Source organism: Triticum aestivum, chromosome 7A, assembly GCF_018294505.1.
Source record: "Triticum aestivum cultivar Chinese Spring chromosome 7A, IWGSC CS RefSeq v2.1, whole genome shotgun sequence".
Lineage (NCBI taxonomy): Eukaryota > Viridiplantae > Streptophyta > Magnoliopsida > Poales > Poaceae > Triticum > Triticum aestivum.
This window is the reverse complement of record NC_057812.1, coordinates 706421953-706494041: the sequence shown is the minus strand read 5'-3', so window position 1 is coordinate 706494041 and position 72089 is coordinate 706421953. Positions and strand designations below refer to the sequence as shown.

Sequence of the window (72089 nt, the reverse complement as noted above, 5' to 3'; positions counted from 1 at the left end):
GTGGAACCCTAGCAAGGGCAGGGCATCTTATGCGGTGCGGCCTTGGCGATGGTGCCGGTGCCCACAGCGGTGGCCTGAGCGGCAGTGGTAGTGGTAGTGGCGGCATCCCCTTTTTCTTGTCCCTCTTCCTCCGGACGGCACGCTTCAACATCTAGACCGCTCTCTCTTCCTGGGTGATCCTCTTTTTTGGCTTCTCCTGGGCCACGGTGCAGGCGACCATGATGAGGACGGGGACGGCAGGGTTGGGCGTGTTGGCCATGGTAGGATGGTGGAATGGTTTTGGGAGAGAATGGTGGGAATGTGTTTAGTGTGCCACAAATGGGCAGGCCAGGGAAGAACAAGGGGAGGGTGCACGGACGCAAACTCAGCCCAAATTTGCGTCGGCATGTTGAACCGTGTTTTTTGTCCACACAGACCCAAATAGACGCGAGCGGACAAAATGCGTCCATGTGTTAGAGTGGCCCTACGGGCAAGGGAAAGAAAATATGTTTCCTCGATGATGTCTAGTATGGTAATTGCCGTTTTGCAATTATTCTCGTGGGTCTGCGTATTTACTAGATACTTCATCATTTTGAATATATACATTCATGTACTGTTTCTGCGACTTTTCAGTAAACCACATGAACAAATTGCAAGCGAGTTCATAGCTTTAGTATATTTTGAAAATACTATCGTATTTGTACATATAAAAAGTATGTTAATTTTTTTTACTCTACCAGAAAATTAGTATATATATATCTATACTTACTTATAATAATTATGGACTCCCTAGAAATTCCCACGTTAATCAGTAATTAAGAACCGTTAATCTGGTGGGACCAAGTTATAACGGTGCAGATTAACCCATGGAAGTAATCATTGAACGAAAAAACACATCATTAAAAAACTCAGAATAAACCGTTCAAACCTAATCTAAAATCCAAGCATCCAAGCATTGTTTCACCCCCACGTTCTCTAACCTAGCCGTCACCCTTCCTCTTCTCAGTTGTGGATGCTAATCACGTCCTCTAATCTAGTCATCATGTCCTCTAACCAAGCCAGGGCCTGACATGGTTGACATGAACACGCACGCGTGCTGTCTCCTTGATCGAAGCCAGGGCCTGACATGGTTGACATGAACACGCACGCGCACTGTCTCCTTGATCGAACTTGCAGCTCATCTTTGCGACTTGAGCTTAGAGCAAAAAATCTGAGAGGATGGCAACGGCATGGCATGGGGAGAAAAGAGAAAAGAATATGTAAACAATCGGAATTGTGCAGATGGGAAATTGGATGGTATCTACTTGGGGTTCTATTTTCACAACGGATGCAGGACTCTTTTCTAACAGTTTGTCTAATTCACATCTAGATGTTTTTAAGGATGTCACATCTAACCTCCCACAAATATATAATGAAGCAACAAGAAACAAAAAAAAACTAGGACAAAAAAATAGACCGCAAACAGAGTGAAAATCAGCTTAGATGTGACATAACTATGTCACATCTAGATGTGTCCTAGACAGAGCCCTTTTCTAAAGTTGAAGTAATTTCTAAGTATTATACTCCATGGCCTCTTCCGCTTCCGAAGCAATCTTACAGCTTGGAAATCGTCAGCTCGCCAGTCCAAATATGTCCCGTGCGTACTGAGATGATCCAGCTCTTCTCCTTTCCGTAGATGAAGAAAGATCCTTTCTGTTCCAAGCACGCGCTGCCATTGTTATTCAAGCCAATCGTTGGAATTTGCAAATAGCTGTGCCGCACACGCACTGCAACGCCGACTCGCTCTCAGGCAACCAGATCGCCTGCCCAAACATGGTGCTACAAATACAAGGTACTTCCTCCGTTCGGAATTACTTGTCTCGAAAATGGATGTATCTAGAACTAAAATACGTCTAGATACATCCATTTCTGCGACAAGTAATTCCGAACGGAGGGAGTATGTGACTGATTGAACATTAGCTCTAACGTCATGCATTGACATGCCCTAGCAAACAATTTCTTGGTAATATGATCTATGTGCATGGTGCATACATGCCCGTGGTCGCCATGGTGATGGACAAGGAACTGAAGGAGACGAGATTTTGACGAGAACAAGCAGAACTAGCTCATGTCTACAAGAATTAGGGCTACAAAAAAAATCTAAAGCATTCTTGCCTCAAAAAGATTTTCCTCTGTCGATCAGGTTTATTTTCTCACACTGTTAGAAGGCCAGATCATATCAGGAGGCAGAAGCTATCCAGCGAAGAGGAGAAGCAGCGAATCCCACGCCCAAGAAGAAGCAGCATGGGCCCGTCGAGGTGAAGCATGAAGAAGCCCCCAATCCAACGCCAGGAGTGAAGCAGCAGGCGTCCAGGGCGGAGGAGGCCACGGCAGACAAGGGGGAGCGATGTGACGCGGAAGAATCTCAGCCGGATGTGAAGAGCACGAAGAAAATCCTTGGCAAAGCGAAGACCGGCGAGGTCCATCGCCAGGAAGAATCAGCATGTATCAGGAGGCGAAAATTGGGAACAAACATTCACCGGACGCACTACCTCACGCAGAAGTGCCTTCTATGGTTCTACCTGCTCCACCAGAAACAGAGAAACAGTGAGGTGTAGGCGTAGCCCTATGGTGGATGCTCTGCATGCTCCCTCCAGGTACTGTTAGACTATGTATAGCTTCTGTATTTATGTACGTATTGTAACACATCCATTATATATAATGAAATAAGCCACCCCTAGAGGGTTGTGCTGGTTCCCCCAAATCTTATTGTCTTACATGGTATCACGCTAGGTTACGATCGCTTCCGCTTCCAAACCCTAATACCCGCACCGCCGCCGCAGCCGCCGCCGCCTTCACCGCCACCATGTCGAGCGCCGCCACCACCGGTTCCACTGCTGCGGGGTTCCTCCCGGCCTCTCTTGCGGCTCTACTCAACCTCCCGCTCGATGCCGTCGCCGTTTCGGCTCCGATCGGGACCAGGAGCATCGGCTCCGTCTATTCCACGCTGCCGGCGCCCTCGCTTGGGCGCGACCTCGTGGTCCACACCGCGGCGCCGCCGTCCGCTGCGGACTCCGCGGGCGTCGTCCCGCCGCTCCTGCCACAAGCGGATCACACCGCCCCGCTGGCGGGGTTGGCGGCGTCCGCCCCGGCCGCGGGCCTTGCGGCGTCCGACCCGGCCGCGAGCTTTGCGGCGTCCGCCCTGGCTGCGGTCCCGCCTCCTCCCGCATCGGCTTCGGTGCCTCCGGCTGCCTCCATGGTGTTTGCACCCCAGGCAGCCCCCTCGATGGGATCGTCTTCGCCGCCGCCGGTTCACTTCGGTCATCTCATCACCATCAAGCTCTCCGCCGACAACTACATCTTCTGGCGTGCGCAGGTTCTCCCGCTCTTGGGGAGTCACTACCTGCTAGGCTACGTCGACGGATCGCTTCCCTGCCCACCCGCACTGGTAGACAGCGTGCACGGTCCGGTCTACAATCCGGCCCATCGCGTCTGGACGGGGCAGGACCAGGCGAACCTCTCCTCCATCCAGGGGTCGCTCTCGCCGGCAGTTGCCGGACTTGTTGTCTTCGCGAAGACGTCTCATGAGGCCTGGACCATCCTTGAGCGAACCTTTGCAGCGCAGTCCCAGGCTCGTGTCTCTGCACTCCGTCGTCAGCTTGGAGAGTGTCAGAAGCTTGACTCCACTGCCACTGAGTTCTACAACAAGGTCAAGGGCCTCGCCGACACATTGGCCTCCATTGGACAGCCCCTCACCGACTCCGAATTCAACTCGTTTATTGTCAATGGTCTTGATGAGGAGTATGATGCCTTAGTCAAGATCATCAACGAGCGGGGCAACTCGACACCCATGCTGGCACACGAGGTTTTCTCTCGGCTCCTTCTCACTGAGCAACGGGTCGAGATACGCCGCTCCAGGGGCACTGGCTCCCTCTCGGCCAACGCCGCCACCAAGGGTGGCCGCTCTTCTTCATCACCCCGGTCTCCCTTGGGGCTGCCACCGTCGCCCGCCTCGGCCCCCCCCCCCACCTACTGCGACCTTACCGGGGGCTGGCGGTCCACGTGTGTGCCAGCTTTGTGGCCGCGATGGGCACTGGGCCTCCAAGTGTCATAAGCGCTTCCAGCGAAGCTTCCTTGGTCTTGGCAATGACGGCAAAGATACACGCAACAATGCCCGTCAGGTCGCCATGGCTGATCGTCCCGCGCCGCAGAAGCAACAGGGACACACTCAGTCCTACTCCATCGATCCACACTGGTACATGGACTCTGGGGCGACAGAGCATCTGACCAGCGAGATGGGGAAGCTTCACACTCGTGAACCCTATCATGGCTCCGACAAGATCCACACCGCCAATGGAGCAGGTATGCACATCTCTCATATTGGTCAAGCATCTCTTCTCACTAGACATGCCAATAGGAGTCTTCAGCTTCGCAATGTTCTTCGAGTTCCATCTGTGACCCGTAATCTTCTTTCAGTTCCTAAACTCACACGTGATAATAATGTGCTTTGTGAATTTCACCCTTTTGATCTTTTTATTAAGGATCGGGGCACGAGGGACATTCTTCTTAGTGGGCGGTTGTGCCAGGGCCTCTACCGTCTGGAGCATCCTGGCGTCGCCCGTGTTTTCAGTGGAGTTCGGGTCTCTCAGTCACAGTGGCATGCTCGTCTTGGTCACCCGGCCACACCTATTGTCCGTCATATTTTGCGTCGTCATGAGCTTCCTAGTTTGTCTAGTAATAAAGATGTAGCAGTGTGTGATGCTTGTCAGCAGGGGAAGAGTCATCAACTTCCTTTTTCGGTGTCCAGTCGTGAGGTGAAACATCCTTTAGAACTTGTGTTTTCAGATGTATGGGGTCCTGCTCAGACTTCTGTCAGTGGTCATAATTACTATATCAGTTTCGTTGATGCTTATAGTCGCTTTACCTGGCTTTACCTTATTAAACGCAAATTTGATGTGTTTGATATTTTTGTTCAGTTTCAAAAACATGTTGAACGTCTTCTCAAGCACAAAATTGTTCATGTCCAGTCGGACTGGGGGGGCGAGTATCGCAACCTCAACTCCTTCTTTCAGTCGCTTGGGATAGCTCATCGTTTAGCATGTCCACATACACATCAGCAGAATGGTTCAGTCGAACGTAAGCATCGTCATATTGTTGAAGCTGGTCTTACTCTTTTGGCCCATGCATCTGTTCCGTTTCGGTTTTGGAATGATGCTTTCACCACTGCATGCTTTCTCATCAACCGTACTCCCACTCGTGTTTTAAACATGAAGACTCCCATTGAGGTTCTCCTTAATGAACAACCTGATTATACCTTTTTCAAGGTATTTGGGTGTGCTTGCTGGCCGCATCTTCGTCCATATAATAAGCGCAAGCTTGAGTTTCGTTCTAAGAAGTGTGTTTTTTCTTGGCTATAGCTCTCTTCATAAAGGTTACAAATGTCTTCATGTTCCCACTAATCGTGTCTATATATCTCGGGACGTCGTGTTTGATGAGCATGTTTTTCCCTTTGCCAAACTTCCTGTGTCCACTGTCGAACCACCATCTCTGCATTCATCCTCTGTTGCTTCTGACCAATTTGATGATGTTGCATACTCTCCTTTGCTGTTACCTAACCATGGTGCAGGAACCGGACGTGGGGCTCGTTTGGAGCTGTTGGAGGATTCACCATCATCATCGCCGCCTTCTGATGGGCACGTCGATCGCCCTATGTTGCATGGCATCGATTCGCGTGCCCATGCATGGTCATCCGAAGAGCCCGTCGCGCCGAGCATCTCCACTGCTCGGTCCGCTACGCCAGCGACCGCCGAGTCTCCAGCGGCTCGGCCCTCTTCGCCAGCGGCCGCCGAGTCTTCAACGGCTCGGCCTGTCACGCCGTCTTCGCCCGCGGCTCGGCCCGTCACGCCGTCTTCGCCTGCAGCTCGGGTCCGCGACGCCGTCCTCACGTCGCCTTCATCCACGGATCGGCCCGCGACACCGGCCGCGCCACGGCCCACTATGCCGGGCTCGCCATCGGCCCGGTCTGTGACGCCGGCGTCGCCAGCTGCTTCATCTGCTCTGCCGGTTTCGCCGGTGGGCCGGCCTTCTTCGCTGACCGACCCCGAGGCTACTGTGTCTGGCTCCTCGTCACCGGCTGACTCGTCAACGTCGCCGTCCTCCAGCCCGTTGCAGGCTGCTCCGTCGACCTCGGTGGTTCCTGTGTCCCGACCACATACACGCAGTCGCAGTGGCATTTTCAAACCTAAGGAACGTAAGGATGGTACGGTTGCTTGGTTGGCTGCTTGTTTGGCTGCTGCTGTTGCGGATCCATCTTCTGAGCCTCGCTCATATCAGGCTGCCCTGCGCATTCCACATTGGCGAGAGGCTATGGAGCAGGAGTTTCATGCTCTCCTTCGTAACAAGACATGGACTCTCGTTCCTCCACCACCACGGGTAAATGTTATTGACTCAAAATGGGTATTCAAAGTGAAGAAGCATTCGGATGGATCTATTGAGCGTTACAAAGCGCGACTTGTTGCTCGCGGTTTTCGGCAGCGCCATGGTCTTGACTATGAGGACACCTTCAGTCCTATCGTCAAGCCTACCACTATTCGGCTTCTTCTCTCCATTGCTGTTTCTCGTGGTTGGTCACTTCGTCAACTTGATGTGCAGAATGCTTTTCTACATGGATTTTTGGAGGAAGAGGTTTATATGAAACAGCCGCCTGGTTTCTCTGATCCTGATCGTCCTGACTATATCTGTCGTCTCTCCAAAGCACTATATGGTTTGAAGCAAGCTCCTCGTGCCTGGCATGCCCGCCTTGCCTCTGCCCTTCGTGCTCATGGGTTTGTGCCGTCCACTGCTGACACTTCATTATTTCTTCTACAGAAGCCAGAAGTCACTATGTATCTTTTGGTATATGTCGATGATATTATCCTTGTCAGCTCTTCTCAGTATGCTGCTGATGCTCTTGTCTGCTCTCTTGATGCTGATTTTGCGGTCAAAGATCTTGGGAAGCTTCACTACTTTCTTGGAGTTGAGGTCACTTCTCGTGCTACTGGTCTTGTCCTTACGCAGAAGAAGTACTCCTTGGAGTTGTTACAAAGAGCGGGCATGCTGAAGTGCAAACCGACCACCACACCCATGTCGTCTACCGACAAGATAACAGCTGTTGATGGTGAGCTTTTGTCTCCTGCGGATGCCGCAGAGTACAGGAGCATTGTTGGTGGACTTCAGTACTTGACGATCACGAGACCAGATATCTCTTATGCTGTTAATAGGGTTTGTCAGTATTTTCAGGCTCCCAGAGATACTCATTGGGCTGCTGTTAAACGCATTCTTCGTTATGTTCAGTTCACCCTGACATTTGGTATGCATATTCGGCCGACTTCCTCTCGGGTCCTTTCGGCCTTCTCTGATGCAGATTGGGCTGGTAGCCCAGATGACAGGCGATCCACGGGGGGTTATGCAGTATTCTTTGGCCCTAATTTGATCGCCTGGAGTGCTCGGAAACAGGCTACTGTGTCACGTAGCAGTACTGAAGCTGAGTACAAGGCTGTGGCTAATGCTACTGCAGAGATTATTTGGGTGCAGTCTTTGCTTCAGGAGTTGGGTTTGTCTCAACCACAGCCTCCTATTCTTTGGTGTGATAACATCGGTGCTACATACCTTTCTGCAAATCCAGTATTTCATGCCCGAACGAAACACATTGAAGTTGACTATCACTTTGTACGGGAACGTGTATCACAGAAGCAACTCCAGATCAAGTTTATCTCATCTAAGGATCAACTTGCAGACATCTTCACTAAGCCTTTACCTCTGCCACAGTTTGAGGCTTGTAGGCACAATCTTACCCTTCTCAGTTCTTTAGAAAGTGGCTAAGATTGAGGGAGGGTGTTAGACTATGTATAGCTTCTGTACTTATGTACGTATTGTAACACATCCATTATATATAATGAAATAAGCCACCCCTAGAGGGTTGTGCTGGTTCCCCCAAATCTTATTGTCTTACAGGTACCGTCCTCTTTCTACCATCCTGAGACAAGATGCAAGCACCATCGTTCTGTATGCATGGAAGTCTTTGAATCTACTTTGTCTGAACTTCCTAATAGCCGCATGTTGACTCTGACCAGACTCTGAGCACACGTATTTTTGCTGGAACTATGTACCGTAGGTGCAGCTTTATCATGTTTTGATGGAATTGGCAACCAAGATGACATCAAGCAGCAGCGTAGCCTTTGGTCTTTAACGAGGTCAGTACAGCCCATCTTGCAGACTACGACGGCCAACAATACATTTTTTCTACTCAGGTCCAATACTTTCCTCTGCCAAACTGAATCCAACTTATTTCTTGCTGTTTGACAATCAATCTTAAGTGTCTGATGAATTATTAACTTGCAAAGGCTTGATTTCTAATAGAATTCTCGGGAATTTGTTGAAGCACATAATGTTAATTAAAGCAGACAGTAAGCACCCTCATATTCTTCCATGGAACCTTGCATGTAATGTGTGTAATTATATGCACAGTCTGTACATTTGTTGCTAATGCAGAACCAAGTCTTTCATGTATGCCTTTTTAGCCACTATTGCATTGATCTTTGCTTTAATTCGGATCATAAGTATTGTAGAAAGTACAGGTCACAGCAAAAAGGCAATACTGATTACAACTGGACACTCAGAAATAGCACATCAAATTTGAAGTTATGCAATGTTTCTTCTTTTCTTCTACCTTGACATCACAATTTCTAACGGTAATTGTTTTACGAGTGTTTCTGGTGTAGGCATTCCACCAACAATATTTAATCACATCTTAATCAGTTAAGACAATATGCTTCTCAAGATTTTTCGTAATCATCCAACTTTCAAATGAAATTATCATTTTTATGTCTATGTACAGAAACAATGTTTTTTTAGTTCAGCTATGTATTATTTCAGTAGTTTCTTTGGCAGGATCTGCAACTGCTGTGTATATGTTATGGATGAGAAAAAGTGGTTCCCTTTTTCCTTTTAGTTAATTGAATCCCTTCAGCTGATGCTCTCAAATTCATACATTGAGTTAGTTCCAGATCACATTGCTCTCAAATTCATACGTTGCTCCCAAATTCATACATAGAGTCTGTTTTGGAAAAAAAATAGTTCCATATTTCACAAAAGTCCATTTCACAAATATCTTCATAACTTAACTGACCATAATCATTAGGTGTATAGAGCATTTTACGGTTTCTATTTTATAAATAATGAGTGTAACAACACTAGCGATCTTTCAATTTTCTCGAGTAAATCACATATTGGAGTTAGGTGTTGTCACTACCAAGTAACAAATGCAGTTAGGTTCAGATAAGCTTTTCCCAAAATTTAAAATACTACGAAGGGGACATTGCTACTTCATTGGCATTTATTTTATATTTTCTTATATATAACACATATTGTTTCCCATCCATTACTTAATTTGTAGATACCCTACCTTATTGTTTGCATGCCTGGCTTCCACTCAAATACAAGTTTCAAAGACCATTTAAATTTTATACCTTAGTAAACTCAGATTAGCGCATCCAGCGGAGAAAGTTGTTTACTTATTCCTAACGGTACCAAATAATTTAAATTCTAAATGGTTTTTGTGTCAGCAAATATTGTGATTTGTCTTTCCAATTCCACATATTGATTAGTTAATGTCATACCTTGCACCATTTCTTTTGGTGCCGCTATTTTTGGTGAGGTGGTGAAGAAATGAAAGCTATCATCTGTCATATTACCAAAGTATGCTTTTACCCGAACAGGACTTCCTTCGCCATATATCGTCTTACTAGCCACAACAATAGCAGCTGCAATACCATTACTCTTATGCTCTATACAATAATATATCCTAAAAGCATGGACCATACTCTTCACAAAAAGTTTGGCATTTACAATTACTAACACCATATTTTACAGTGATATAAGGATGGATTTAATTGGATCAGTCGCACTTCTTTTGTTGTCGGGTTAAGGATAGCAAGGATATTCTATCAGAGAACAATGTTGTTATTGGTAGAAAATATGAGGTAGCTAGCCACTCAAAAAATTTAGATCATCGTAAGGAAAACACATCATTTCCCCTTTGATTGATAGTTTCTCGAATTGGGGTGAGTATCTGATAATCCTGTTTCTGTATCTACAGTTCTACATGATAATAGTTGTAGACAGGCATATTCATTTCGCTAGAGATAACACACAGTGATAAACAAACTGGGAAAGCACATGGCAGTCACTCTATTTTTTCCTTATAAATGTACACTACTTTGCATGATGTTGCATGTTGACTATGATATATTTCTATTGTGCTATTTGTTAGTCATTATAAAGAGACATCGATCAAAGCTCCTGGGATATACTATTGTCGATGAGATCAAACATGTCCTGTGGTACATGCCATATAATACAACTTCATACCACACGTCCTGCATCTTTGACAAGCATGTGCTCTCGCCATTAATTTGTGGAGTGGAATTCGACTCTGTTGGATTCCCTGGATATCGCTTATTTGATCAAAAGAAATTTCGTCCAGTTTGAAGCCTTTAATTTTTTGCACAGAACCATAATCTGCCCCGGAATCAATTAACAATATATTTATTTCCTGATTCCTGAAGTTGTCTTACTTATTGGACACAATACCTTTTTGTGCAAACAGGACCATCATATGACTGGTAAGAATTTTCTTAGCATGAAAACATAAATGATTCTGTGAAATGTAGATTCCACCATCTCGGGCCAAGGCCAATGTTGGGGCGACTTCAGGGAAATGGTAGATCGCCAAGAACTTTAATTGTTCCCCTGCTGCTCGGTCGTCTATATCCAAACCATCAGTCGTTGGAGATAGGGATGGTGAGGACGCACTAGGCGAACAATGTGCCCTGGGCGAATCATTGCAGAATCTTGAAGAATAGCCCGTGCGAATGCACGGGTTGGCGACTAGTACTATCTAATTATTCCCTCTTTAAACACAAAAATATAAATCAGGCAATGGACTTGGTGAGGTTAGTTTAGGAGAAGAGATACCAACCAGTGTGATCTTAGTTGATTGTCTGGACATGTTGAACTTCTTGAGAAAAAACTAATACCAGCATAAGAAGACTATGACAAACATATATCTAACCCATCGGCCGCAGATTTCTGCACTCCCTACAAAACCAAGATGCTTAAATCCCTCATCATACGCTATGCTGTGAAAAATCTATGACAAGACAAGATTATAGACTATGTATGTTTGCACAAGATGCAACTGGAGTACCTGTACAAGCGTCAAGGGTGAACAGAGTTGATGATGAGCTTCAGAGCAGCTGCTGAGAAAATAAGAATTGTCTCCAAGAATTCCAGTCCCAGGCGCAAGGGCAAGGCCAAGATATAGATCACTCTTGGATCATTTTGGTTTGAACAGAAGAAAACCTCACTCTTTTTCTATTTTGTGGTAGAGCTCTGGAACAGAATGCACACTGCAAAGAGATGGAGCAGAGGTGTATGCTTCAGAAGGATATGGGTGTTGCAATGGCAATGGCACACTAGACTAGCTGCTTTTGGCATCTATATTGCTGGTTGCTGCTTTCCTTTTGCCAAAGCATTGATGCATGCATGCGTGGTTCCTTGCTTGCACTTGCAGGTAATGTATGTTGGTGCTGGTCCACTCCGTGGTCCTTTTTCTTTTCTTCTTTTTGTTTTTCAGAGCAGGACCTGTCCATTCGCCTTTGTTCAGGCATCAGGGACGTGCATAACTTCAGACACTAATTGGGCACTACATATATAGGCTAAATGAAAAGGAAATGGAAATTAAAAGAACATATACTACTACCTTCACCTCTTTTACAGTTCCTTGTTTTAGCGCACTCTGTGCTAATTAGCCTGATTTAAGATTAATTAGGTTCCACATCATAATAAAACAGCTTTTGTGGTGTCAAGTCTTTGCCACATTCGCTAAATGTGCAAACATTCAACCAGTCAAATTTAGTACTGTTTGATGTTTTTGTATGTTGCTTGGTCATTTCTCCAGCTAATTTATGGGGAGAAGTTTCCTTGTTGACCATTAAGTAGTGCAGTGCTTACGTGCTAATTTTCTCGAGAGCCTGCTGATATGACAAGTGCATTTATAAGTGAGAGTCCCGCTTCGGTACAACCCTCCTCCAAAACGTATAAAGGGCAATATAGTCTTTTCATTCATCGTATCCATTTTCGTATGCATGTTCCGTTGCACGCCGTACGAGGAGCCCAATTCTGTGCTAACACCCACAAGGTCGGCCCATTAATATATTTTTTAATATTCAAAAATAGATGCAGGTAGTGAGATTGGCACTCATTACCACATTGTATTCATACAGTGCCACTAACCAACCAGGAGACCTGATACTACTAGCATACAGACAGCAACTTTTGTTATTCTTATGCTAAATAACTCGTGAACAACCTATGTACCCATGCGTTCTACAAATGTTTCTCGGCCGCAGCCGTGCCCTCAGACGTGGCGTAAACAAAAAAGGCAACACCTTGTTTTCTTTTTCTGGTTTTGTCTAGCCAACTTTCTACTGTTTTTTTTCTCGATCTCCTTCTCTTTTTTTTTCATTTCCATTTTCTTTTCCTTTCTAAAATTAACGATTTTTTTTCTAAAATCCTGAATTTTTCATAAATTCGTGAACTGTGTTTCACGTCCGTGTCTAATTTCTTAAACTTGTGAACTTTTTCTCAAATCACTATTTTTTTTTCAAATACATGAACGATTTTCAGATCCACGAACCTGTCTCAAATTTTACAAACTTTTTCTAAAACCTGTGATTCTTTCCAAAAACTCGTGCGAACAATCTATGTCCGAGCGAGAGGAAAGACGAAAGAGAAGAAAATAGCCATTTCCTCCCAGCTACCTGCAAAATTTGGGTATATTTTGTTAAAGTCCACGAGTACATCATATACAACAAAGGGTTTTGGTTATGTTGGAAGAGTCCGTCCCGTAGCATTTTTTTTACATATTCAACAAATGGACCCAAATTTTTCCCACTGAATACTATCGTCATGGCAAGCGTCCATGCCATATTTCATCCATTTTCTAGATTTCATGCAATTTCTATAGTTTTCTATGTGAAAAATCCCTAAAATACTGACCGGACGTGACACAACATGTGTGTTGTGTATAAATTCGTCCAAATTTTGTGTGGAGTACTAGGATGACCATGCCCATCAACCTAAAAAATTTGGGTATATATTATGAAAGTCCACAAGTACATCATGTACAACGTAGGGGTTTCGGTTAAGTCGGAAGAGTACGTCCCATAGCACTTTTATTTTACATATTCATCAAATGGACCCAAATTTTTTCCACATCATTCTATCTTCATGGAAAGCATCCAAACCAAGTTTCATCTATTTTTGACATTTCACATATTTTCTAGGGTTTTCCCGGTGAATAATCCCTAAAATACTGATCGGACGTGACCCAACGTGTGTTTGGTGTCTGAATTCATTGAAATTTTGCATGGAGTGCTAGGATGACAATGCCCATTTGCCTGCAAAATTTGAGTATATTTAATGAAAGTCCACAAGTACGTCATGTACAACATAGAGGTTTCGATTAAGTCGGATGAGTCTGTCCCATAGCACTTTTTTACACATTCAACAACGTAGAGAGTAATAAAGAAATTGAATAGAGCCGGTGTGTCATACAAACCCAGTAACATGAAATAAAATTATGAAGAGAATGTGTTGATAGATGAGTAGGGCATTTCGGTGCCCAGACTCATCTGCACCCGGTTAGAAAAAAAATCATAAAAAGATAGAAAGAAATTCAAAAACTTCCAAATTCTTTTGTGTGGTAGAAAATTTGATGTGTGAGGCCCGCTACAAATTTCAAGTCATTTGGATATCTGAGCAGCTCTCAGCAAAAAAGACAAATCGGGCCAAAACAGTACATGAACACTAAACATTTTTACAGACCCTCAATTTGTCTTTTTTGCTGAGAGATCCTCAGATGTCCAAATGATTTAAAAATTGGAGGGGACCTCACGCATCAAAATTTCTACCGCACATTTTTTTTTTGGAATTTTATGAATTTTTCTAGTATTTGTTTTGATTTTTTTCGTCAGCAGGGGTGCAGATGAGCTCAGGTACAGAGATGGATTTTCGTTGATAGATTTCCTAAAAAAGATTTCCCTTATGATGACGTGCGATGATAGATTTCCTAAAAAATATTCCCTTACGATGACGTGCACACACCTGATGGCACAAAGGGTGGCGAGAACTATGATTTGAAAAGAATTCCCTAACTATTGGTACCAGGCCGGTTTCCCAGTTGGAACCTTTTAGAAGGTTACTCGTTTTTTTTTTTGAAAATCGCAATGTTACAAAATGTGCAGCATATTATTTATTTATTCATATTTTTCAAAAAAGTTTGAAAATATCAAAAAATGGTCGCATTTTCAGAAAAAAATAATCAGATTTTTTAATTTTTTTGTGTTTTCAAATATTATTCAGATTTTTTTTAAAAAAAATCTCGGTTTTAAAAATTTATTCAGAGTTTGAAATCTGTTCTAGTTTTCGAAAAATTTGTATGCATGTTAAAAAATCAATTTTGAAATTCTTTTGCGTTCAAAAAAGTCAAGTTCAAAATGCTAAAAAATTGTTCAGCTATGTCGCTGTTAATAGTCTTAACACACCGCGCTGCTCCTTTGTCATTATAGTTGGGTCAGTGTAGTGGTTGGTTATTTCCTTGAGAGTGCAAGGTCCTTTGTTCAATACCTGTTGCATTCACATTGTTTTAGGATATCAATACCTGTCGCATGCACACTGTTAGCCGCTGTTTATTTTCGCGGGTTGTCTCAAAAAAATGTCGCTGGTGTATTTTGAAAAAAAGACCATCATACCCTTTATTATGAAGGGGTATGGAGAGATCTCCATTTCAGATAGACGACTTGCTGTTGGGCCGGCCTAGGATACTGTTAGCCGCTGTTTATTTTCGCGGGCTGTCTCGAAAGGAATAATTGTCGCTGGCGTATTTTGAAAAAAAGACTATCATACCCTTTATTATGAAGGGGTATGGACAGATCTCCTCCGTTGATGTGTTTTGGGGAGGGGGTTGTACGTTACTCATTACCAATTAGCTGACTGAAAAAACACGAGTAGTGTGCGCCTGGGAAATAGGGATTAGAATAAACCTAAAGCTAGTCAACAGAAGAAGAAGAAGAAGAAGAAGAAGAAGAAGAAGAAGAAGAAGAAGAAGAAGAAGAAGAAGAAGAAGAAGAGCCAACTGTAAAGTTGTTTCCAGCGGGAAATGAGATGAATGTTTCTCTAAGAGCTGAGTACCATGTTTCCGAGAAACAAAAGGGTTCCACAATCTCTGAGAAATATCTGTTAGAAAAACTTGATACTCCCTTTGTAAAGAAATATAAAATCAGTGATCTAAACGATCTTATATTTAGATCACTACTGCAGTACTGCTTTGGCACTGCTTTCCCCAATTTATTTTTAAATGTGTCTTTGTTTATGATGTTCTTGAACCTAGTTCGATTCTTATCTACAATTTTCTTCAAACTAGTTACCATTCTTATTACAATGTTTTCTAAACTGGTTGCTATTATCTCTCTGTTATCATTTTGGTCAAGTGAAACTAGTTGTAATGAGCAGCCAAGCAACCACTGCCTTACTAGCAATTTGTGCATAACGGTTCCCGGTAGCAATTTGTGCATAAATTATACTACCTCTGTCCGAAAAAACTTGTCCCTTAAATGGATGTATCTAACATCAAATTAATGCTAGATACATATATTTGAGGAACAAATGTGAGGCAAGTTTTTCCGGACGGAGGGAGTACTACACATGAAGCATCTGTTTCCATTTTTCTGTAAAAAGGTCTAGCATTTGGCTGAGTTGACTCAACGAGAAATATGGGAAAGAAAAAAAGTAACAACTCAAACAGCAAATGCAATATATACGTTGGAAACTGCAGTAATAACTGATCAGTGTGTTTCATTTATCAGCGGTATTTAGAAGCTAATTCTCTTTATTTTCTTGGGAAAAGGCTGCTCTTTGCTTTACTACTATGAAAATGCTTGTGCGTTGTTTTCTGTGATTTTGTATCGGCTGTTTAAATGCTTGTGCCATCATGGCCCCTAACTTTCTGCAAACTAATAAGGTTATCTCAGAATATACATCAACCGAATCATTCCAGTGGCGGAGGCAGGAATGCATATAATTGGACGTTAGGGAGGGCCGGCTGCATATAACAGTAAAAAGATGTCACTGTTCATATGCACATTACCAAGGAAATTAGGATGTTGGGGAGGGCCCGGACCCTGGCTGGCCCCCCGTGCCTCCGCCACTGAGTCCGAATCAACCGTGTGTCCTCCACATAATGGATGACAACTATGATGACGTTTTACTCAAGAGGTAATCTTGGTGAAGCATGTATTTTATTTCGTTTTATTTGCCAATAAAAACATTATGCACTGGATTTCTGTAAACTATGACATGTTTATGCAGACAACCTCTTGGGCAATAACATTTGTTAGGGTGTATTGTGTTTTCACAACCCAAGGAGGCGACTACCATAGCTGAAGACAAATCCAAACTTAAGAATATGCTACTTTTGGTGAAGGATTCTAGCTATCTTCTTATTTACAGGTATGTAAACATCGATTTCGGTTTCATATCTTCAACATATATACTCCCTCCGGTCCTTTTTAGTTCGCATATAAGATTTGACTGAAGTCAAGCCTCATAAAGTTTGACCAACTTTATAGAAAAAAGTGCCAACATTTACAATCTGAAATCAATACCACTAGATGTGTCATGACTTAAAGTTTCATATTATATAACTTTAGCATGGCAGATATTGATATTTTTCCATATAAATACGGTTGACTTCAGAGAATTCTAATATGCAGACTAAAAAGGACCGGATGGAGTACTAGCTCAAAGGACAGGATTGTTAGCTCAACATATATTATACTCCCTCCGTTTCTAAATATAAGCCCTTTTAGAGATTTCAATATGAACTACATATGGATGTATATAGACATATTTTAAAGTGTAGATTCACTCATTTTGCTCTGTATGTAGTCCATATTGGAATCTCTAAAAAGACTTATACTCTCTCCGTCCCAAAATTCTTGTCTTAGAATTGTCTAGATACGGATGTATCTAATACTAAAACATGACTTGGTACATCTGTATCTAGACAAGTGTAAGACAAGAATTTTGGGACGGAGGGAGTATTTAGGAACGGAGGAAGTAGTAGTATTTAGGAACGGAGGAAGTAGTAGGCAAGAACCAATCAAAACTCATGCAAATCACATAACAACTCATCACAATAATATAAGATATGTTGTTTCATCAGCCAAACATACATCAAGCCAAGCTGAATTTAAGGATCGTCAGTCACACACCACGCTCGGTTGATGCGCACCAATGCGCACACACCCTCTTATTACAAACAGTCATCAAACCAACATCAAATCAGCCAGGTTGTGAACACCACACTAAGCTGTGGAAAGCCAGCACTCCAAATAGCAGCACAGCACACCAATCCAATCCACTCCAAATGCCAAGATGAAGGCAACTCGGTGAAAAAGAAACACACCCTTTATTCACCGTGCAAGCAGCAACAGCGGCACAAAACATACTCAATTAGCAAACACACATGCAGTTGGAGACAGAGCCGTGAGAAAACCTCCTCGCACAGTGGAGCAACACACGCCATGTCAGCACAGAAGCAGATTACCTGAGAAATGAAGAACGAAAACAGAGACATTACAACTTAGCTAATGAAATTCGTCCTTCAAATGAACTTGAGTACTTATGCATATGGATATTTGGAATCAATGTGCGACGGACCTTAGATAGGAGCCCCACGGGAGGGTCTTCTTGTAGTAGGCCGAGTGGTGCGTCTCGAAGAGCGACGGGTGATGTCTGGCATCCAGGCCATCCCACCCGAGGCTGTCCCACAAGTCCTTCTCGCAGTCTACCACTGGCTTAGGGCCTTCACGTGCTACAGCCGGAAGGCGCCTGAGACCCCAGCAATCCCTGAGGCTTGGGGCACCTCTCAACATGACATCATTTTAGTCTCTGCCAGTGTGACCAATACATTGGGGGGATAGTAGTGATGGAGCAATTGTCATGCACATGCAATAATTCAATATATTTTGCGAAATGTCCAAAATACCCTTCATCTTGCATACTCTCTAAATTATAGCTTCCTTTACCAATCTCGATGTGCACGTTCAAAGTTTGGAGCTGTCGACAGTTCCACACCAACAGCGAGCATGTAACATCTTTAGCCAAGGCAATATCATTATACGGTAATAACCGGCTTGTTGGAACCAAACCCCGTCGGTTAGATCCACATCTCCTTGATACTTTTGGTGATGTTGGCTTGGCTACGGCTTGTACAAGAGATAAGGAGGTACATCTTGGAGACAGAATTTTCTGATCGGCTATGGAGCCCATCTGAGAATGACCAAATGAACCTTCCATCCGTAAAAACAACATGTGCCTGAAAGCCAAAGGATCCCTGTTCTCCACAGCAGACCACTGATCTTTTCGTCCCTTGAGTGTCCACATGTAGAACTTCCAGTCTAGGTGATCCTTGCCAGATTAGGCTACAGAGCCGCTCACAACCCAATAGGAACAACTTCTTGAGTTTCGGGACATCCATTGCATCGAGGTCAATTATTTTAATGGCTGTACCAGAGAGGTCTAGTTCCTCCAGATTGGGCAGTGCACGCAGGAATATGTTTTGCAATCGACCACAACCATGTAGGGAGATCTTTGTCACCTTGACTATTTCAACTGGAGCTAAAGGAGACTTGAGGCGCAATTCCTTTTGTGGCAGGTGTATGGAATGTGTCCAATCCTTTGCTGGGCCATAACCATCGAAGCAAAAACTTTCAAGCAGTGGAGGAGCTCTTTCCACGGCAAGTGCAACCTGGTCCAAGCTGGAACATCCGTCAAGAACAAGAATCTTCAGGCTTCTTGCGGATGACAATGTTGGCAATGATTCCAGGTGAGTGTTTCCGGACAAGTCAAGGAGCTCCAGGTTCATCATATCTACAGAAGAGCATCTGTCCACCGCGACCACATCTGAAGATTCTGTTAATCGGAGCTTCTGAAGCTTCTTCAACTTTTTCCAAATAGCAGCAAAACATCTGAGGCAGCAAAACATAATCTGTGAAACGTAAGTCAAACACCAGCAGGTTCGGAAAAATTGGCGCCCCACTTTGCTCCTTCCATGTGTTTGCACAATGTTCAAGCCAAAGGAATCTTAGGTTGCTGCAGCACTGGAAAGGAGGGGATGCAAAATCGAAGCTGCACTTGCAGAGTTTTAGCACACGAAGGTTGTTGCTGGCTAGCTGAAACAGATCATTACATACATATACTGGATCATTACCGTGGAATGTTAGGAAATATGATGATGCATCAGCAGGAACATTAGATATATGATTTGTTCCTCCATTATTGGAGGTGACTGAATACCAGCCTTTACCCAGCCTAGGCAGAAAGTGTGCCAAATATCTTCTTTGTGCCGTTTCAGATGAAGAACATTCGTCCAATGGTATCACTCCATACAACATATAGCCAATCTCCCAAGCCTTGTCCTCTCCACGCATTCCATCACAAATCCAATAATTGCAAGCATGAGTAGCCCAACCATAGCCAACACCAGTAGAGTTTTGAGGTAACTGTGCTGTCAGGAACAATGAGTACAAGAAGCAATCCAAAACTGTTTCTGGGTTGATGCCATCCATACCGGTGTCACCAATCACTCTAATAGCAACTTCGTGCAATATATGATGGATTTTTGTGCTGTAATCTGGATCTCCATACCAAAGGGACTCCAAGGTAACTACAAAATTAGCAAAAGCGGACAACTTGACTTCTCCCGGTTTGACTTTGACCTGAAAAAATCTTCCACCATTGGTCCATACCAATTTACCTTTACCAAAAGCAGGAATGCCACACTCTATCAGATCAATGTCTTCATCTCCTCCATAATGAAAAATGATCAGAAATCTTTCATTTGCTAGAGACCGATTAATCAAACTTCCAATACTTGCAATCTCTTTTCTAGAGCTGACATCTACCCCTACGAAATCATCTTCTTCATCCTGCCTATCAAATATGGGCATTACGTGGCGAAGGTTCAACTCCTTTGCGATTGCCCTCTGCATGGTCCTTCTATTTTTCCATAGGGAACAGTCCACATGGACAATTCAGTTAAAATGCTTTGTCATGTCAGAATCATCACATATTGTGTATTTTAGTAGTTTTGCTACATCTCTAAGAACAGCAGATGCTCCCAGAGCCACGCGGCTCCAGCCACGAAAGAAGAATGCTTTAGTTTTGCCTTCTATACCATCGCTTTTGCGCAAAAAATCAGCCAATTGTTTGACGCCGTCATCAAAATCCTTTACTACCTGTAGTAATTACTTGCAATTATATATGACTGCCACAATACATATATTGGCACTACAATTTCAATAAATAGCTATCTTGCGTATGAATAAACTAGAGCAACAAATGATGCATCTAGTTTGAAAGTTCAAATAGATTAGAACTTCCTATGTGTACAAAATACCAGTTCCACCCATATATATCCACGCCTAGTTTACTGTACAAAATTTAAATTAGTGCTAATCTAATGCAACACGTGATGCATCCAGTGTGACAAAGCTTAAATGAAGTGGAACTATATAGAAGCATACACAATGCCTGTTCATACCATCGGTTGCTTCAGTCCAAAATAATGTCGGATGATTAACAAAAGCAATGTGGAAACACACAAATATAAATCAAGCGCTGTACTACTTCATGAGGTTATTAGTTAGGAGAAGAGGCACCAACCAGGTTGAATTCGCTTTGGTATTTGGACACAAACATGTTGACAGGAAGCTAACAGCAGCAGCAGAAGTAGAAGACCTGGATAATCATATCTAACCCATGGGCTGCAGATTTCTCCACTCCCTACAATATCAGGATGCATAAATTCCTTATCACACTCTGTGAAAACCTATGACAAGACAAGATTATAGATTACATATGTATGGACAGGATGGAGCTGCAGTACCTGTCTATATGCGTCAAGTGCGAGCGAATCGAGCGGTGGAGGAGCAAAGAACACTTGCAGAGAATAGAGAGTTATCCCCAATAAATCCAGTCCGAGGCAAAGATATGTAATCGCTCGATCATTTTGGTTAAAGAAAAAAGATCGCGCTTCGTTGGTGGCACGAGCTGAGCTTTGGTAGAGCTCTGGAACAGAATGCCACAGCTAGCAGACGTGTATGTTTCAGAAGGTGGGTGGTGTAATGGAGGGACCTGCTTTTGGCATCTCGATGTTGCTTTCCTTCTGTGCCAAAGCATGCATCCATGGTTCCTTGCTTGCACTTGCAGGCAATGCCAATGCTCATCCACTTTGGTGAACTTTTCTTTTGCTGTTGTTGTTGCTGTCTTGCCGATACACTTCATTATTTCCATAAAGGAAAAGAAAGGAACATACTGCTGGCTCCATCTTTTCTTTACGGTCCAATCTCTAGAAAGACAAATATTTAGGAACGGAAGGAGTATATAGACTACACATGGACTGGAAATAAGTAAACAAACACACTAAAACATGTCTATACGCATCCAATTCACAAAAGAATTGAAACATCTTATATTTATATTTGTGAAGGATGAAGTAGTAAATATACTATATCCCCGCTCTGCTGAAACTGTCCTCCCTTTCCTCTCTGATGCCCCCACACACTGGAAAATCACACATATCCCGTGCGGTCAAATATAAGCCGAGTGTAAAAACACAAGCACTCAGTCGACTTACTTTCTCGTAAGCCGAGTACTGACTGAAGAATGCACGGTAAAGAATCAGAACTCGACTTAATTGCTCATAGGCCGATTGTGAGAGAAAAAAAATACATGCTCAACTCATAAAAACAACTTGCCATATAGAAAAAAGCTAGCGCTCGGCTTACAGTCGAGCCTCGGCAACGTTCCCCTACCACATGACTATCACAAAGGTGGTTGACGGCCTTGTGAAGGAGTAGATTATAAGCCGAGTGTGTGCCAGAAGGTTCTCGGCTTACTTTAGTGAATTATTTTACTTCTAAAAGTATGCTAAATATGGGGAAATGCACAGGAGCAACTGGGTGCTCCGCCCCCTATATAAATATTAAATTAAAATAACGGAAAAATTAAAAAAAACCTGAAATTTGGGAATATCAAACATGTGTGCTCAATCTACTTCCGTGTGAAGTTTCGTGAAAATACATCAGGAAACGCATATCCATGGTGAAAAAAAAATACAATCCAACTTATGATCCATCCAAACTGTTTCTTTTATACATAGGATTTTTTTAACTGAGAATACATTTCCTGGTATGTTTTCACAAAACTTCACATGAGAATAGGTTGGGCACACTGGTTTGATATCCCAAAGATTCAGATTTTTTGAATTTCCTAGTATGTTTTTTGAATTTAATACTCAGTAGCACATATGCCCGTGCGTTGCACCGAAAGAAAAAAATAGTATGCATTTAAAGTTAGTGAGGATTATAGTGCAAGCGAAACCCTGTGTGCACGTGAAAAAGGAACATTTAGCTTCCCGATTTCACCGGGTGTGAAGCAATTAATCCGCTATTTTTTCATTCATTGATCGAGGGCATTTAAGAGTTTTGTTACGTCATCGTATGCCCATGAATTATTTAGTCTACTTTTCCTTTCAATCCAGGAGATTTTAAGGTTTGAAATTTCTAAATATTACAGGAAACATGAACCATTTTTTAAATCCTAAAAAGTTTTTTCTAAAATTATGTAAACTTTCAGAAAAAAAAACACAAACATTTTTTGAAACATTTTTTTGAAAACACCAACATTTTCTTATAAAAAATGATCATTATTTAAATTTGTGAGCATTTGTTTAGAATAGGAACATGTGTTGAAAAATTCATAACATTATTTAGAATTGTGAAAAATTCACTAAAACAAGAATATTTTTAGAAACATTTTATAAAATGCCATTTTAATTCTAGAAACAATAAAACTATTTGAAAAAATGGGAAACCTTTTGAAGTTCTGAATATTTTTCAAATAGCAAAAGGAGGAATTCTGAACATTTTCTATAATTTGATTTTTTTAATATTCTGAAAGTTTTTTGAGAATTTTGAATTTATGAAATAAGTTCTATAGGAAAAATAAACTTGGAAGGGAAAAAATAATAGGGGGAAGAAGAATAAAAATAGAAGTAAAACACGGAAACAAAGAAATGTGGGCCAGCTAATTATTTGTTGTCATGTGCGAAGCTCCGACTATTTGTCGCCTTGTGCAGAAAATATAATTTTCCCAGCTGCGTGGGCAGAAACATAAATCTGCTGGCTTCGCCGGGCCACAGCACGCGGCCCACGTATGAAATTCTGGAAATCCTTTTTTTTCTAGCAGACGAACGCATAAGAATTTAGTACCACCTCACATAGAAAACGTTTCTTTTCGGCGGTGAACAGATGAAAAAATTGACGAAACACACCTTACTTTATTAATAAAAAAATTAAAAGGTATAGATATAGGGGGTGGAGCACCCAGGTGGTCCAAATCCTCTCCCGCCAAATCTAAGCCTAGTGCCTTTGAGATGATACTCGGCTTTTGTAAACCTATTTTAAAGCAAAAATGACTTTCTAATATTTTGCATTGTATTTATATTTACTTATTGCATTTTATTTCTTTCCCCTCTTACTCACCCATTCTCTCTAGGCTAGTTTTCATAGCCCTTTCGATGCTCAAATTTCCCGATCTCTCTAATTAATTACCGTCAGTTTGTCACTTTAAAGTTGTGGTATTGCCTTTTACTCTTCATCCCCCTAGTTTACCCTCATTAGGATCACATGCAAAAGTATAAGTTGTTTCGACCATTATTAACGCGATTTGATGAATCCCTTGTTTGGTAAACCCAAAAACGTTCACCCCTAGCTTTTCCTCGAAAGGGGTATTCCATATGTACTATCCTCTTTCTGTGTTAAATTTTTCTACAGAAGCATATCTTTCTGAAGGCCTAGTCAAAAAGTTGTGCGAAACCTCAATTGGTAAGAGGACGTGACCTTGGGCTCGGAAGTTGAGGTCACCTTCTCCGTTCATGAGATCATGGCGGTCATCACCTCATGGACCAAACCCACCCTCGCCTACCTGCTACGCAAGGAATTTTCCAAGGACCATGCGAAGTCACGCTAGAATATCTGATGTGCTGCCGCTTACGCGGTGCATGAGGGAGAGTTGTACAAGCGCAACGTCACTTGAATCTTCCAGCGTTGTATTTCTCCCGAGGAGGGATGACAAATCTTACACGATATCCATGCCAGAAGTTGCGGTCACCATCGGGCTCCTCGAACCCTAGTGAGCAAGGTTTACCGTATGGACTTTTATTGGCCCACGATTTGGGGAGACGATGTTGATTTGGTCAACAAGTGCGTCAGTTGTCAGCTATTCGCTAAAGCCAACCACTTATCGGTGATGGCTCTCAAGACAATTCCGATAAGTTGGCCATTCGCACCTGGGGGCTGAACATGGCCAGAACACTTCATAAGGATGAATCTAGTAATAAGTACCTGCTCATCATTGTTGACAAGTTTACAATATGGATCGAGGCTGAGCCGGTTGCCACGCATGTTGCCGAGCCAGTTATCAAATTCCTGTCCGGTCTAATTCACCGTTACACATTGCCCCGCAGCATCATCACGGATAATGGGTCCAACGCCACCTCGGGTCCAGGACTGGTGCATTGAACACAATATTAAACTGGACTACACTTTCATGTACCACCCGCAGACTAATGGATTGTTTGAATGTGCCAAATCCTTGGTGGCATCAAGCCAAGGTTGGTCAGATGCTTAGAAAAGGCTGACAAAAGCGGGTCGAGGAGCTCAACTTCGTCCTATAGTGATAGGATGCTTGCTCAACATACTATAGTGGACAACAACCAACAATCAGAACTGATGCAAACCACACAACAACTCATCACAATAGTATAAGATATGTTGTTTGATCAACAAAACATACATCAAACCGAGCTGAATTTAAGGTTCATCTGTCACACACTCACATGCCACACGCATTGGGTTGACGCGCACCGATGCGCACACACACTCTTATTACAAACAGTGTCATCAAACCAAGACAAACCAGCTGGGTTGTGAATGCCACACCCAATCCATGGAAAGCCAACACTACTCCAAGTAGTAGCACAAGACACCAACCCAATCCAGCATATACGAAGATGAAGACAGCTCGGTGAGAAGGAAACACACCATTTATTTGCCGTGCAAGCAGCAGAGGCGGCGGCGGCACAAACACACTTATTTGAAAAACGCACATGCAACTGGAGAAACACCCGAGAGCCGTGAGATGAGGACTTTTAGCAGCAATAAACTGATGCTTCGCGTAAGCCACAACCTCCTTGCGCCATGGAGGAACACACATCGGAGTAGCGCAACAACAGATTAATTACCTAAGAAACGGAGAACAAAAAAGCAGATATATTACTACTCACTAGTGAACATTTGACGTAGAAAAAACATTATTTATCCACATGTGTATCGCATACAAGAAATCAATGTGCGACAAACCTTAGATAGGAGGCCCTCGGGAGGGTCTTCTTGTAGTAGGCCGAGTGGTGTGTTTTGAAGAGCGACGGGTGATGTCCGGCATCCAGGCCATCCCACTCGAGGTTGTCCCACAAGTCCTTCTTGCAGTCCACCAGCGGCTCAGGACCTTCACATGCTACAGCAGGAAGACGCCTGAGAGCCCAGCAGTCCCTGATGCCGACCATCTGCAACGCTGGTGTAGTCAGTCTGGCTTCACATATCTGCTCCAGCTTGTGAAGATGGTGTAGCTTGATGTCCTTCAGGTTCTTAAATGTGACACCAGATGCTATGCTCTCAGGATACTTGTCATCCAATGGGAAAACATGTTGGAGGTTACTGCAGTATGCGATCTGGAGGGTCTCCAAGTTAGGCAAGGTGAAGGAAATGGGGAGGACGAACACCAGCCTAGGGCAATGGTATATGTATATGTGCTGTAGTTGTTGGAAACAACAAGTACTATCCCGAGAATTAATGCCTCTACCCCATATGCAATAGGCCAACAGAAGATCAGAAGCTGAAAATGTCCTTATACTTGCAAACCTGGCATCTCCATACCTATAACGAAACAGAGAGTGTAGCTTGGAACACCTCTCAACATGACACCATTTTAGTTTTGTCCACAACCAAAAATTTGTTGGAGGGATAGCAGTGATAGAGGAATTGTCATGCACATGCAACGATTCAACAGTTCATGTGAAATCTTGGAAACCCCCTTCATGTTGCATCCTCTCTAAATTATAGCTTCCTTCACCAATCTCGACATGTACATTCAAAGTTTGAAGCGGTCGACAGTTCCACACCAAAGAAGGGCATGCTACATCTTTAGCAAGAGTAGTATCACTATATGGTAAAAATGGCCTTGTTGATACCAAACCCTGCCGGGTAGATCCAATCTCCTTGATACTTTTGGTGATGTTCGCTTGGCTACGGCTCATACAAGAGATAAGGAGGTACACCTTGGAGACAGAATTTTGTGATCGGCTATTGAGCCCCTCTGAGAATGACCAAATGAACCTTCCATCCGTAAAAACAATATGTGCTTGAAAGCCAAAGAATCCCTGTTCTCCACAGTAGACCACTGGTCTTTTAGTCCCTTGAGTGTCCACATGTAGAACTTCCAGTCTAGGTGATCCTTGCCATATTAGGCTACGGAGCCCCACACAGCCCAGTAGGAATAGCTTCTTGAGTTTCGGGACATCCATTGCATGGAGGTCAATTATTTTAATGGTTGTACCAGAGAGGTCCAGTTCCTCCAGATTTGGCAGTCCACGAAGGAATATGTTATGCAATTGACCACAACCGTGTAGGGAGATCTTTGTCACCTTGACTATTTCAACAGGAGCTAAAGGAGACTTGAGGCGCAATTCCTTTTGTGGCAGGTGTATGGAATGTGTCCAATTCTCTGCTGGGCCATAACCATCGAAACTAAAACTTTCAAGCAGTGGAGGAGCTCCTTCCAGTCCAACATGCTTCAAGCTAGAACAACCATCAATAACAAGCATCTTCAGACTTTTTGCAGACGACAATGTCGGCAATGATTCCATGTGATTGTTGCCAGACAAGTCAAGGAGCTCCAGATTCATCATATCCACAGAATAACAATTGTCCACCATAACCACATCTGAAGATTCGGTCAACCGGAGCTTATGAAGCTTCTGTAGCTTCTTCCATGCATGACTTATAGCCTTCCATAAGACTCCCTTTGTATTCAGCTCTCTGAGATTGATCATCAGTTCAATCATCTGAGGCAACAAAACAAAATCTGTGAAACGTAAATCAAACACCAACAGGTTTGGAAAACTTGGCCCTCCACTTTGCTCCTTCCCTGTGTTTGCACAATGGTCAAGCCAAAGGAATCTTAGGTTGTGGCAGCACTGAAAAGGAGGGGATGCAAAATCAAAGCAACAATTGCAGAGTTTTAACACACGGAGGTTGCTGCTGGCCAGTTGAAACAAATCATTATGTACATATACTGGATCATCCCCCTGGCAAGTTAGGAAATATGATGATGCACTTCCAGTAACATAAGAGATATCATCTGCTGTTAGTTTGTTAAAGGTCACTAAATACCAACCTTCATAAGATTTTTTTCGTCCATAAAAATCTGATGCCAAAGCCATACATCTTGTTTCATCTGAAAAATAGCCACTTGATTTTTCTGAATAATAGCCAAATTGCGTTATCACTCCATACAATGCATTACCGATCTCCCATGCTCTATCCTCAAGGATTCCATCACATATCCAGTAGTTGCAAGCATGAGTAGCCCAACCATAGTCAACACCGATAGAGTTTTTAGGTAGCTGTGCTGTCAAGAAGAATGAGTACAGGAAGCAATCCAAAACTATTTCTGGGTTGATGCCATCCATACAAGTGTCACCAATCACTCCGACAGCTTCTTCGTGCAGTATATTATGTATTTGTTTTATGCCTTCATTCTGATAGAGACTGATAAAAATATCATTACTAGCAGAAGGGGACATCAACTTGCTTTCTCTCATGTTGACCAGAAATCTTCCACAATTGGTCCATAATAATATACCTTTACCGAAAATAGGAATGCCACATTCTATCAGATCAATATCTTCAACTCCTCCATAATCAATAATCATCAAAAATCTTTCATCTCTTATAGAATTATTAATCAAACTTCCGATCCCAGACACCTCTTTTCTATTGCTGTTGTGTACCCCTCTGAAATCATCATCTTCATCCTGCTTATCAAATATGGGCATTTCATGGTGGAGGTTCAACTTCTCTGCAATTGCCCTCTGCATGGTCCTTTTGTTTATACACTATGAGCAGTCCACGTAGACAACTCTGTCAAAATGCTTTAACTTGTTGAAATCATCACATATCATGGAGTTTACGAGTTTGGCTGTAGCTCTGAGGACGCCAGATGCTCCCATACCCTCGCCCCAGCCATAACTGGTGAATACTTCAGGTTTGCCTTCAGCAGTACCGTTGTTGTGCAAAAGATTAACCAATTGTTTGACAGCGTCATCAAAGTCCTTTACAACCTGTAGTAGTTAAATGCTATTATATATGATTAACACAATGCATATATTGGTACTATAATTTCAATCAGAGCATGTTTGGTAACCACTCGGGCAGGGGAATCGGAGTTTCCACAAGGGTGTTTGTGGAGGGGTTAGACATTGTAGAGTTTTACTCCCATCCCTTGTTTGGTATATGATGGAATTAGTGTGGGATAAAACTCTGCCCACAGATTAACAGGGTACCCCTTTGGAAGAAATGGGTGGGAATTGGCTTCCTCAACTCACATTTCCCTTCACACTTAAACTTCCATTCCCTCTAAACAAAAAGTGGACTTTTAATCTCATCCCCCTCAACTCTCATTCCCCATCTCTAATTCCCATGAACCAAACATGTTGTTAGTACTCCCTCCTGTAGAAGTATAAATGTAGAGATAAGGAGAGATAGAGATAGACTTAGCTTAAACACATAATATCTTGCCTTGTACTCCAAGACTTTTCTATGTTGTACTCTATATATACCCCTGCAAGGATCAGAACAATAGAAAATACAATATTCATCCATCCTATAATTTTTCCAGATGGTATCAGAGCGGTTTGTCCCACGATGCCGATCCTAGGACCTTCAATCACTTCCGCAACGCACCCACCCTGGGGAGATTAATCTCCTCTCCCCGGGGGCGCGACACCCGATCTAGTCAAACATTAGATTGGTTCTGTAAGTGCATCTAGTGCCCCTTAGTGATTTTGGTGTATTGAAGACTTATAGGTTAAGGGACTGATGCGTTTGTGAGTGTACACAGGTCTATAAGTCTCTGAGGAGTTTGATATTTACAGAGAAAGTCGACCCCTAAAAATGAAGTTTTTCGACTGAAGACTTTGGATTTCTGAAGACTTTCTGAAGACTTTGAAACTGAAGAAATTGGTGTGATCTTGAAGACTTGGTATTCATTCGAGGAACATGAAGCATGAAGATTTTTGTTTTCGTAGTTTCATTTTCTATTTCTTCAGTCATATGAAGCACCGTACTGTTAAAGGGGGTCGAGGAAATACTAAGGAAAAGTTTCCAAGTGATGCTCAACTCAAAATCCTACACCTAGCAATCCCTTCGAGTGAAGCCATTGGAAATCTCATACAGTTCAGTCAATTTATTTAGTGATAGAGACGAAGCTCTTCTGGTCTCTAAGGAATTTGTTCTGATTGAGGAGTTGGGAATTTGCCAGTGCGGATTGCCTACAAGTGAGGAATATGATAGCCCTGAGGAATTTGTTAGTCAAATTTCTGACCGTTGCTATGCTACACGCCAGCTGTCCCAAAATATCCTTCCACCTAACGGTCATATCATTGAAGGGAATTTATGTCTTATCATGTCGGGCTGCTCCCTAGGCTATAAATAGCCGCCCCCCTACAACCACTAGCTGGTTGGCTGCTCCAAGAGAAACTGACACTTGTCATTTGAGAGCATCCCATCATTCGAGGACTTTGAGCGAAAATCATCAAGTGAGGAAAAAACCCAAACCCAAACACCTTTAAACCCAAAGTGATTAAGCATCACATAAGAGATTGATCCCGCGTGGATCCGACGCTTGTTACATTTGAAGACTGTGCATCTTCCAGACGGTTAGACATCATGGTCTAGAGCATCAAAGAGGAAATTGTGGATTGCCGAGTGACCGAGTCTGTGAAGGTTTGGAAGTCACCTGAAGACTTACCACGAGTGATTGGGCGAGGTCTGTGTGACCTTAGCTCAAGGGGAATACGGTGAGGATTGAGTGTTCTGGACTGCGTGTTCAGGGCTGGGTGTCCGGGACTGTGTGTCCTCAGGTTTGAATACCTAGCCGCCCTAACCAGACGTACAACTATCACAGCAGTTGGAACTGTTCTACAAAATCATTGTCTTCACCGAGCTAACTGGTTCCATTTCCTCAACCCTTTCATTTCCTCATTTCTGTGTTGTGTTCTTGTTCATATCTGTTTGAAGACTTTGACTGAAGACTTTCTCTATTTCCTCAGTTCAATTTCTTCGGTCTGTTTGTCTTCATTCTGTTTATCATGTGTTTACGCTTTCTGTACTCTGTGCTTGTTTTCATTTCATCATGATGACCATGCTTATGTTATGTTATGTTTGCATTTGAGTACTTATTCCGCTGCAAGTAGTTCTTCACTCAGGAATTTCTTCACCCTGAAATTCCTCAGTGAAGAATCCATAAAAATCTCCTATTCACCCCCCTCTAATCGACTTAACGCACTTTCAATTGGTATCAGAGCAAGGTACTCCATTGTTGTGTGTGATTTTGATTTAACCGTCTGGAGTTTTAGTTATGTCGACCGCATGTATGATCAAGGTTTCTGTTGGGTGTCCTAACTTCGATGGGACAGACTACCCCTACTGGAAGAATAAGATGCACATGCATCTTGAGGAAATTGACAACGATCTCTGGTACGTTGTGGAGAATGGCGTTCCCTCTGTCACTCCCACCATCAACGCTGCTGATGTGAAGAGATTCAAGCAACTCGACTCTCAAGCAAAGAACATCATATGTGGCCATCTGAGCAAAGGGTAGTATGGCAGAGTGAGTGCTTTGGAAACAGCAAATCTTATCCCGGACAGGCTGTCCAAGGTAAATGAAGGAGTCTCAACACAGCGTGACTCTCGAGTCGACGTTCTTCGCAATATTTTCAACCACTTCAAAAGACTCGACAATGAAAATGTTCAGCAAACCTTTGATCGCCTCACTGACATCTCAAATGAGCTACAAGCACTTTGTGTCACTGACATCACCGACCATGAGGTGGTGAAGAAATTGCTAAGATCGCTTGATTCCTCATTTGATACTTTGGCATTGATGATACAAGAACGTGGAGACTATAAGTCACTTGATCCTGCTGATATCCTCGAGAGGCTAAACACTCATGAGTTCCAGCTTGCTGAGAAGAGAGATCTCTATGGACCAAGCTATGGCAGACCATGAGCTCTGAAGGCTAAAGCAGTTTCTGAATCAGAAGGTGAAGATTCTGGTAGCAGCCTTGGTGACTCTGAAGAACTGAGTCAGGAGCTAGCAATGCTCGTGAGGAAATTCTAGAAGTTCTTAAGACGTGGTCGTTTTGGAAAATCCTCAAGAAGTGGTGACTTAAGATCAGATTCCTCATCCCATGATTACAAGAAGAAACTCTGTCACAAATGCAAGAAACCCAGTCACTACATTCAAGATTGTCCTTAGTGGGAAAAGGAATCAAAGAAGAAGAAGTGCAAGCATTACAGTTCTGAGGATTCAAAGAAGAAGAAGAAATCTTCAAAGTCCTCTTCATCAAAACCTTCAAGATCTTCATCTCACAAGAAGAGCATCTCCAAGAAGGCTCGGGCATTCATTGGCAAGGAAATGGACTCCGAGGCTAAATCTGAGGAAAATGAGGAAGAGGAGGAATCTGAGGAGTTAGACTCTGGTGTGGCGAGCCTAGCCCTCACTGCCGCATTCGTCAGCAAGTCCATCTTCAACTCTGAGGAAAAGGACCTCTCCAACACCACTGACAACGGCGATGATGACTACTCTCCCACCTATTGCTTCATGACAAAATGTGCAAAGGTACTCAAATATCCCTCCTCTGAATCAAGTGAGGATGAATCTGATGAAAACCTTAAACCCAGCTATTATAAACTTGCAAAGATTGCTGTGAAACTGCAAAAGGCTTTGGAAAAGGTTCAAAACATGCTAGATAAAAGCGATGATATGTTGGGCGAGGAAATGGATCACACTAAAATTTTGACTAAAAATCTTCAGAGACTTCAGTCCAAGTTTGACAATCTTCAAGGTCATCATAACACTCTCCTATCTGATCATGAGAAGCTTTCTTATGAATTTCTTCAAAGGAAGCAAGATCTTGAGTAGTTAAGAGTGAGTTATGAAGATCTTCAGAAGGAGCATGATTCATTACTTGCTCAACAAATAAGTGCTACTCAGGAAGAATTTATTCCTCCATGTTTGAAGTGCATTGAACGTGAATCTTCTAATTCTTCACCTGAATGCTCAAATACTTCCATTGCTGCAAATTCTTCAACTGCCTTTGCTATCACTAATTCCTCATCTAAGGACATTGCTAGTATCACTGATGATGCAGGGCTGAAGGAATTGTATATGTCAGGCATGTACAAAAGCCTCAAAGGGCATCCAGCTCTTTGTGATGTGCTTAAAAAGCAGATCCTCAACAGGAACCCTATGAAAGAGGGTATTGCCTTTGAGAGGAAACTTAATATTGATGGGACCTACTCGAAACCTGAGCAGTATCCCAAAACCTCATGGGTTGCTGCAAAGGGACCTTCAGTGGATCCATCTACTCTATCTGGCTTTACATGTGAATCTTCATATTCTTCTGATGAGTCAATTGACTCCAACTATAAACTGTTCAAAAATCAGAATGGTGAAGTATTTGCTAGATATGTTGGCACTAACTGCAGGAACGGTTCTCCTATGAAGAAAATCTAGGTTCCCAAAAGGTGCCTTGAAAGTCTTCAGGTGAATGTCATCATGACACCACCTTTGAAGAATAGGAACCCCATATCAAATTCTTCATATGGACCAAATTCTTCATATGGATCCAAGTCCTCTTACGGACCAAATTCCTCACGTGGATCAAATTCCTCAAAAGGATCAAAGTCCTCATATAAACATCATCATGCTAACCAATCTGTTTCGCAGGGAAGATCTAAGGATTATGAATATGTGCATTATTCTTCAAATCATTATGTTCATAAATTCTCGAAGAATTTCTCTGCTTACTCTTATGCTTACCCTAATCCCTCTTATGTGGAACAAATTGGATTGGCATCTATGCCACCTTTCTCTTATGGAGCTCGTAGAATGATGAACTCTTTGCCACCCCTTCAGATGTGGGTGGTGAAAAAAAAGAACTAATCTCTTATGCAGGGTCAGGTCTCCAGACGAACTTAATCATCTGAAGAATTTGCTGGAGACCTGAATATGCTTGAAAGGACGCAAGCTAATCATGAAAAAACGAATTTTCATTTCTCACGTCATCGTACTGCTTTTATCTGTTCTATTGCTTGATGAAATTGATCTGATGAAATTGATATCATATTCTTCACTTATGAAGTATATGAGTTCGTAAGTTGCACTAATTCATCTGCAGATGATCAACCCAAAGCCACTGAGTGGGTCCTCGATAGTGGATGTACAAATCACATGACTGGTGATTGGAGCTTATTGATGGACTCTGTATTATCTACATCACATCTAAGCATATCACCTACACTGACAAAGGCAAAAGTAAGGACCACAACCTGCTACATGTCTACTTGCAAAAGCTTTAGAAGGCTGGCTATGGCATCGACTACTTGGTCATGCTGGGATGAGGAACTTGCACACGCTCGCGAAGAAGAAGCATGTCATTAGCATCGAGGGTGTAAAATTCCTCAAGGACCATTTGTGTGGAGCTTGTGAAGCCGGAAAGATGACCAAGGCCAAGCATCCCTCCAAGACCATCATGACTACCACTCGTCCATTTGAATTGCCTCACATGGATCTCTTTGGCCCTACTCACTATGCCGCATTTACTAATGTTGCATCTTTATATGGTTTTGTCATTGTTGATGATTATTCTCGATACACATGGGTGCATATCATCACTTACAAAACTGAAGTGCAGGAAGTCTTCAGACGATTTTCCTTGAGGGCTTCAACCAACTTTGGTGTGAAGATCAAGAACATTAGAAGTGACAATGGAACTGAGTTCAAGAACATTGGTCTTGATGACTATCTTAATGAACTTGGTATCACTCATGAGTTATCTTCTCCTTATACTCCTTAGCAGAATGGCGTCGTGGAGTGCAAAAACATGACTCTTGTTGAGATGACTCACACTATGCTTGATGAGTACAAGACGCCTACTCACTTCTGGCCTGAGGCAATTGATACTGCGTGCCACATCATCAACAGGGTATATCTTTACAAATTCTTCAAGAAGACTGCATATGAACTTATCACTGACAAGAAACCCAATGTGAGTTATTTCAAAGTCTTCGGTGCTAAATGCTAGATTAGAGATCCTCATCATAGTTCTAAATTTGCACCGAAAGCACATGAAGGTTTTATACTCCGTTATGGTAAGGACTCGCACACCTACAGAGTCTTCAACACCTATCACCACAAGGTTGTTGAAACTGTAGATGTGCGGTTCGATAAAACTAATGGCTCGCAAAGAGAGCACTTACCTCCTGTGACAGATGAAATACCTCCTGAGGAATCCATCAAGTTCAAGGCTACTAAGAATGTCATTCCTACCGAAGAATCTGCTGAAGAAGTTGTTCCGGAACGTGAAGAACGTCATGTTAATGCACCTGAGGAAAATGGTGCTGAAGAAAATGATGATCACATTCCTCAACGACAACCAGCTCATCCTCGCGTTGCAAATGAAGTGCGGATTGAGAAAATCATCAGCGACATCAACATTCCAGGTCCTCTCACACGCTCAAGAGCTTCACATTTATCTAACTTTTGTGGGAACTTTGCTTTTGTCTCTATCACAGAGCCCACTAAGATAGATGAAGTATTTTAGGAGCCTGAGTGGATTCAAGCTATGCAAGAGGAATTACATCAATTCGAGCTCAACAACGTGTGGGAACTGGTCAAACGTCCAGATCCCCGCAAGCATAATATGATTGGCACAAAGTGGATCTACCGCAACAAGCAAGATGAAAATGGCCTTGTGGTGAGGAATAAGGCACGACTTGTTGCTCAAGGCTACACACAGGTTAAAGGAATTGATTTCCATGAAACTTTTGCACTTGTTGCTAGACTTGAAGCTATTCGCATATTACTTGCTTATGCTAACCATCATGATATCATCTTATATCAAATGTATGTGAAAAGTGCATTCCTCAATGGTAAGCTTGAGGAAGAAGTATATGTTGCTCAACCCCCAGGTTTTGAAGATCCAAAGCATCCCGACAAAGTCTTCAGACTCAATAAGGCCCTCTATGGCCTCAAGCAGGCCCCTCGGGCGTGGTATGATACTTTGAAGGAATTTCTCATGAAGAAAGGCTTCAAACCCGGTTCACTTGACCCAACTCTTTTCACTAAATCTTATGATGGTGAATTGTTTGTGTGCCAAATATATGTTGATGATATTATTTTCAGCTGTACTGACCAACATTATAGTGATGAATTTGCCTATATGATGAGTGAATAATATCAAATGTCTATGATGGGAGAATTGAAATTCTTCTTAGGTCTTAAGATTCGTCAACGACACAATGGCATATTCATATCTCGGGAGAAATACCTCAATGGTGTACTGAGGAAATTCGACATGCAATATTGCAAAGGAGTCAAAATCCCTATGCCCACAAATGGCCATCTATGCACTGATGAAAATGGTATTGACTTCGATCAAAAGGTATACCGCTTCATGATTGGCCCTTTATTGTATTTATGTGCATCTAGGTCAGATATTATGCTTAGTGTTTGCATGTGTGCCCGATTTCAAGATACACCGAAGGAATCACACCATAAGGCTGTGAAGCATATTCTTCGATATCTAGCTCACACACCAACACTTGGATTGTGGTATCCCAAGGGCTCGGCTTTTGATCTCATTGGATATCCAGACTCAGACTATGCTGGTGATCGTGTGGACCGCAAGTCAACATTTGGGACATGCCATTTCCTCGGACGATCCTTGGTCTGTTGGTCCTCGAAGAAACAGAACTGCGTATCACTGTCTACTACTGAAGCTGAGTACATTGTTGCTGGTTCTTGCTGTGCTCAATTGCTATGGATGAAGCAAACCCTCAAGGACTACGGCGTCAACATGAAGAATGTGCCTCTCTAATGTGACAATGAGAGTGCCAAAAGATTACTCATAACCTAGTTCAGCATTCGAAGACAAAGCACATTCAGATTCGTCATCATTTTCTTCATGATCATGTGGTGAAGGGCGACATCTCTATTTAACATGTGAAGACTGAAGAACAGATAGCTGATATCTTCACTAAGCCCTTGGATGAGAAAAGATTTAGCAAGGTGAGGTGTGAGCTAAATATCTTAGAATTTTTGAATGTCCTTTGAAAAGGACACACATCCTAACACTTATGCACAATTGATGACTTAGATGTGCAACACATGAAGTAACTTTTTTTCAATCAATGAAGACTAACCCTCTAAGTGTGAAGAAATTAACGAAGAATTTGATTCTTAGAACCCTACGACAATTGTACGTGGTGTCTGAAATCATCATTCTTATACGGTGGATCACGTCACCACCAAAAGTTGAAAATCCTCAATCTGAGTTTTCCTCATTGAAATTCCTCAGTTGTTTTTTTTTCTTCAACTTTGCATTGTCTTTCACTCTTTCAATGAGGAAAACTCAGATTGAGGATTTTTACATCATTCACTTATTGCTATTTCTTCAAGTAGCTTGTTATGTTAAGTGAATGTGATCGGACTCTTCCCCCTCTATGCTAAACTCAACCTAGTCTATTCACAAATTCTTCATGCGTGTTCTATTTGAAACTCGTTCAAAATCTTCATTGTGTCCTTGTCAGCTGAAGAAATTGTGAACAGAACTTTAAACTTATCTTATCTAAATTTTCGGCTTTTGCCGCTCAAACCGTTACACATTCCACGATAATACTTATCTATTCACCCACGATCTCACACGATCTCCACCTCACAGTACCTAGGTGACACATGTCACGCGAATGAGAAGGGTCAGGGGCACGTTCGTCCAATTTCTTCGGGCGAGCAATTTTTCACTTCGGCTATAAATACCCCTCCCCTTCCTCACTTCGTTCTTTTACTCCACTCGATCTCACTCCCTCGCTCGAGCTGTCAAACCCTAGCGCTGCCGCTACTTCCATCATCGCCGGTGAGGAAGAGCTTCACTGCCTCGACCTCGTCGCCGCCGTACTCGCGCCGGCTGCGGATTTCTTCACTCCGCCGCCGCTGTAGCTGTCTTTCTCTGCCAAGTTACGGCGTGGAAGATCTGAACCGACGAGCTTCTAAATCTACACTTCACAGTTCGTCGTGTTCTTCGTCAAAGGTAATTAAAAAGTACTTTTAGTGCCCTTGTTGATTCTGATGTTTTCTTCAAATCTTCAAAAGGTGTTTATTCCTCAACTCTTCACACACTAAACACCTCACATATCATCGATTCTTGATCTGTTTCTCTAAGCAACATTTTTCTTTAAGGTTCCTCAATTGTGTGGATTTTCAAATCTGTACAACTCTGAAACCTAAGTCAAAGAACGCTTAGTGAAATTCCTCAAGACTCATCCGGTAAAATTCCTCAAACTTGTTAGTTTTGCAAAAACTTCTCAGAACGCATATGACCTCTCCAAATTCTTCGCAGCTATACTCTGTTCATAGGTACACATGTCCACTGCTGAATCTCTAGGTTCTCATCAACTTAACTCATTTGCAGCGTTCCTCGAAAAAAAGTTGCATACCTCTTCAGAGAACTCAATAGTTCAAAACCCTCAGCTGAAGAAAATGGCAGATGGCAAGAAACCTCAGAAGGGAGGAAAGAAGATGGAAGTCAACACAGCTTTTTAGATACCTGATGACATTTACAAGGATTATTGCACTCCTGATGAGGCCACTCATGGAAAGAAAACCAAGAATGAGCGCAAAGTGCACATCCAAAGGATAGAGAGGAGATGGGCACATGAATGGAGGGAATATCACTATGTCACTCCAAAATATATGAAGAAATTCACTCTTCACCCTCCTTGCCCAAGACCTCATTGGCACTTGGCCAAGAAGCTGATCCCACTAGCCTCAAGTGCGGTGAGGACTATCCTGATGAATGGGCCAAGCGTTAAGCTAAGTTGGGTAGAGTAGTAAAAGAAGCAGTGAGGAACTTCAATGAAGACTCTGCTGCTGCTGCTGCCACTATTGAGGCCTCTACTAGCAAGCCGAAGAAGGCCATGCCTAAGAAGCCCCCACACAAGCCCAGTGCCTCTTCTTCTTCAATGCCCTCATGGCCAAGCTCCTCTGTAATGCCCTCACGGCCAACTCCTGCAATGCCCTCACGGCCTATTCCTCAAACCGCCCCAGTTCCTCAAGTTACAAAATCCTCGGCTCCTCCTTCAAAATCCTCAGCACCTGCGCATCTCGCCTCGTGTCAAAGGACAACATGCATCTCTATTGCCTCAGGAGCCTCTGCAAATTCATTAGCTCCACTGCATTCTTCAACTGGCCCCACTCTGCTGAAGACCAAGGCCACTGCTGGGCGAGGCACTAGACCAAGTCCTCAAAGGAAGCAGGTCGCCTTCCAAGTACCGTCTGATGATGACAAAGCTGACGATGAAGAACTCGCTGAAATCATCAGAAACAAACAGCAGAGGGCCGCTAGAGCCAAAGGCAGTAATGTGACATTGATGTTGGATCCCAAGTTGATCCTAGACTTCATTGACTTGTGGCACAAGGACCCCAACACACCTCTGCCGAAGATGAACCTCACTCCTGGTCAAAGTCATATGCTGACTGCCTTCATTGGCGAAGAAAAATGGAAGTTCGAGAAGGCTAGGCAGCTGAAAAAGGTGCAATACAAGAAGGAACGCCTTCTGAAGAAAAACAATGTGAAAATGACCATTGATGAACTCATTGCTCCTCAGACTGAGATCAAAAACCTCAGTGATGAATTTGACACGTATCGTGCAGATTGGCTTGGAGCCAAAGTCAGATTGTAAAGTTAACCGAATAGTTCACTACCAGTGTTGTTGCTCCAATGCAACAAGAAATTCCTCAGGCTGATGCATCTGGTCAGCCTACTAAAGAAAATGCCAGCACTGCTGATGATAATCAGGATGCTGAAGAAAATACTAGTACCAGGGCTGATGATTGCATTCCAGCCGCTTATGAAACTGCCAGGGCAACCTCTAGTGTTGTACCTGAAGAAATTGCCAGGACAGCTGAAACTTCAACCGATGTGCCTGAAGAAACTGCTTCTACTAGGGCAACCACATCTGTTGTGCCTGAAGACATGGACCCAATTTCCTTTGCTCCTCTTGCACCTACACCAAGTCCAATTCTTCCTTCTGCATCAGAAGCTAACATGACGAAGGCTGCGGAGCGTGCAACTGTGAAGAAAAGGAAAGCATCAACTTCATCAAACTCTTCACCTTCGAAGAATATGAAGAAATTGACCAGCTCGTTTGACAATTCGATTGATGTTGTTCCAGTCTCATGCATGCCATCAAAGGAACCTGTTCCTTTTGATGAAGAATACGTGATCCCAAGCGAATCTGATGAAGACATCCCTTCTGCTGCTTCTTCAGAGCAGTTGGATGAAGAAATTGAAGTGGATGCAATCCCTTCAACCCCGGTTTTTTCATCGCCCGTGCCTTAGTTCACTACTGAAGAGGCCGGCGTTGAAGATATAAGTAGAGAGGATGAGGATGTGGACATTGGGTGCACAACGCCAGTACTGAATGATGACTTTTGGGAAAGTCAGCACCCCAATTCTCCTTCGTTCACTCCTCTGCAACAAATTCCTCAGTCCCTAGTGACTACTGAAGTTCAAATGGGTTCTGAAGAACCACACCCCACTCCGTCCATCGCTGAAGAGATTCCAGCCACTAGTGTTGATGACATTGCTGCTGAAGAATTGAAGACCCAAGCTGCCACTGAAGAAGAAACTGAAATTCCTCAGCCTGCGGATCCTGAGATTGCGATTCTTGAGGTTGTGATGCAATTGACTGACACTCCTCACCCCAAGCCAACGGATCATTTCTCAAAGAAGCAAAAATTCAAGGCTGATGACTTCTTCCACGAGCACGTATTCTTCAGGGACTACAACTCTTATGACTCTGCTCGTCTTAGAAGGAAGCGCTTCTGGACTGCCAGCCAAGCAAACTTCTATTATTCGCTGCTTTTCAATAAAGACAAATCTTCGACCATGAGCATATTCCTCACGTGGACATGGAATCACTGCCTTGTTTTGCGTCTGTCCTAAGTGTTCTTCATGATGCTAGGCTGCTCAACTTTTGCACTGACATTGTTGATTGGAATGAAGAACTAATTCTTCAGTTCTATGCAATGCTGCACATCTCCGGAGATGCTGAAGATGTGAACTCTTGGGTATTGGACTGGATGACAGAGAATACTCACTTCAAAGCACCGGCCTCTGAATTGCTTCATGCCCTGCCTGTCAGTCCTCCCCTTGAAGGCGCTTGTTGCATATATAATGAACCTGAACTTACCCCTCACTACATGCAAGTGTTTATGAAGCCGCCGAAGCCCGGTCAAGCCCCAAGGACCAAATTCCTTGTGAAGGAATTATTGTTTGTGCCTCAAATTGTCTGTCGCATTCCGATGAAGACATTGAGTCCAATCAAAGGCCGCGATTCAAATGATGAAGAAGTTGTTGGCATCATGAAGAATCTGCTATTCAATATCATACATGGCATTCCTATCAACTACCATGATTTCTTCATGAGAACTCTGGCAAATGTTGCACTCTCTCCTTTTGAGTTGAAGCCTTATGCTCCTTGGATTATGAGATTCCTCAGAACAAGATCTTCACTCAACTACAAGGTTGATTTTCAGAATCATGTCAGGTACTTGCCCCCCATTGAAGTCCTTAAGCGGACATATTCCTCATCTAATGAAAAGGGCAAGGCCACTGCAATTATTGATGAAGCATTCGTCCATTGGATGGTCTGTTCCGCAAAGCTGCATCCTACTCCACCAATGATAACTCTGCCACTCATGACTCTGCCGCAAATGCTTCAAAGCAAAATCCTCAAGGCACAGCTCCAAGGGTGATGACTGATCGTGAGCTTCTCCTTAGTCTTCACCAGAAGGTCGATCACAACCACAAATGGGTTAAGCGTCAGTTTGGTTCTATTCTTCACAACATGACTGCTACACGCAATGCAGTGAAGAAAAACCATTACTACCTCCATGAAGTCTTCGGTCGCACCTGGGATGTTCTGTCACATCTGTATGGTGAAGATGATCTGAAGCAAATGAGTTTCAAGCAGGACTTTGAATGGTTTCAGCCGCCACCGGCGAAGAAATTCAAGAAGACTAAAGTTCCTTCCTTGGTAGCCAGCTCATATTCTTCATCACGCGCAACAGATGAACATGAAGACCTGGACGACACTGCGGCATGCCCTACTTCAACAACCGACCCCAACAATGTTGGCGCTCCTTCATCGACTCAGTGATGATATTCTTCAGGGGCGTTAGTCCTCATTTTTCGTCCCTTTTGGTCATTCGATGACAAAGGGGGAGAAATTTGAGTTTAGTCTTCAAGCGGGTCTACTTATATGGGTGTTTTTTCTTCTAAGTTACAACTCTTGTTCTTTTGAAGACTTTGCTGGATCGAGTTGTAAACTTAAACCCGATGGTGGTCTGATACTTTTGATGTGTTCTTCTGCATGCTTATTCCTCGTATATGTTAATGCATGCATGCCAAATTACATCAGTCACCATATTTCATCATACATTTCAAATTCTTCATATTATATGTTAAATGCGTGTATGGATTACAAGATATAGGGGGAGATCTCCATGATTATACTATTCAAGTGTGCATTGCTTTAAAAGCTAATTCCTCACTATGCACATCTTCAGGGGAGTTCTTCTATATCTTGCAATCAAATTCCTCAATATCAGCATTTACAATTCATATGTTTATCCCCGTTGAAAATTACCTATATTGTCATCAATCACCAAAAATGGGGAGATTGTAAGTGCATCTAGTGCCCCTTAGTGATTTTGGTGTATTGAAGACTTATAGATTAAGGGACTGATGCGTTTATGAGTGTACATAGGTCTATAAGTCTCTGAGGAGTTTGATACTTACAGAGAAAGTTGACCCCTAAAAATAAAGTTCTTCCACTGAAGACTTTGGATTTTTGAAGACTTTCTGAAGACTTTAAAAGTGAAGAAATTGGTGTGATCTTCAAGATTTGATATTCATTCGAGGAACATGAAGCGTGGAGATTTTTGTTTTCATAGTTTCATTTTCTCTTTCTTGAGTCATAGGAAACATCGTACTGTTAAAGGGGGTCGAGGAAATACTAAGGAAAAGTTTCCAAGTGATGATCAACTCAAAATCCTACACCTACCAATCCCTTCGAGTGAAGCCATTGGAAATTTAATACAGTTTAGTCAATTTCTTCAGTGACAGAGATGAAGCTCTTCTGGTCTCTGAGAAATTTGTTTTGACTGAGGAGTTAGAAATTCGCCAGTGCGGATTGCCTACAAGTAAGAAACAGGATAGCCCTGAGGAATTTGTTAGTCAAATTTCCGACCGTTGCTGTGCTACGCGCCAGCTGTCGCAAAATATCCTTCCACCTAATGGTCATATCATTGAAGGGCATTTATGTCTTATCATGTCGGGCTGCTCCCTAGGCTATAAATAGCCGCCCCCTACAACCACTAGCTGGTTGGCTACTTCAAAAAAAACTGACACTTGTCATTTGAGAGCATCTCATCCTCCCAGGACTTTGAGCGAAAATCATCAAGTGAGGAAAAAACTCAAACCCAAACACCTTCAAACCCAAAGTGATTGAGCATCACTGAAGAGATTGATCCTGCGTGGATACCACGCTTGTTACCTTTGAAGACCGTGTATCTTCCAGATGGTTAGCCGTCATGGTCTAGAGCATCCAAGAGGAAATTGTGGATTGCCGAGTGACCGAATTTGTGAAGGTTTGTAAGTCACCTGAAGACTTAACACGATTGATTGGACGAGGTCTGTGTGACCTTAGCTCAAGGGAAATACGGTGAGGACTGAGTGTTCTAGACTGCGTGTTTAGGACTGGGTGTCCTCAGGTTTGAATACCTAGCCGTCCTAACCAGACGTACAACTGTCACAGCAGTTGGAACTGGTTTACCAAATCATTGTCTTCACCGAGTTAATTGGTTCTATTTCCTCAATCCTTTCATTTCCTCATTTCTGTGTTGTGTGCTTGTTCATATCTGTTTGAAGACTTTGACTGAAGACTTTCTCTATTTCCTCAGTTCAATTTCTTCAGTTTGTTTGTTTTCATTTTGTTTATCCTGTGTTTACGCTTTCTGTACTCTGTACTTGTTTTTATTTTATCATGATGACCATGCTTATGTTCTGTTATGTTTGCATCTAAATACTTATTCCGCTGCAAATAGTTTTTCGCTCAATGAAAAATTCATAAAAATCGCCTATTCGTCCCCCCCTCTAGTCAACTTAACGCACTTTCAGGTTTTTTAAATTAGTTTAGATCTAAATTTCAAAATTCCTATTAGATCAGAATTTCTTTAGCAACCGAATAAATTTCGACGACCCTCACGTCCGGTGAAAAATCATAGGTGACCATCTACACCGCCGGATCCGGTGCCATACTCCGAGCGCCCTGGGCCAGCCGGCAGGTTCGCATCGCCGTCTAGCGCACGGTCGCTGGATGGAGGAACCCGCGCGCACCTGCATCGGCCACTACACGCGCCTCCATCACCGAACCTGCGCGTCCATCGACGTCCCATGCATGCAGCGCCTTCCGAGTTCTTGACATGACCTGCCACGCGATAGATCTGATCGTTCATGGCTAACTACGTCCACGTCCCATACATGCGTGCATGTATAGGCTCCATCTGAGACCAGTACGCGCGTACGGGAGATCTATAACTCCAACACTGACAAGCGACTTCAGGCGGCTTCGATCCCGGCAACACTGGCGCACGACTATTTCGACCGGTAATGCTGGCGCCGTGTCGCTGTGCTTACGTGCATAGCCGTGGACTTCAGCCACGGCCCTTCTGCAGGGTCGACCGGCAACGCAGGCGCCGCACCGCTGTGCTCCGCGGGTAAGGGCTTCAACATCAAGTCGACGTACACGGAGGCGCGGGACTACGGCAACACAGGTGGCTGCTTCGATCCGAACGAGCAGCGCTCACGCGCCTGGACGACAAGTGTTCTGGACGCAGTCACTGATCTACTGCGGCCTCTCCCTCAGAAGGAGACGACGACCCCGGCGGTCAGCAGGCAGCAGTACGCGCGACCGATCGCGGGAGGGCGTAGCTCTCGCAGATTTCGATCTCCTCAGGCTCATGCGTCAGAGTTGATTCCACGAGATTTGCAGCTATCCTAGTACAGATACGGTGACTACACATCCGCGATCCACTGCATCGAGCGATCTGCACCGACCCTCGGCGCATCATCAAGCTCGACAACTACATCGACCGGTCTGCAGGGACGGAGCCAGGATTTGAACAGGGAGGGGGGGCGAAAGAGATAACTAGCACACACTTTAGTATGTATATCGTCTCATATAAAATCACATTGTATATTTTGTAATAGCAAAAATATAATAATTGATTAATGAGAAAATAACACATGTCTTGCAACTGTCGGTGTAAATTCAGCTCTAGAATTACCTATATAATCATACGATTAGCAAGTGTTCAAACTTCAAGGAAATAGTTTGAGAAGTGCAATGTGTTTTATTCTTTCTATCTGTCACCAAGTAAACACATGTAACTACATATGCTGCTAACTAAAGCATTAGGGATTGCCGTATCAGACCAAATTAATAATATGTTAATGTAAAAAAAATACTCCGTTTATACCTCAAGAAACGATCTATTGCTGTCATGGAAGATGTCGCGCGCTTATGGCAAGCCGGCAACAGAGATCAGCAACGGCCATTACAGTATCACCGTTTGCTCAAGTTTGGATGCAGAGGAGATGTAACGATCACAAATAATAGTGTTTCCTGGTGGTGGCTGATGGCAACAAGGGGGCGGCGGTGGCGATATTAGGAATTTGAGACCAGATCGTGTGAGCTAATTGACACCTTCTATGGTTTGAAAGACAACCTAATTTAATTCTAAAAAATAAAGACTAACCTTTTTCCCCGTTTGGTTGCTCATCCGTGCGGCCGGCCGGCAAGATTACGTTGTTGGATTGACAACGGGGCTTTACTGTCCTCTTCCCTTCTCGACTGAGAGATTTGGTAGAAGATCTAGCAAATGGCCGGTGGCAGGTTCATCGCAGGAGCAGTTTCGTTTTTTTAGCATGTTGGAACCAAGCAATTAGGTTTAGATTAGAGGAGACATGAACGGCTGATCCATGCGTACTGCTTCCTAGCGTGACTCTTCCATGGTGGGCTACTTTCCTTTTTCTCTCGGGATTTGGGCATTTGGCCTACAATCACATGTGACAACATTACATGGGCTTTTGCCTAGCGAGAAAAATTAGCAACAGACTAATCACTATTAAGGTAACACGCGATCGTTAGGGGGGGTCTCGCCCCCCCCCCCCTCGTCCCCCCTCTGAATCCGTCCCTGCCGGTCTGCACTGCATAATCAAGCTGTACGACTACGCCAGGCTACAAGCCAATATACTTCGTCGAGCACGTCTACGGGAAGCGATCTCAACATGCACCATCCACACGCCAGGTCGGTGTGGAACGGAATGCAATCTTCATCGACTTTTCCGGCACGACACGACATCGACACTTCATCGCCACAGGGACGCCTTCAAGCGATGCATCATCATCGACATGCCGCTGCAACGCCAACGCTAACACTTCATCGCCAAGGTCTTCACCAACATCATCATCGACACACCGCCGCCGCCTCATCCACAAGATGATGGACGACTAGCTTCCTCTGACAGATTTTTCTGCAAGACGCAACCTCGACGACGGTAAGACCGCGTCACGACAACGGCATCGACTGCGTCATCTACGACAACACGACTGCATCGACACGGCATCAGTACAATGACGACCCCTACACAGCCACATGGTTCTGGCAAAATCGATGTGTGCTCGATGGGCTTCTTTCGGTCTTGGCAAAACCGATGGACTCATCGCCGATGACACCCTCTGACATTCGCAAGGTGTATCGTCCACGTCTGCAGCTTCGTCATAGCGCATTTTTTTGCGCCTCCGGCTTTGTGCGGCTTCATCATCCGCGGCGACTACATCATCGACCACGACTACCTCGACCACTGCTACATCATGATTGACTACCTCGACATCAACATACAGGGCTACGCTTGTAATTACTCATCGGCAACAACTCTAGTCAACAGCGTCCGCGCAGTCACTAGCGTCCTCGCCACTCCCGCTGTGACTGCGGGAGGGAACATAGGAGACACGAGGAAGGCACCAGAAGTGGATGCAGTCACCGCACTATCAGAGATGTAGTTGATGATGGCGCAACGGAGAAGACGACAGAAGAGCAAGACTTTAAATTCAGTCGTAATCAGCCGCTCCACTCCCGCTACGACTGAGAGAAAATGTTAGAAGTATAAACGTAGAGATAAGGAGAGATAGAGATAGACTTAGTTTAAACACGTAATATCTTGCCTTGTACTCCAAGCCTTTTCTATGATGTACTTTATATATACCCCTACGAGGGTGAGAATAATACATAATACAATATTCATCCATCCTATAATTTTCCCAGACCTCCGTCGCACAATATAAGACGTTTTTGCAACAGCTTGCAAAAATGTCTTATATTGTAGGACATTTTTGCAACAGCTTGCAAAAATGTCTTATATTGTAGGACGTTTTTGCAACAGCTTGTAAAAACGTCTTATATTGTAGGACCGAGGGAGTAGAATTTTGCATGTAAATGAACTAAAGCAATAAATGTTGCACTATTATGAAAATATGCCCCCGTCCTTTCACCATCATTCAGCGTCTCTCGAGCTACACCATCAACCTCAGCAATTCTGAATTGGTCTGATAGCAAATCTCGGGAACGCGCCGACAACTCTACTTTATCTAGTTTAACTCGCTACCTACCCCCCTCCCGAGCCCCCCCCCCCCCCCCGCGTGGGCGACCGGGAGGCCCCAGATCCCATTGGTCGGACCTCCCCCACTCCTCCTCCTCCTTCATCGCCGCCGCCCAAGGGCGCGGCTAGGCCAAGCCTTGCTGTCGCCGACGGCGGCGGGGACTCGGGCCCTCTCGCTCGGGTGGGGCTGGCGCGGGACAGCGCCCCCGGGCCGGAGCGTGGCGGGCGGGCCGGTCGCCACGGCGGGTGGTGGCGGCGCATCGGCGACCTCGCTTCCCTGCGTCAGGAGGTCTCGCGATCTGGTGCGTTGCGGCCGCCAGGGACGACGGCGGCGTGACCGGATCGGTTCGCGGCGGCGCGGCCGGATCTATGCCCATGCGTGGGCCTTGATCGCCGGTCTGCCATCGGCACGGTGGTGGGTGTGACTCGTCGGCAGCTGGGCAGATCCGCGGGATTCTACCCTTGTCTGGTCCTTGACAGCGCGGGCAACTCCGGGGGAAACCCTAGATCTCCTTGGGATCGAACGATGGCGACGCTTTTGCGTCGTAGTCCTTCTTTAGGGCATTGTTTTGGAGTTTGCTCCGGTTGAAGGGACCAGCGATGTCGGCGGCGCACGTTTGGTGGAGCAACTGCCGATGAAAATCGCGCCGACTACGGTCATGGCGGACGATGGCGGCGTCTTAGATGTCGTTCCCTTGTCGAGGCATCGTCGTTGCAGTATGCGTCATCAGGCTCGGGATGCTCTGGGGGAAACCCTAGATCTAGGTCTTCTGGATCGGACGATGATAGCGTTTTATCGCTTTCCCTCCTGGGGGCATCTTTTTGGAGTAAGTGCTGGCTGGGGGGATGGTGGAGCGGTGCTTCATCTCACACATTGATGGCGGCGGATATCAACGGCATGGCGCTGTGGAGGCTCGGCGTCCGATGCACGGAGATGGACTCACGCAGGAGGAGGTTGCTGTCCGGCGGCATGGTGACGTCGATGGCAGAGTGGCCAGACAAGGTAGAAGCCTCAATATGATCTGAAGACGGACCTGTGGAAGATGGCGGCGACGACACACGAGTGCGTGTGACCGGATTGTGCCCCAGACCCGGTATGTGGCTCAGTTGGGGCTTCCGAATGAGTTTCGACTTCCGGCTTTTGATGTTAGGCTTAGGTGAGTGGTTTGGGTAGTGGCCCAACTAGCATCCCTTCATCATTTTGAATATGAGTAGTGGCATATGCTGCCAAGATGATGGATTCAGACACATTGTTGTAATACTTTGTAAGGTCCTCGAGAATAATCAATAAAGTGACCGTATGCATCTTTCAGATGCAGAGGCCGGGGGTCATCCTTCTTTTTCTAAAAAAACTATTATGAAACATAGATAAGGCAAGGCATGCATCTATTTTTAAAGATTAAATCGAGCGGAACTATATATAAGTGTGTAGAAGTGTACTGTGGGTTGCTGCAGACCAAAATTGTATTATTGGTAGTCTAAACATTAGGATGATTGACAAAAGCAACATCGAAACACACAAATATAATTTAACCACTGGTTTATTTCGTGAGGTTAGCTACGGGAAGAGATACGAACCAGGAGGTAGGTGAACTGGGCTCTTCTGAACATATTGAACTTCTCACAGAAAACAAATTTCAGCCGAAGAAAACCAGGATAAACATATCTAATCCATCCGATGCAGATTTCTCCAGCCCCTACAAAAGCAAGATGCCTCTGATCAGATGCTGTGAAAAACATATGACAAGACGAGATTATGGTATATACCGTACAAGATGCGATTGCAGTGCCTCTAGAGCTGGGAGGAAGATCAAGTATAGGAGGCAACTAATTAAGACTTGCAGAGAAAGGAAAAAGTTATTTCAGTAAAACTAGCCCCAGAGCAGAGATGCATATATCACCCAATCATCTTGCTGAAACTAAAAAATATATCACTTGGGGATAGCCGGTGGCAAAGCTTGGGAACATACTGTATTTAGTTCAAGGTAGAGCAGTAAAATTGTGTGGCAGATGGGTACGTGTAAGGGAAGAAGCTTCTGGCATCGACCACCACAAGTTTACATATAATAGAGTAGGTAGTATGTAGTTACAAGATGCAATTGCATTACCTCTAAGAGCGTCGAGTGGAGGAGGAGCGAAGAACACTTGCAGAGGAAAGAAGAGTTACTTTCCAAGAAATCCAGTCCCAGGCAACGTGGAGATATGTGATCACTCGATCATCTTGGTTTAGACAACAGAATTTTTCACCTTGCCATATTGTAGAGCTCTGGAACAGAATGCACTGCAAGAGAGAGAGAGAGAGCAGACACATACTCCCTCCGTTCCGAATTACTTGTCTTGGATTTGTTTAGATACGGATGTATCTAGACTCATTTTAGTGCTAGATACCTCCATATGTAGACAAATCTAAGACAAGTAATTCGGAACGGAGGGAGTACATATGTTTCAAAAGAAAGATGGGCGGTGTTGTGGTGATGCTACGAGCTGCTTTAGGCATCTTCCGTTGCTTTCCTTTTGCCAAAGCATCCATGGTTCCTTGCTTGCCCTTGCAGACAACGCCACCGCCGATCCATTTGGTGATCGATCTCCCCTTGCTTCTTTACGTTGCTTCTTTACGACCGAATCTGGCAGGCATCACACATACTTCATTTCCATAAAGGAAAAGAAAGGAACATACTGCTACCTCCATCTTTCTGTACACTGCATTCTTGACATGGATGCTTCGTCACCCCCCAGGCCAAGCCAAGGAAACGAAATATCCAATTCCACGACACAGTTTCATCAGACATAAGGCTTGCAGAGGGATTCATTGTGCAACTGCGAACAAGCACGAAACCCATCCATGGAAGAATCGCAGAACGATGCCACTGCCGGTGGGTGTTACTGGTGGATTGAAATTCTACAGCCGGAATCAAAGTACCCAACTTGCAGTTACTGAATGCCACATTTCCTCTCTCATGCCAATGAGGGACGCCGACGGGGATGGAGGCACGGACGGCCGACGGCCCCGGGGAGCAGGAGGCGCGCACAGCAGGCTTGCCGTGGCGGCCTGCTCTCGACAGCGACGGGAAGGAAGGGACCGTCGGAGGCATCGGAGGGGAGCGTGGGCAGCGGCGGCTAGGCTCCCACAGATCTGAACTGCTTTGAATGAGGAGCCAGGGCCGGCGAGTGGAGGCGGCAACGGGGGAGAGGAAAGAATGAGATGGAGAAGAAAGAGTGCCCATTTGGCGAATGCTTGAACCGCTGATTAATCCATGCGCCTCGCCGCGCTGTACCACCCGTCGCCGTGGTGTACGGAGATGAGAGATTGAGAGAAGAAGCGGGGACACGAGGGAAGAAGTGGAAAAGTGTTTATAAAATATTACTTTGTGTATAAGTGGACTGATAATTTTTTTGTGGTGAAAATCACTTCTTTTGGGCCGTTGGATCTTCAACCGACGGCTCTGGGTCATCTTCATCCCCAGCCTTCTTCCTCCTCTGAACCGCCCATCACCACCCGCTGATTCGCATGTCGCCTCCACCTGAGGCCGGCAGCGCCCCCACGCCTCCTCGCCACCCTGCCCTTCCCTCACTGCAGCCACCCTCGACCATCCCTCTAAATCTCCCCTGGTTGATCTGTTTTTTTTGGGCTAGCCACTGCACCCCCACCCCCACCCAAACCTACATTGCTCGCTACCGTTCGTAGTGTCGTCCCCATCTCCAGCGAGGTCCTGCCTTGACCTCGTCTTTGACTTCACAACTTGCTACCACTCATAGCGTCATCCCCATCTCCGGCGAGGTCCTGGCTCGGCCTCACCGTTGATGTCACAACTCGCTGTTGCTCGCAACGCCCTCGTGGGCTTCAGCCTTGAGCTTTGCCATGGCCACCATCTTCCTCAATGCGAAATCGCCTTGTACATGTTTTTTGCAACTGAAATGTTATACATGTTCTTGTATCATGGCAAGCAATTTTTTTAGACGGTCATGGAAAGCAACCTTGGATTTATAGACAATGCAAATAATATATTTTTTGCATCTAACTATGGGAGCTTTATTAAGAGATTAACATCCGATTACATCTGTATAGTTTTAAAAACATTTGATTACATCAACAAGGTAGGAGCTAGTAAGCGCGGGCACTGCCATAATGACATCATCTTTAATTTGATCCCACGTTTCGGGTAAAACCCCGCATTGAAACCATTTGCTCCTAGATCCCTCGATGGTCCCATGCTTACAAAGCCTCCAGGTCAGTTCTTTTGCTGGCTTCTATGATAAGCTGAAATAAGTTGCCCCCTACCCAGATTATTCTATAATATCAACTAAATTTATTATTTAGAAGTCTACTACTTAAGACTTGACTAGTAGGATTCTAAAAATATATTTTTGGGTGGGCTTCTAAAAATATATCAACCAGCTTATTCTAGCATCCCAAAAAAGCCACGAAGAGAATTGGTCCTTCGTCATGTCATAACCATGGTAAATCACTCTCAGCCTTAAGCCACCGACTCAATTCCCAATTAGCTGCTCTGTCACTTCTCACAGACTTCACATAGAAACCAGTGAAGCACCAAACTCTTATCTCCTCCAATGTTCTTGACCTTAACTCAGTGTGCTGGTCTGAATAACTTGCCAATGTGACCTCTACTTCCTTTGACCAAAACAGGGTAAATTCCCACTTAATCCGCCACTACTCACCGAGTAACACACCTCAAAGCCAAGCCTCGAGGTCAAATAACGTGCTCTTTTCCCTTTGATCTTCGTTACAAACAACCAAATCGGACTCTTCTAGCCTCACGAGACTATGAATCTATCGAGCTGTCGCTGGGTTCCTAAGCCTGCGACAGCGACAGTTCCATGCTAAGCAACTCATTGGGCTAGGTGGGGCCGCTCCGCAGCTCCCGTCACATCATTTGCCGTCACTTGGGCTTTTTTCTTCTTCGCTCAAAGGTTTTCGTACTGAATATTGAAGAACTCCATCTTTTTCGTTTTTGCTGATTCAAGTTGCACTCGTTGCATGAGTGGTTCTTTCACACTAATCCACCCACGAGTCCTCGACGAAAATTCCATGCATAATCACACGCGTCTGTATGCACCACGTTCCCAACCATGTCAGCAATCTTACTAGGCCATGGAGGGCAAAACAGATTAATTAAAGGGAAGATTAACTACCAAGCCCAAATTTGATTCATGATGTCTGCTATTATAAACAAGCTAGCCACACCTATCCCGCTCCCGGCCGCCAGCCTCCTCCCGTTCACTCTAGCGCCTCCTCCCCCCCCCCCCCCCCCCCCGCCGGGGGCGTCACAAGCAAACCCTGCGTGCTGCAGTGGTGGCGGCGACGTTTCTCCTCAGCCCGCGCTTCGGTCAGAATGACGGCGGCCCGTGATGGCCAGATCTACGGCAGAGTGTGCGGAGCGGCGGCGGCCAGGCAGGCGGCAGCGTACGGTGGCAGGTCCAGCGCGGCACTCGATCTGGGCCCAGATAGGCTTCGGCGGGCCGCAACCTCGTGTACCGTTCTATCAATGGCTTGTTGTCCATGGGATTGACCCGCAACTCGAGAATGTTGGGGGCTGCGGCCCTGGGCGTGGCAGTGGTGGCCACCTCCTCCGCCGGAGATGGTCGGCCTGAGGCTGGGTGGTCGGATCTCCAGATCCGGCATCTAGTCCCGACTGCTAGTTGGGGAGACAGAGTTGCCGGTGAAAACTGAGCCGATGGCGGACGATGGCGACGTTTTTGCGTCGTTACCTTGATGAAGGCATCGTCGTGTAACTTCTGTCGACCCACTCATGCTGCTTCAGAGGAAACCCTAAGATCTGGTCATCCAGATCGAACGATGGCGGTACTACGACATTGTTACTCTCTTGGGAGTATCGTTTGTGGAGCAGCGCTGGAAGACAGAGGCAGCAGGTGGAGCGGCTAAGTCTTGCACAGAGTTTCGGTGGAGATGTCAAGTCATGCCTGATCGACATGTGCTACATTGTGTCATGTCTGGTCGGCAGGTGCTACGCACGATAGATCTTTCTAAGTCTTCGCGTATGGATGATTGGGCGTAGGGCGGTGCCCCGTTGGGCACCGTGGTGGCGTCGACGGATGTCTAGAATGGCAAGGATGATGCGGATCTCTATCCTGAAGATGGATCAGCGGTCCGAGGATGATGGCGGCTTCTGGCTTCTAAAACGTGTGCATGTGGTCCGCGTTTTAGGTCTGCTGCACCGGCTGTTGGTCCCAATACGTTATCTGGACGGACCGGCGATGACATCGGTTTTAGATGTGGGGGATGAGAGCACTCCACATTATCGAGTTTGTAGGCGTGAGTGATGGCTTCGGGTGGCTTGATGTATTTTCTTACCAGACCTTTGTGAAATAATTAATAAAGATGGTTGTATGCATCGATTAATGCAGAGACCGGAGGTTTGATCTCCTTTTTAAAAAAAAAACAAGCCCAAATTTTCAGGCGATTGAATTTCAACTCTCACGATCGGTAGCGAATGTTGAAGATCTCCAAAGATACACAATGCTTTCCAAAAGACCATGGACCGCCATCCTAGATCCGATCTCTGTCCCTCTTGTTTTCAAAACTTGCCACACAAACATTGTCACATATACCCCCGCAAAAAAAACATTGTCACATATTAATCTAAAGTTCATACCTTTTGGGTTGCCCAAAGCAGGGTGTAGAGCCTCTGCAATTGTGTTAACATGCAGAATTTTATGGTACAATACTTTGGCTACCAATGCGCAGAGTTGCTCCTCATACTCATTGACTTCATCATCAATCACCAGCTTCACCTTTTCTTTATCAGCTAAATCCAACTTTTCCAGCATCTCTTCCACCTGTTGCTTCTCCCTGTTCGCGTTTTGCCTGCTTGTACAGTTTTACTTGGACTTGCCATTGTCATTCAGCCTCCTATCCCGTCTAAAATCTCGCCTCCGGCCGTCGCAGTTAAAACATGGCAGTCTGAAGAAGCCGAGTGCTTCAAAAGACAAGTCTGGGCAGGAGGAAACTAGCTAGCACCATACAGGCATTGCACTCACGAGAAGTATCTTTTCCCTCTATCCCTTGGCATCTAGAGCAAACTCTCCTCTCCAAGCTTCACCGACGAGCTGATGGATTCACTTCCCCTCTGTCTGTCACTCTAGTGGCCAGTGGCAGGGAGAGGAATACAGGTGCCTCCGCTCAGGTTAGTAGTTTAGGTTGGGGAAAAAAAGATGCGTTGCTCAGATGGATGGCGGCACTTCTCCTTCGAGTTTGTCTTCCGGTCTTCGTTCCTCCTTGAGTTCGTCTAGACGCAGTCGATGGAGCTCCGTTGTAGATTGTTGCGTCTCCTTGGGGAAGTGAAGTTAGGGTTTCTCGTCCTATGGCGAGATTTGTTGTCAGTTGTTTCATATCTATTCAAGGGTTTAAGGACGACGACTACGTTTACAAAGCTGATCCATAGGGGCACGTGCATGAAGACTTTTCAGCTGTAATCGACAAGGTCAAGCCGACTCCGACGGGGGAGAGGCGACAACGGCGGCTCATTCAGATGGTGCGAGTGATCATTAGTTGTTTCAGAATGTCGACGTGATTTTTATTATGTTTGAGCTGCTTTTTACTTTCGGTGAACTTTGATAATAAATCTGAAAAAGGATGGGCAGGGACAGTAGGTCCCACCATGATCACCCCAAGCGAGGGCACCCGAAAGAGATCAGAAAATCGCCCGATCACCTTGTCGCCACCATAGGAAAACGTTGAGTGAAGTCTAAAATAAACCTTGTAGTTGTAGAGCTCGACGCAAATGAACCCTCACTTCTAAATCTCTGAAGTTTATACCCTGTTCTTTTCAATCCCGGCCATTTTCAACCTTATATGCCTATCCAAACGGGGAACTAGATGATGGCAGTGGAAATGGCTGGGATGGATGGGCTGTGTGCTGGAAATTGCACGAACCGACACAGTTAACGTATTTCGTGTGTGATATGCTGAAGGCTACTTACGTTATGAGGCCTGATCTGAAGGCTAGCTTATGCATGCATGTGTGCGCGGTATATACTGTACTCCATCTATTCCATAATGTAGTGCTTTCTTTATCCTCGTGCTTTAACTTTGACCGTAAATTTAACTATCAAGACCGATTGCGGCGGGAGCAAAAGTTATATCAGTGAATTCGTATTCGAAAAAAGTTTTAAATTATGTAACTTTTTCTCCCGCCGCAGTCGGCCTCGTTCGTTAAATTTATGATCAAAGTTTGATCTTGAAAAGCGCGGGCGCACTATATTTTAAAATGGAGGAAGTATGTATTTTCACTGACTCACACTGCTAATCATGCTTTGGGTGCGCGTAGACAGGCGAAGCTCACGGCCAGGTTAGCTGCTCTTTGCAATTGCATCGATCGGTGTTCCTAATCTGGATGCATGGCACGGCACTTCAATTATGCAGGAGGACTCGGTGCTCTGCAGGGTGCTCGAGAAGCAGAAAGTGGACAGCGAGCAAGACACCGTCCGCTCTTCCTTGCTGACCTTCGCCGGCTTCTCGCAGGCAACGCAGGAGCTGTCCGTGCAAGACGCGTGCAGCGACCAGATGGGCTCAGGCGCCGGCTTCGCACCATGGCAGGAGGAGATGGTCTGTGGCTCGAGCCCATTGACAAACGCAGCGATCTGGCAGCAATACAACTCGGCAAAGAAAATCGTTATGGTCAAAGTCAGCAATCCCGGCCTTTAGTTGTCACATCATCAAATCCACTCATAAAACCGCCATAAGGTTTATTTAGACCGGAATTAAAGAGTATAGGGTACCAATATCAAAGTTTTAAAGATGAGGGTTTATTTGCTCGAGCTCTACAACGATAGGGTTTATTTCAGACTTCACTAGAAAACGTTTCAGGGTGTCTCTCGAGGGAGCGTCACCGTCACGGGGCTTGACTTGGCCAGCAATCGCACGCTCGATACTGTACAAATGTAATTGATTAGTCCCGCACCCTCTCTCAAAGAAAAATGATTAGTCCCGCACGAAAAACTGGACCGGTTCCTTTCCGTCCGTGGCGGCTGAGCGTCATGTCACCTTGCTAGCTCTACCCGAACGGCCGAACCCCACCGGACAACGGGGCTATAAAGCCGGCGCCACCGCCGTGACAAGCAAGTTCAGGCTGGACCGTCGGAGAGGGATCAATCGGATCGAATGGCTTTGGCGCCGGTGGAGTTCCTGGGCGCGAGCGACGGCGGGGAGGCGCTCTACTGCGCCATCATACTGTGGATGTCCGTCATGTCGTGGATCATCTTCACCTGCGACGGCAGCGGGAGGAGGAGGAAGGGCCGTCGGGGCAGCCGGGACACCAAGGTCTTCGTCGGCGCCGAGCGCCTCTGCGACGGCACCGGGCCCGACTGCAGCGGCGGCTACGGGCTCTGCGGCTGCTGCATCGACTAGCCTGGCCGAGCCGCCGCCCCCTGCCTACGTTTGGACTTTTGGTTTGTAAAATAACTTGAATCGATTCGTGTAATTGGGCGTCAAAAGTATTTCGTCTGTCTATGATGTGGTGTGATGAAGATCGAAGTCCTCTTCTCTTCCCCCGGCAACTTCTTCTAGCCTCTACATATATAGTTTTAGCGATCGATGATCGATGAGATGAGCTGGTATGCGCAAGGAGTACGTCCATCGCTCTGGGGCGTGCTGCTCTTTGCTGGGGTCCGCCTACACCAAGTGGACCAATGGTAAATATATAGCGCATGTCAAAGTGGTTTGTTATCTTTTGTACGTACCTGTCGAGAGGTAAAAGGCAGATGAGTCTGACCATTATATAAGGTCACGTACGTACGTGCGCGATGTAAAGGTCAGATTCTGTTTTTTATAATCAGACTATTTTTATTTATATATAACAAAACGAATGTGTTTTTAGGATATAGACACAGTACCGAGTTTTAGAGAAAATTGTCTAAAAATTCTTAAGTTTTGTGATCCATTGTATAGATTTTTTTTTGGTTGGGGTTCAAACCTTATACTTTGTGTACATCGCGGGGACGGTTGAGAGGCTACTACCACTAGTGCAGAACCGGCAATAGCACCGGTTCGTAAGGCCCTTTAGTGCCGGTTCGGTAACCGGCACTAAAGTGTGGGCACTAAAGCCCCGCCCCTCTTTAGTACCAGTTCAGCACGAATCGGTGCTAAAGGGCAACCACGTGGCATAAGGCGCACCGTGGTCTGGGGGGCCTTTAGTCCCGGTTGGTAAGGATTTTTTTAATTTTTATTTTTGAAATAAAGCAAAAACAGCTCGCCTACTAGGCCGACACGGCCTGCATACGACTAGAAGCCCAATCTCTAGTTGGACCAGGATGCAGGCCCATACGACCCAGTAGGCCCCACAGGGCAGAAGACTTGCAATAGGCCCACAAAGGCCTGCTTAGAGAGGAGCTCGACACGGTAGCCGTGGCGGGGCTTATAAACCGGTGCGAGCTCCTCTTAACTAGTGAGGTGGGACTAAACATTGTACACTGTGGGTGGCAGCGCACCATCTTTGCACCACCTTTAGTACCGGTTGGTGGCTCCAACCGGTACTAAAGACCCCCCCTTTAGTACCGGTTGGAGTCACCAACCCGTACTAAAGGCCACCACCTCTTTAGTACCGGTTCGTGGCACGAACCGGTACTAATGAGCGCCGCCCGCCTGGCCGTTGGAACCGGCACTAATGATCATATTAGTGCCGGTTCAATTACAAACCGGGACTAATGAGTTTCACATTAGACCCTTTTTCTACTAGTGTACTGTTGGAGGTGAAGTGTCGTGCCCTTAACCTTGCCTTGAGGTTCGGTCCTTATAAGGATGAAAGGACAAAACTTAACCAAAGACTTGGACTATATGTATCAGCCAATGCATGAAAAGGGCAAGGCTTAATCAAATCTTTGGGCTATACTATATCCCGACAGATGGATAGAAGGACAAGACTTAGTCAAAGACTTGAACTGTATGTATCAACCAATAGATTGAAGGGCAAGTCTTAATATCAAACATGGAACGTATTATGTCCAATAAATGGTTTTTTTTTTGCGAAAAATGTCCAACAAATGGATGAAATGGCATGACTTAATCAAAGACTTGGACCATATGTCTCAACCAATGGGTAGAAGGGCAAGACTTTTAAGCCAAGACTTACACCATGCCTCAACCAATGCATGGAAGGGTATGTGAAGACTTGGACTATATTTCTAGACGTGTCGAGATGTGGGTTGGGCGGCAAGAACTTTATTACATCTTTAGGGACCGTCACTGCATCACCTTTTTGAATAGAACACAAACCCTAAACAAACTAAAAAAAACTATGAAATAAAGTAGCAACCCTCCCACCAGGAAGGGATTAGATCCACCGCGCCTCCATGGCCGTAAGACCACATGAGGCGAGGCAGATCAATGGCGACGTCAGCGGGAGGCAGGGAAACCCTATTTCCTGGAGTCACTCGTGGGGACAAGGGAGAAAACTTTAAGCACCAAACTTGGGTTTTAAACACAAGCAAACACCATTTCCCATGATAATGATAATCATAGGAATCTAAAAGACTGGAATATTGAAGTTCATAAATCATTTGATTTTTTTAGAAGAATACATCTTGAATATACTTGAAACTATATTCCTATTGGAAATAGTTGTATTCTCGTATCTATTGATCCACGATATATCGATTTTAGTGAGAAAAAGCTTATAGCAAATCATTAAATCTTAGTAGACTAAAACTTAACTGATGCCATATTCATAAGATCTTACGTGAAAATCCATGCAAAATTTTCTACAGCATAAATATATTTGTTCATTGCAGTCATAGTCTCGACTCTAGACTGCGTGTTTGACCAACCACAACCAATTGGTCTCACTGCATTTCCATATATAAACGCCGGGCGGGAGTAGCTGCCGACCCGGCGGGCTCAATTTGACACGGGAGTCGGAAGAAATGGAGACCAAGGCGAAGAACCAAGAAACGGCTGCCGACGAGAGCTCCCCGTCGGCGCTGCAGTGGACGGTGAGGCTCCAGCTGTTGGCGCTCGACACCGCCTTTGGCCTCTCGCAGCGCCGCGACGGGACCATCAACCGCTGGCTCTTCTCCCTCGGCGACCGGTAGACGCCCGCGAGGCCGCGTCGTAAACATATTATAGAGCATAGGCTTTAGGACACCCCCTATTTTGTCATTGATTTTTGCATCGCGATTCATGCAAGTATGTTTGTCTTTTTTTGTTTCTCCCATATAGAGCAACATATAAACTTTAAATTTGGCAGCTCAACAAAACATCAATGACGGTACGGCGACATGCTGCGGCGGAAGGGCAAGGACATGCACGTGGCGGAGTTCCTGGGCACCGTCCACGCCTTCTACTGCTTCCCTGAGCTCCCCGACTCGACCAGGCTCGTGGAGGAAATCAAAGCTCCAACTCTGTGTGCGTCTTAATTAGCTATCTGCGTGTGAATAAGATGATTTCTGATGATTTTTTAAAGTCGTTTGGGTTTTTCAGGTCCCAAATCTAATTTCTTGAGAGTAAACGCTCTTATATTATGAACGGAGGAAGTACATGACATTCTCTAATCACACATTTATGTTTTATTATGTGCTTTGGAGCAAGTATAATAGTAGGCTATAAGCCTGGTCACGTGGCACTTTTGTCTGCAAGAGTCAGCTTTTCTGCGTGCTTCTATAGATAAAAATATTATATATGAGAAAGGAGGAAGAGAGCACATGAAAACAAAGGAAAAGACCTTTGGTTCCAGCCTTCCCGGTGTACACACGCCTGATATGAGATTTTTTTAGAAAAAGTCAAAAAAGTTTAGAAAAATTCCAAAAAGTTTAAAGATTTTTCTAGAATAAACATGACTTACTTTTGCACTAATATATAAATTTTCACGAATAAAAAACCAGCGTTGACTTCAGGGCAGAAAAAATAAAAATTATTGCTATTACATGTCACAATTCACACAGTTTCTGCCAAAAAAATGTTTTCTTAAATGAAGTCAATGTTCTTTTCCTTTTGTGGTTTTTTTACTATTTTTCGAGACAATTATAACGGAATGTCAAGTCACTACTCACACTATTTATCCATTTTGCCGAGAGCTACTAAGATGTCCAAGCACACTGAAAATTGAGATGAACATCACACACTCAAAAATCTTCCACGTAAACAATCAGGATTTTTGGATTTTTATTATTTTTTTACTGTTCATTACCGGGAACAGAATAGCTCGGGATCCAAAACGCCGCTCTCGCAATTTAAATGTTTGATTATATTTAAGAATGTTCAATAAGATTTGTTTTATATGACATGTGAGTTTAATACTCCCTTCGTTCCTAAATATTTGTCTTTCTAGATATTTCAAATGACAACTACATACGGATGTATGTAGACATATTTTAGAGTGTAGATTCACTCATTTTGCTCCGTATGTAGTCACTTGTTGAAATGCCTAGAAAGACAAGTATTTAGAAACGGAGGGAGTATATGCTAGAGGACAACGTGCGCTTTGCTGTGCTGCATTTCGGTTTTGGCATTAATTCTATTTTTCTCCCAACAGTTATTGGGTCAATCTACATTTCATGCATACCGTTGAGGTGGTGGAGCAAACTCGGACCCCCACGAGCGCTATTGGGTTGGCCATGTAGTCCAGTCCTTTCCATTTTGGGAAGGTTTTTTCTCCATTTTTTTCTCAGCCTGGTTCTTTTACTATTTTTCCTATTCACTTATATGTTTTCCTTTATTTTATTTGAAGGATTTTTTTAATTATTAATATTTTCAAATTAAGGAAATTATTATATATTCTTGGACATTTCTCCAAATTCATAAACGTTTTATTCAAATTTGTAATTTTTTATTAAATATCCGCTAACATTTTTTCAGATCCATGAACGTTTTTCAAGTTACAAACATTTTCTAATCCCTGAACATTATTTCAAAATACGTTATCATTTTAAAACATGAAAGAAAAACATATAAAAGCAGTGGATTTTTTTATAAATCATGATTTTTTTTCATATTTGTGAAGAATATTTAAATTTATGAAATGTTTAAATTCATAAATGTTTATGAACTTTTGAGACTATTTAATAAAATTCACAAAAAAATAAATTCCTAAATCTTTGTAACCGTTTTGAAATGTGTTTTAATAGAATGGTTGTCCAATACTATAATGCGACACCCATGACCTGGCCAAGCCATAGCAGGAAAGGTCCATTTCAATATAAACAGTTATTTTGGTTTATGGTATTTTTTAAAATTCAGTAACACAGTTTAAGGACATATTTTCAGACTAATATATATTTTCAGAAAATTACGATCTTTTAAAAAATATGTGAAAAGTTTCAAATAACCAAAAGGTTGATATTTGTGAAAATTTCTACAATTCATTTTTTTTCTTCCTAAAATCATGAATAAACATAAAAATTGTATATAAATATAGAATCTATGGATTTTCTTCATATTCATGCAGAATTTTGAAATTTACAAAAAAATATTAAATTAGTGAGGTTTTTTTAAAGTTGAAACCTTTTTTGAAATTCACAACAACTTTAATTTCGTGAATGTTATGACTTTTTGGAACAGTTTACCATTTTTTTAATGTGCTAAAATTTCATGAAATTTATGATGATTTTTATAAATAATAAACTCATGGAAAAAATTTTAAGAATTCACTATTTTTTCATATTCATGTAGAATTTTTAAATTTACGGTTATCCTTTAAATTCGTTAATGTTTTCAAACTTTGTGACCCTTTGTGGAAATTCACAAAAATGTAAAATTCCAAAATGTTTTGATTTTTTTTTCAATGTGTTGTAATAGAACGTTGGTTCTGATACTGTCACGCATGACCCAGGATCTGACCAGACCCACGCAGACGGTGTCCAGTGCGAAGAAAAAACTTTCAGCGCTCTCCCCTAGTCCTCTGTTTCTAGGGAGCTGAGTAATTGGAAGGATAGCCAACTGATGGCTCTTAGATATCCTGTAAATGGAAGAAATTGTTTGTATAAATGGCTTTGACGTCCTTGTCCGTGTGTACGGATGGACATGCAAGGACACCATTATGTCTGGAGGACTATAGTACACAATTAATTTTGGAGGAATAGTAGGACACAATTATAAAGGAGCCATAACGATGTCGTCCTCTGTTGAACACACGGGATAGATAAGTTGATGCGGTTGTCGTCTGATGATGTGGTTGTCGCTTCTCATCAAGTTCTGCACTTTTGTGTTGATCCAAAAAAAAGAAGTTTTGCGCTCTTTCTGCGTACTTGAGTTCGGTGTAGGCTAACTGACTAATCTCGACTACTTTTAGTTATGGAGGTTGACTGCCTGTCTGAACTCTGAAGCGAATCCACTGTGATCGCAGCTAGTTTCAGATGTACTCCCTCCGTTCCAAAATAGGTATTAGTCCCTCTGTTTCTAAATATTTGTCTTTCTAGAGGTTTCAAATGGTGACTACATACGGAGCAAAATGAGTGAATCTACACTCTAAAATATGTCTATATACATTCATATGTGGTGACCATTTGAAATCTCTAAAAAGACAAATATTTACAATGCAGTTGGTCTGTTGGTGTGGCGTGCGGGCAGATAGTTTCAGATGTGGTGCGCAGATCAATCGTTCTTGATCTTCACTCATCACTCCAAACGCAGTCATTTTACAGTTTACAGAAGACAAAGCCAGAGGCCACACTCTCGCTAGCACACCAAGAAAAGAAAACAGTAATCTCGATCATGAGAAGGGACCGAGGGAGTAAGAGGAAATGACATGCTCGGCGTCGTCAGTCGTCGCGCACGCAGCTCACGTCGGCTTGAGGTCCTGGAACATGGAGTCCCACTTGATCTCGCTCTGGCCTCCGGCGGTGCCGCCGTCGGAGCACCGCTCCTCGTCCTCCTCGCCGGCGCCGTCGTCCTCCTCGTCCTCGTACGCGCAGTCCTGGAACATGAGGCTGGCCTTCTGCGAGCCCGAGAACCGGACGCCGCCGCCGCCGCCAACGCCGCTGGCGACGCCGCCGTCGGTGATCATGAGCACCATCTTCTTGACGCTGCTCCTCCGCCGCACGGCGCCGGCGCGGACCACCACGTCCCCCGCCGCGCCGTTGCAGATCCTCGGCACCACGGTGACGGAGGACGAGGAGTACCGCCTCCCTCCGGGACCGCCGGCGCCACCGCCCAGCCGGCGCGCGCACCGGGCGATGCACCTGCCGGCCCTGCGCGCGAGCCGGGCGGCCGCGGAGGAGGAGGACTGGGACGCGGCGGCGGCGGCGGCGTCCTTCCTGGCGAGCTTGAGGATCTCGAGGCGGTGCTTGGCGACGGCGATGCCCATGCTCTTGAGCAGGTCGTGGTCGAAGTCCGGCGCGTCCCCGGGCTCCAGCTCGTTCTCGCTGAAGAGCAGCCCGTACTGGTACGTCGCCGCCGACGTCAGCCCCGCCTTCGACAGCCACGCGTACCAGTCCATCCCTCTCTCTCTGTCACTCTACACACTCTAAGACCTCTCTCCTCACGGCGAGCTTCTTCTTCTCCGAACGATCTCCTCTCACTTGTAAGTTGTAACTGTGGCTAGCTCATGATTCGTGCGTGTGGGATCTTTATAGAAAGGAAGACAGCCAGCCAGACCAGAGGTGGCACGCAGTTGGTTGCACGGCTCGGCTCACATGCATGCCGGCAGGAGGATTACTCCTGCTAGCCGCCGCTGCTGCCACAAAACGCGTGACACATTAGTTGCAGTGGTCGTAGAAGACCAGCACCGGCACCCAGAGCGTGCGTACACTCCTATCTTGAAGTGTCACAGTGTGTTTTTATGGGGCTTGGATCCCGTGGATGCAGTACAAGCGATGGATCTGGATGCTGGATGGAGATCCAGCACGACGCACGCACACAGTGCAGATCTGCGGCCAGCAGCGAATCCACGAGACAAAAGTGCAAGCGGGAAGGCGGGGACATCATTTTGCGATAGCTTTTAACCTTTTCGTTGCGATGGGGATATGTTTCTTCTTCGGTGGAGAAAAGCAAAGTCAAGCCGAGCTAGGTATGCTAATCATTTCCCTCAAGTTAATCCACTTGAGATGTCCAGGACGAGACAGACATGATATGTGTTGTTCGAGGACCACGCGTATATAGATTATTTACCACTGAAAACAATAATTCAAAGCACCATGTATGGATAGATATGATGATCAAGCATAAGTAGATGATGCTAAAAAGGACGGGAGGGAAGCCATGGCAGAGGCGACAAGGCCGGTCACAACCCACAAGCTTGCCGTTGGAGGGGCCTACGCGTTCGATCGTTTTACTACTGCCGTGTTAGTGATCTATGCTTAGTTCATATGACATATCCATAAGCTTTTGAGACCAATTTTCATTTGCATGATGATATAGCTAGCTAGACTAGATGTCACATGCAGAGAAAAATTAATGTGCCATGTCGTTAGGATTCACTCTTCTTGCATGTGGACCTTATCTTGTCTGGGCATATATATGAGACTCTGCTAGCTCATCTTTAGCTTATTAGAAGAGGCAAGTGCCCCGGAAGGTGGCCGGACAACCGCCGGCGGCGACCGCGCCGTCGATCCCCGGGATCGGGATCGGGGCGACTCGGGGCATCCGTTTGAATTTGATTCTAGGCCGAGATGGGCCGAATCTGTCAGTTTCTAGGCCGCAACTGGCTGGGCCGGAGATAGCTGGGTATGAGGCCCAGGCTATTCCGAAACCCACCAGGATTGCGTCCATCGATACATGCAGAGACAAGAGCGTTCTTTGCCCTACGTACGAAGTTGCGCCGACTGCTAGGGTTCATCGGAACGGGACGCCGGGGTTCCCGTCTTGCGGTTCTGGACGTGCGCGACGGATCCTCCCCCTTGTTGCCATGACGGGCCGAGGAGCGGGACTGCCTCCTGTGAAGAAGCCCCCGGCGGTGGTCGCGAGTGGCAGTGTCGGGGTTGAGCCGCCGCCGCCCGCGGGCGCTGGGCGTGGCGCCGCCGCTCCAACGCCCGCTGCGGGTCGGGGCGGGATGCCTCCTGGCCCCCAGCCAGTGACGGCTAGGCCGCCCGTCGCACCGACGGGTAGAGGTGGGCATGTTGGACCCCGACCGGCAGGGCCGACTACAACGGCGACTACTGCTGCGGGGCGGGCCGGAGCCAACGGCCCGAGGCCGGCTGTGGTCAACCAGGTCGCTTCTGCCGGGGTTCAGCCACGTGCCACGCCGCCGCCTCACTATGTCGCGAGGCCGGCGCAAAAACGTTCGGGCCCAACACAGACGAGGCAGAACTCGGTTGCTGGAGAGACTTATGATCCGCTCCGGGGACAGTGGGGGGACGATGGCTACGATGCATATGGGGATGGCCAACACCGTGGCTCGTCATCCACAGGAGGTGGTCGTGGTTTTGCCTGGCAGAGTGATGGTTCTGCTGAGAGACCTTTTCTCGGCCCTCCGGGTGATTTTGTCGAGGGAGCTTCTGGCCCGGACTACCGGCAGAGAGGTGGTTACCGTGGTTCCCGTGGTGGTCATGGTGGTGGTCGTGGTCGGTACCGTAACAGATAGCCTCCTCCACCGGTCGTTGCTGACCATACGGCCTCTGTCGTGGCAGCCGATCCCGTTCAGACGACTGACCTGCCTAGCCAGGCGATGGATGTCGTGACGGCGCTGGCCAACGCGGAGATACCTGGGACTGGGGCTACAGCTGAGGCAGGCGACAGGACTGATTCAGAGAGAGCGTCCAAGTGGGCGCGTAAGAAGGAGAAGATGTCATGTTATCGATGTGGTGAGAAGGGTCACTTCATTGCTGAGTGTGTGGCGGAGCTTTGCGATTCGTGTGGTAAGCCAGTACATGCCACGGGGGGTTGCCCGTTTTTGCGTGATCAGGTTCCGGCTCTTATAATGTATGGAGTATATTGTGCTGAGTTGATGTTCTTTGAGTCCCCGGCTGCGAGAGAGACTCCGGTGGAGACACAAAGTTTGACCACTGGGATTGTGAAAGTTATCCAGGGAGAGGTTTTTGAGGCTCAGATTGTGCAGAGGCTTCAGGAACTGGCTCCATGTGACTTCCAGTGGGAGCTTGTCAGTATTGAGGCCAATGCGTTCAAGGTTGACTTCCCAACTGTGGATAATTTGCAGAGATTGCTGAGCTTTGGGTTGTGCAGAGTTCCTGGCACTAAATGCATTATGGAATTTCACGAGTGGAAGAAGGTGGAGCCAAAGGGCAAGCCCCTTACTCAGGTTTGGTTGCGGTTTTCCGGGGCTCCCTCTGAGCCAATGCAGGATGCTCGAGTTGTGGCCAGTTTGGGTATTATGGTTGGAAAAACTGAGAAAGTGGATATGGCCTTTACCCGTGATCATGGGGTGGCCCGACTTCCAGTGAGTGTTTTGGATATTGAATTCGTCCCTGATGTGGTCAACTGGACTTACAGGGGAGAGGTTTTTCCTCTCGAGATTGAGTTTGAGGATGCAGATCTGTTTGCTGAGGTGATCAATGGGACTGATGTGGATATGCATGTTGGAAATATGCCCTAGAGGCAATAATAAAAGCATTATTATTATATTTCTTTGTTCATGATAATTGTCTTTATTCATGCTATAATTGTGTTATCTGGAAATCGTAATACATGTGTGAATAATAGACACCAACATGCCCCTAGTAAGCTTCTAGTTGACTAGCTCGTTGATCAACAGATAGTCATGGTTTCCTGACTATGGACATTGGATGTCATTGATAACGAGATCACATCATTAGGAGAATGATGTGATGGACAAGACCCAATCCTAAACATAGCATAAGATCGTATAGTTCGTTTGCTAGAGTTTTCCAATGTCAAGTATCTTTTCCTTAGACCATGAGATCGTGTAACTCCCGGATACCGTAGGAGTGCTTTGGGTATACCAAACATCACAACGTAACTGGGTGACTATAAATGTAGACTACGGGTATCTCCGAAAGTGTCTGTTGGGTTGACACGGATCAAGACTGGGATTTGTCACTCCGTATGACGGAGAGGTATCACTGGGCCCACTCGGTAATGCATCATCATTATGAGCTCAAAGTGACCAAGTGTCTGGTCACGGGATCATGCATTACGGTACGAGTAAAGTGACTTGCCGGTAACGAGATTGAAGGAGGTATGGGGATACCGACGATCGAATCTCGGGCAAGTAACATATCGATTGACAAAGGGAATTGCATACGGGGTTGCTTGAATCCTCGACATCATGGTTCATCCGATGAGATCATCGTGGAGCATGTGGGAGCCAACATGGGTATCCAGATCCCGCTGTTGGTTATTGACTGGAGAGTCATCTCGGTCATGTTTGTATGTCTCCCGAACCCGTAGGGTCTACACACTTAAGATTCGGTGACGCTAGGGTTGTAGGGATATGTATATGCAGTAACCCGAATGTTGTTCGGAGTCCCGAATGAGATCCCGGACGTCATGAGGAGTTCCGGAATGGTCCAGAGGTAAAGAATTATATATAGGAAGTGCTGTTTCGGCCATCGGGACAAGTTTCGGGGTTATCGGTATTGTACCGGGACCACCGGAAGGGTCCCGGGGGTCCACCTGCCCCGGGGGCCACATGGGCTGTAGGGGGTGCGCCTTGGCCTACATGGGCCAAGGGCACCAGCCCCAAGAGGCCCATGCGCCTAGGGTTCACAAAAGGGAAGAGTCCCACTAGTGGAAGGCACCTCCTAGGTGCCTTGGGGGGGGGGGAGGGAAACCTCCCTTGGCCGCCGCCCCCTAGGAGATTGGATCTCCTAGGGCCGGCGCCCCCCCTTGGCCCTCCTATATATAGTGGGGGAAGGAGGGATTTTCATCCACGCCTTTGGTTGCCTCCTTCTCCCTCTCCAACACCTCCTCCTCCTCCATAGCGCTTGGCGAAGCCCTGGCGGAGTACTGAAGCTCCATCACCACCACGCCGTCATGCTGCTGCTGGAGCCATCTTCCTCAACCTCTCCTTCCCTTTTGCTGGATCAAGAAGAAGGAGACGTTACGCTGACCGTACGTGTGTTGAACACGGAGGTGCCGTCCGTTCGGCGCTAGGATCTTCGGTGATTTGTGTCACGTCGTGTACGATTTCCTCATCCCCGTTCTTTGAACGCTTCCGCTCGCGATCTACAAAGGTATGTAGATGCATCCGATCACTCATTGCTAGATGAACTCATAGATGGATCTTGGTGAAACCGTAGGAAATTTTTGTTTTCTGCAACGTTACCCAACAGTGGCATCATGAGCTAGGTCTATGCGTAGTTCTTCTTGCGCGAGTAGAACACAATTTGTTGTGGGCGTAGATGTTGTCAACTTTCTTGCCGCTACTAGTCTTATCTTGCTTCAACGGTATTGTGGGATGAAGCGGCCCGGACCAACCTTACACGTATGCTTACGTGAGACCGGTTCCACCGACTAACATGCACTAGTTGCATAAGGTGGCTGGCGGGTGTCTGTCTCTCCTACTTTAGTTGGAGCGGATTCGATGAAAAGGGTCCTTATGAAGGGTAAATAGAAGTTGACAAATCACGTTGTGGCTTTCACGTAGGTAAGAAAACGTTCTTGCTAGAACCCTACTTCAGCCACGTAAAACTTGCAACAACAATTAGAGGACGTCTAACTTGTTTTTGCAGCAAGTGCTTTGTGATATGATATGGCCAAAGTTGTGATGAATGATGAATGATATATATGTGATGTATGAGTTGTTCATGCTATTGTAATAGGAATCACGACTTGCATGTCGATGAGTATGACAACCGGCAGGAGCCATAGGAGTTGTCTATATTTTTTTGTATGACCTGCGTGTCATTGAGAAACGCCATGTAAATTACTTTACTTTATTGCTAAACGCGTTAGCCATAGTAGTAGAAGTAATAGCTGGCGAGCAACTTCATGGAGACACAATGATGGAGATCATGGTGTCATGCCGGTGACAAGATGATCATGGAGCCCCAAGATGGAGATCAAAGGAGCTATGTGATATTGGCCATATCATGTCACTATTATTATTTGATTGCATGTGATGTTTATCATGTTTTTCATCTTGTTTACTTAGAACGACGGTAGTAAATAAGATGATCCCTCATAATAATTTCAAGAAAGTGTTCCCCCTAACTGTGCACCGTTGCGACAGTTCGTTCGTTTCTAAGCACCACGTGATGATCGGGTGTGATAGATTCCAACGTTCACATACAACGGGTGTAAGACAGATTTACACATGCAAACACTTAGGTTGACTTGACGAGCCTAGCATGTGTATAGACATGGCCTCGGAACACAGAAGACCGAAAGGTCGAGCATGAGTCGTATAGAAGATACGATCAACATGAAGATGTTCACCGACGTTGACTAGTCCGTCTCACATGATGATCGGACATGGCCTAGTTGACTCGGATCATGTTATACTTAGATGACTAGAAGAGGGATGTCTATCTAAGTGGGAGTTCATTGAATAATTTGATTAGATGAACTTAATTATCATGAATTTAGTCTAAAATCTTTACAATATGTCTTGTAGATCAAATGGCCAACGTAGTCCTCAACTTCAACGCGTTCCTAGAGAAAACCAAGCTGAAAGACGATGGCAGCAACTATACGGACTGGGTCCGGAACCTGAGGATCATCCTCATAGCTGCCAAGAAAGATTATGTCCTACAAGCACCGCTAGGTGACCCGCCTGTCCCACAGAACCAAGACGTTATGAACGCTTGGCAGACATGTGCTGATGATTACTCCCTCGTTCAGTGCGGCATGCTTTACAGCTCAGAGCCGGGGCTCCAAAAGCGTTTTGAGAGACATGGAGCATATGAGATGTTCGAAGAGCTGAAAATGGTTTTTCAAGCTCATGCCCGGGTTGAGAGATATGAAGTCTCCGACAAATTCTTTAGCTGTAAGATGGAGGAAAATAGTTCTGTCAGTGAGCACATACTCACTATGTCTGGGTTACATAACCGCTTGACTCAGCTGGGAGTTAATCTCCCGGATGATGCGGTCATTGACAGAATCCTCCAGTCGCTTCCACCAAGCTACAAGAGCTTTGTGATGAACTTCAATATGCAGGGGATGGAAAAGACCATTCCTGAGGTATTTGCAATGCTGAAATCAGCAGAGGTAGAAGTCAAGAAGGAACATCAAGTGTTGATGGTAAATAAAACCACTAAGTTCAAGAAGGGCAAGGGTAAAAAGAACTTCAAGAAGGACGGCAAGGGAGTTGCCGCGCCCGGTAAGCAAGCTGCCGGGAAGAAGCCAAAGAATGGACCCAAGCCCGAGACTGAGTGCTTTTATTGCAAGGGAAGTGGTCACTGGAAGCGGAACTTCCCCAAATACTTAGCAGACAAGAAGGCCGGCAAAACAAAAGGGATATGTGATATACATGTAATTGATGTGTACCTTACCAGTACTCGCAGTAGCTCCTGGGTATTTGATACCGGTGCAGTTGCTCACATTTGTAACTCAAAGCAGGAGCTACGGAATAAGCGGAAACTGGCGAAGGACGAGGTGACGATGCGCGTCGGGAATGGTTCCAAGGTCAATGTGATCGCCGTCGGCACGCTACCTCTACATTTACATACGGAATTAGTTTTAAACCTCAATAATTGTTATTTAGTGCCAGCTTTGAGCATGAACATTGTATCGGGATCTCGTTTAATTCGAGATGGCTACTCATTTAAATCCGAGAATAATGGTTGTTCTATTTATATGAGAGATATGTTTTATGGTCATGCTCCGATGGTGAATGGTTTATTCTTTCTCGAGCGTAATGCTACACATGTTCATAGTGTGAAAACCAAAAGATGTAAGGTTGATAACGATAGTCCCACATACTTGTGGCACTGCCGCCTTGGTCACATAGGTGTCAAACGCATGAAGAAGCTCCATGCAGATGGACTTTTAGAGTCTCTTGATTATGAATCATTTGACACGTGCGAACCATGCCTCATGGGTAAAATGACCAAGACTCCGTTCTCAGGAACAATGGAGCGAGCAACCAACTTATTGGAAATCATACATACGGATGTGTGCGGTCCAATGAGTGTTGAGGCTCGCGGTGGCTATCGTTATGTTCTCACCCTCACTGATGACTTGAGTAGATATGGGTATGTCTACTTAATGAAACACAAGTCTGAAACCTTTGAAAAGTTCAAGGAATTTCAGAGTGAGGTTGAGAATCAACGTGACAGGAAAATCAAGTTTCTACGATCAGATCGTGGAGGAGAATACTTGAGTCACGAATTTGGCACACACTTAAGAAAATGTGGAATAGTTTCACAACTCACGCCGCCTGGAACACCTCAGCGTAATGGTGTGTCCGAACGTCGTAATCGCACTCTATTAGATATGGTACGATCTATGATGTCTCTTACCGATTTACCGCTATCTTTTTGGGGCTATGCTTTAGAGACTGCCGCATTCACTTTAAATAGGGCTCCGTCGAAATCCGTTGAGACGACACCGTTTGAATTATGGTTTGGGAAGAAACCTAAGCTGTCGTTTCTAAAGGTTTGGGGATGCGATGCTTATGTCAAGAAACTTCAACCTGAAAAGCTCGAACCCAAGTCGGAAAAATGCGTCTTCATAGGATACCCTAAAGAAACTGTTGGGTATACCTTCTACCTCAGATCCGAAGGCAAGATCTTTGTTGCCAAGAATGGATTCTTTCTAGAGAAAGAGTTTCTCTCGAAAGAAGTAAGTGGGAGGAAAGTAGAACTTGATGAAGTGTTACCTCTTGAACCGGAAAATGGCACAACTCAAGAAAATGTTCCTGAGGTGCCTGCACCAACTAGAGAGGAAGTTATTGATGATGATCAAGATACTTCTGATCAAGCTCCTACTGAAATTCGAAGGTCCACAAGGACACGTTCC

The 72089-nt window shown here is 44.9% G+C and overlaps 2 protein-coding genes and 2 pseudogenes across 2 annotated transcripts; 1 reads left to right on the top strand and 3 right to left on the bottom strand.

Annotated features, from left to right (window-relative positions):
• Nucleotides 1–17806: 17806 nt before the first annotated feature.
• Nucleotides 17807–20906, bottom strand: LOC123146857 (uncharacterized; annotated as a pseudogene).
• A 4622-nt stretch (nucleotides 20907–25528) lies between these two features.
• Nucleotides 25529–49000, bottom strand: LOC123146856 (uncharacterized; annotated as a pseudogene).
• Nucleotides 49001–56285: 7285 nt separating this feature from the next.
• On the top strand, nucleotides 56286–57087 carry LOC123146855 (uncharacterized). The gene has a single exon (XM_044566129.1). It carries the CDS (start codon nucleotides 56448–56450, stop codon nucleotides 56691–56693), a length of 246 nt encoding a protein of 81 aa, XP_044422064.1. The 5' UTR covers nucleotides 56286–56447; the 3' UTR covers nucleotides 56694–57087.
• A 5772-nt stretch (nucleotides 57088–62859) lies between these two features.
• LOC123146854 (uncharacterized) lies at nucleotides 62860–64033 on the bottom strand. Its single transcript, XM_044566128.1, has one exon. The coding sequence runs from the start codon at nucleotides 63709–63711 to the stop codon at nucleotides 63055–63057; it is 657 nt and encodes a 218-aa protein (XP_044422063.1). The 5' UTR covers nucleotides 63712–64033; the 3' UTR covers nucleotides 62860–63054.
• Between the last annotated feature and the right edge of the window lie 8056 nt (nucleotides 64034–72089).

Bases quoted from the DNA above. Each gene is read 5' to 3' on its own strand.
- LOC123146855 (XM_044566129.1), top strand. From the start codon at position 56,448: ATGGCTTTGGCGCCGGTGGAGTTCCTGGGCGCGAGCGACGGCGGGGAG.
- LOC123146854 (XM_044566128.1), bottom strand. From the start codon at position 63,711: ATGGACTGGTACGCGTGGCTGTCGAAGGCGGGGCTGACGTCGGCGGCG.